At 41.2% G+C, this 72,089-nt stretch overlaps 2 protein-coding genes across 4 annotated transcripts in view; both read right to left on the bottom strand.

Moving 5' to 3' along the window:
• The window catches only part of PTP4A1 (protein tyrosine phosphatase type IVA, member 1), an 8,602-nt gene extending 6,583 nt beyond the window's left edge, over nucleotides 1-2,019 (bottom strand). Inside the window, exon 1 of one of the 3 annotated variants that reach the window (XM_018058801.1) lies at nucleotides 1,836-2,019. The gene's annotated coding sequence lies outside the window, so the exon portion shown is untranslated. Of the gene's footprint in view, nucleotides 1-1,396; nucleotides 1,615-1,835 lie in introns of those variants that run through there. The other 2 variants (XM_018058804.1, XM_018058803.1) reach the window with 2 other exon arrangements.
• LOC102173582 (ankyrin repeat domain-containing protein 26) lies at nucleotides 49,330-69,072 on the bottom strand. Its single transcript, XM_018058799.1, is given in 8 exon segments — nucleotides 49,330-49,568; nucleotides 50,723-50,769; nucleotides 56,899-57,236; nucleotides 57,239-57,827; nucleotides 60,220-60,289; nucleotides 61,397-61,430; nucleotides 67,390-67,527; nucleotides 68,968-69,072. Coding segments are annotated over 7 exon segments (1,224 nt in total). The 5' UTR covers nucleotides 68,990-69,072; the 3' UTR covers nucleotides 49,330-49,568; nucleotides 50,723-50,736.

The raw sequence follows: 72,089 nt of genomic DNA, 5'->3' as shown, positions 1-72,089 counted from the left end.
CCACTGATTTCCTTATTTAACAGCTAAAATTCCTGATACTGCCTAGTCTGGCCATATCTTTTCCAAGTAGGCCGTTTAAGGAGAAATCAAAGAAAAAAATAATTTATTTAACAAAACGGTGGTTATTTCAGTTTTGTTTTTTTTTCTTCTGAGTGGAGCCACGCTGTGATTGTGGGGGGTGGGTGGATGGGGGACAGACAAATTATGGATTTCCACAAAAGCATAAATATCTAACGTCTTTCTGTTTTGCCCAAGACGTTCCCCTATTTTCAATTTCTTCGCCCCAGCAAAAACTATCTATGAAAGGAAGTTCGGAAATCCCAAGTAATTTCCCCATCCCACTTATCAAATGCATATAATCACAGACGACCGGGGCGGCGGCAATATCTGTGCAGAAATTTGTCATATTGTAGAGTCAAAGCAATATATCTCTGTAACTGTTTGACAAATGGTTAATTGGAGTTTTTTCCACAACTTATACTCTATATAATGCACCTGGAACAATGCATGTATAAAATGCTGCTTACTCCTGAGAATGATCTAGCATTCCTGTCTTCAATTTTTTTCACTGCCATCACACAAAAATTCATATAAAGAGTAACAGGATGGGAATTTCCTGGAGGTTCAGTGGTTAGGACTACGCGCTCTCACTGTGCTGAGTTTAGCCGCTCTGTAGTGTCCGACTCTGCGACACCACGGACCGTTTGCCCGCCGGGTTCCTCTGCCCATGGGGATTCTCCAGGCAAAAACACCGAAGTGGGTTGCCATGCCCTCCTCCTCCAGGGCATCTTCCCAAACCAGGTCTCCCGCATTGCAGGCGGATTCTTTACAGTCCGAGTCACCAGGGAAGCCCGAAAATACCGGAATGAGTAACCTATCCTTCAGGGATCTTCCCGACTCACGAATCGAACCGAGGATCCGCGTTGCAGGCTGATTCTTTACTAGCTGAGCTACCAGGCAAGCTCTGCGCTCTCACTGTCAAGGGTTCAACCCCTGACTGGTAAACTAAGATCCCACAGGGCTTTTCTTGCGGCCAAAAAAAAAAAAAAAAAAAAAGGCTCATAATCTAGATCTCATGAAGTCAACGGTTCCAGACTACTGTGCAAACAACTTAGTATTCGTGGAATACTAGAGTTCCACGGGCAGGAGCTCAACCTCATTGTGGTCTGGTTGGCCACGGTACCACAAGCCGGCCAGAGGCAACAAGACGAGTTTCAAGAAGAGCCTGAAGGGCCCAGATTACAGAGCACCATGAGTCGCTCGAGGCCTGAGCGGAGCGTGCCAGCAGCTCCCACGGCTCTAAGGCTGGCCGCTCCTCGCCTGCCGGCCCGCCCCGCCCCGGGGCGGCGACAAGCCCAGACTTGCTCCCGCCGGCCGGGAGGGGCGGGCGGCTCACCTGGCGGGGCCGCGCAGCCTGGGTCACGGGTCCGCGCCGCGCCTTCAGTCCGGCGCCGGCGCCGAGGCCATTTTGTCCGAGCGCCGGTCGCGGCCGCGGAGCGCAGGATGGCCGCACAGGCCGAGTCCCGCCGGCCCGCGCCGGAGTCCCGGCCCGGTCCGCGAGCGCTTCGTTGCCCGCCCGCCCGCCGGGTCCGGGGGCGCGCCCGCAGCACTGACGCGCAGCCCGCGCCCCGCCCGGGCCACGTCCCCGCTGCCGAGCCCCGCGGCAAACAAAGGGGCCTGGGGCGCCGGCCGGCCCGCCGGACGTCAGGGCCGGCGACGGTCACAAAGCGGCTTCTGTGCCGCCGGGCGCCCCGCCCGCCGCCGGGCCTCGGGCCGGGACGCGGGCGGGCGCCGAGCTGCTAACAAAGGCGGCGGCGCGGGGCGTGCGTACTCACAGGAATATGTCTACTCATTGAAGATTGTGGCCTAACCATACAGCCGGTCCCGAGGCGGCGGCGGCGGGGCAGGGGCGGCGGCGGGCGTCGTGCGGCGGCGGCGGCGGCGGCTTCGCGGGCGGCGGGGGCACCGGAGTCGGTCCTGCAGTGAACGGCCCGGGGAAGAGCACGCAGCCTCGCCGCCCGCAGCCCAGGCAGCCAATGCGCGCGTCGCAGCGCCCTTGCGTCATAGGCTCTCCCATTTATACCTGGAGTGACGTGAGGGCCCCGGTGACCAATCGCAGCCAGGCTCCTGGCCGAACGCCGGCGACAGGGGGCGGAAGCCCGGCCCCGCGGACGTCACGGCGCGGCGGCGGCTACCGGCGTGAACCGGTTGATGAATGGCGGCGGGCCGCCGTCGGAGCGCTGGCCAGCGGGGGAGGGGCGGGGAGGTCCGGGAAGGGCGCGGGAGGGAGACCGGGAGCGGGAGGAGACGCTCAACTGCCTGCCTAAAACCCCAGAGGGCAGAGGACACCCTCGTCACCGGAGGAGGCCTGAAGCTGGCCTCGGCTCAGCACGCAGTGCCGGCTGGGCCGGCATCGAGCCGCAGTCCCAGCCCGGGCTCCTTTAGCTGAGAGTCAGATAGATCACAGTCCGCTCTACCCGCGGTTTTCCCGGGCACCGCGCCCCGCGATCCCCATCGCCAGACAATGGTTCTGCGGGCTCCGCAGCCCTGACTGCGGGCGAGCCGAAGCGGGCGCTCTCGAGCAGGACGGGAGTGATTCAGCGAGCAGCCCACAGGAGACGGGAGAGTGCCTTGGATGCGCATAAACTCTCCTGCTCCCCACAGGCGGCTTTGGTCGCGCCTTCACACGACGCATGCGGGCGACTGCAGTTGGCTCGAGCGTGGCATTTGGAAATCGCACGCGTCCTTTGTACCTCTGCACATCTGATGTGTTGTCACGGATCATGAAAGGTTAGGCAGCGCTCTAAAAATTAATCTTCGGTTTGGTCAAGGATTGATATAATTGCGTCAAAGCTAAAGCTTTCCTTTTTGTTCGTTTTCAGAACTCTTTCACTCTCTTCATAATTAAGGCCCATCACCATTGTTCTGTTACACAAGGGCAGCTCTGTCATTTGTAATCTGAAAACTTTCTCCTCTGCTTTCTAGAAGGAATAAACCCGAATTTTACTTGCTTTGAAGAACTCGGTTTTCTACTAACATTAAGGCCTTTTGTTTGCTGTTTTCATTGAGCATAGATTGGAGAGGCTTTAGGGATCAATTTTTTCTTTAGTGTACAGACGCATTTTAGGATTTATTTAGAGTTTCTACTTAGAAATTGTGCTTGCATTGTTATTCAACTTTTTAATAAACATATACTCTATAAATAAAGTAAGTGCTTTCAGTAAAGAGGTTTGGGTCGACCGCAAGGTTTTAGAGGAACCGAAATCAAATTGTCTTCGTTTTAAAGAAATTGCTTGCCTTGGAAACTTTTGACTCCATCTAAGTAAGGAAAAATCAAAGAGCTTGAGAAATAATGCCCTTTCATTACATAAAAATTTAAAACTTTTACATGGCAAAAGGCTTTTGACAAACGTAAATTATTTAATGACCCACTGAAAGTATTGGTGATGTATCATGGGCAGAATTAACACCTTAGTGAATAAAATACTGAAGTGACATTTACAAGAGTGTGGTTAAAAAACATGTTCAGTCGGTGACTCTCCATCCAAAAGTTTGTCCTCACAGTGGTGCTACTTGGAAGAGTGAGAGCTTTTAAACAACTGAATTTGGTGGGATGAGACGTAAATTTAGCCAAGCAGAGCCAAATCAGTATTAACCAGTTTTCTTGTAGAACTTGTGATACAAGTCCAGCCTTGTGAGCCAGATCCTGTAATTAATTATCACAAGCAGTGCTGACACAAAATATCCAGTTAGCTGTTGCTCATCAAGCTCTGAAAGCTAGACTCAGACTCAAAAGTGGACTAATCAGCTTTTCGGGGGATCGGGGAGGGTGTGGTCTTTGCCGCTCCTGTGCGGTACCACCTTGTCCTACTTTGAAAACATGCCTGCCATACCACCTAGCAATCCCACTGCTCTGCATACACACTGAGGAAACCAGAATTGAAAGAGACACATGTACCCCAATGTTCATCGCAGCCCTTCCAGGGCATGGAAGCAACCTAGATGTCCATCAGCAGATGAATGGATAAGAAATCTGTGGTACCTATATACAGTGGAATAGTACTCAGCCATAAAAAAGAATACATTTGAATCAGTTCTAATGAGGTGGATGAAACTGGAGCCTATTATACAGAGTGAAGTAAGCCAGAAAGAAAGACACCAATACAGTATACTAATGCATATATATGGAATTTAGAAAGATGGTAATGATAACCCTGTATGCAAGACAGCAAAAGAGACACAGATGTAGAGAACAGTGTTTTGGACTCTGTGGGAGAGGGCGAGGGTGGGATGATTTGGGAGAATGGCATTGAAACATGTATCATATCATATGTGAAACGAATCGCCAGTCCAGGTTCGATGCATGATACAGAATGCTTGGGGCTGGTGCACTGGGATGACCCAGAGGGATGGAATGGGGAGGGAGGTGGGAGGAGGCTTCAGGATGGGGAACATGTGTATACCTGTGGTAGATTCATGTTGATGTATGGCAAAACCAATACAATATTGTAAAGTAATTAGCCTGCAATTAAAATGAATATATTTTTTAAAAAAGAAAAGACATGGATGAAAAACTAGGTGAAGTTTTTGCCCTTAAGAAAAAAAAAAAAAAAACTTGAAACAAGATGTATTAATAAACATGGTCTTGCTCACCAGCTCACTAAAGTTTCTCAGGGTAGTCATGGGCCTGCCACTTTGGCAGCTGCCATGGTTATATGTGTCCTGTGGTGGTAGGGTTCACTGCTAAGCATGTGTGCTATACTGAGCCCAGTAGTTTTAAGCTGCTGATTAAAACTACTTAGAGACCAGTGGTCCATCCTGTCATTGGTTAGGAGGCTCCTGTGGTCAGAGTACTACTCACCTACCTCTATAGATTTGCACTTGGAGCATCAGCACCTGAACTTGTTAAAGCAGTATTCAGACGAAGCTAACAGGCTTGCAAATAGTGTTCCAGCCATCCAGAAGTAAGGTAATACCTCTGAAAAGGCAGTGCTCCAGAAAGAAGTCCTAAAGATGGAAGACTTCTCCAGCTGAACAGAATACCCATGTGGCAGTTATTAATACTTTTCTCAGCAAAACATGTGTCCTTGAATTCATCATGGTAGGCAGGACTTCATCAGCATATTTAAAATGCAAACACCAACATTTGGAAGGTAAAGGAGACTATAAGAGCATTGAGGAAGATCCGTATGGAAGATGAAACACTGCAAAAGACTACAAATGAACAAAAACTGAAGAAGAGCAGAGAGTTCTTTACAGGATGGCAGATCTCCTGGTAAAGGAATTATTGATTCCACCTATACCAGACATATTAAAAATTGGAGGATTTCAACTCTTTTTTATATTCTTGGATTTATTAGGGCCATGAATGGTAGATTGAGGCTGTAATGAAGTCTGATGAAAAAAAGTTAAAGCAAGAGTATTGCCATTGCAATGATAGATCAAATGTGATGACAACCACCTAGAAAAATTACTATATTGAAAGGTATGATGATGTACCAAATGTATTTAATAGAGGCAAGTATCCCTGTGGATGTCTGGATACCAGTGAAGAGGGCAATCTTAAGTGTATCCTCAAACTTAAAAAGTGTCCTGGAAGTTCAGGGATATAACCATGGCTCCTGTTAACGTTGTAACAGTTTATTTTCCTTTTTCTCTTATGGAACAGCCTATTTTATATCGAAAGTAAATCTTGTGTGATTTTTTAAAAAAAAAATGTTAAAAATTGATAGTATACTTAAATTTCTGTGAACATATAATTTTCAGTGGGTGAATGTTGTTTAAAGCATGCTCTGTGTTAAAAAATGACAGTCTTCTTCCCCTAAGTTATTGACTTAAAGTTTTATTGGCTTTTTAATAGCTATGTATTTTGTGTATTTATTATTTTTAATTGAGGTATGATTGACATAACATTATATTAGCTTCAAGTATATGAAATGAGTCAATATTTGTATTTCACAAAATAAGTCTCATATGTAAAGTATGATTTTTCTTGGGATGAGGATTTCAAGTCTTTTAAATATGCTAGATAAATAATAACCAAACAACAGTGATGCATCATCATTTCTATGCAATTTTTAGTCACAGAAATTTCCAGCAAGCAATTAAGCTTGTTTACAAGCCTTTCAAGTTCAAAGTCTGTATAGGCTAGTTCCTATACTTGGGCTATTATGTTTTGACCCAGTCAGACATGGAAACTGTCAGGTGATTGCTAAAATGTAAATATGTTTAGATAAAATAATCCTGCTGGATCAGAAATGAACATTTTATTAAGTCATCAAGCCCAATCATTTAGAGGTATTTTTTCTCTGTAAAATTGACTTAAGGCAGTTTTCAAAAAACCTTTTTAAACTGTTTTAAGAAATAGTTCTCTTTAGTAAATCTTGATTATGTCTGTATTCTGTCCTTTTACTTATGTCTAACTTCAATCAACTTGAATACAGACCCTCAAGTTACTTAGATAAGTCTTCAATCAGATGAAACTTTTCACATTCAAAACCCTGCCTCTTAGTATAATAAGTATTTACTTCTGTGGAGGTTCAGCATGCATATTCTGATGTGACAGATTAATAAAAAGAATATTTCTATTTGCCTCCTGGAAGGAAGTGTTTCCTTGGGATACTGAATAAAGGACTTACTGTCAACCTATAGCTCTTCATAGCATTTTCATACCATGTCATTATTAAGACTGATTCACATACTGGTATCTGGACTAATCTAAGAAAATTCTTCTTATGTTTAGATCATTTGGGAATTTTTGGAAATCAGGAGGGCCACAGTCTCCATGTAATTGTTTAGGACATGTTGAATTATGCCACAGTCTGAAGTGAGGCAAAAATAGCTTCAGTTCAGTCGCTCAGTTGTGTCTGACTCTTTGCGACCACATGAATTGCAGCACGCCAGGCCTCCCTGTCCATCACCAACTCCTGGAGTTCACTCAAACTCACGTCCATCGAGTCGGTAATGCCATCCAGCCATCTCATCCTCTGTCGTCCCCTTCTCCTCTTGCCCCCAATCCTTCCCAGCATCAGAGTCTTTTCCAATGAGTCAGCTCTTTGGAAACTCATGAGGTGGCCAAAGTACTGGAGTTTCAGCTTTAGCATCATTCCTTAGGAAAGGAGAATTTAATTTGGCCAAAGAAAAGGAATGGAGTATAAAGAAATTTTAAAGGTTTATTATGCATGATATGGCAAAACTGTCCCTTGACAGGCTTAATTTACAGAGTTGGCATTTAGAGTGCAGATAATCCCAGGCAGACACTGACTCAAGCAGCATTACTAGGGTCAACCTTATGTAAGAAGGGAAGGTTCTTCTACTTAAGATAGTTATCGTGTAATGTATTTCTGGAGTCCTCTGACACATTAATACAGTAGCTATCCAATTTGTCTGGATATGATTAGGTTATTTTCCCTCTAGAAATCCTTTTGGGTATCCCATTCCCTGTCTTCCTAAATTTTCTATGCAGGCTTTTCCAACTTTTTTTCTCAGTCCCTTTAATGATGGTGTTCACTGGGTTTTTGTCCCTGGCTACGCAGGGTTTTGACTGCATGCACCCTGGTGTTTTCAGTTACCTTCATAGCTTTGGCCTACACTTCTCCTCTTCTCTTGTTAAAATGCCTAGCCCATGCAAGGCAGTCTGCTATCTTATGATGGATAATATAAACATTATTTCTACCTCCAATGGAATTTATATACAAATGAGGAAAGAGAAAAAAAGTTACTAAGTGAATAATGTATAGTAATAGGTGCTATGAAGGAGTTTAACAATAGCTGGGGCGGTTACTTCAGACAGAGAAGTCAAGGGGCAGTGTCTCCCAGGAGACCCAGACCTAAATGGTAAGAATTAATCATTTGGTGGAGGAGGAGGAGGAAAGAGATTCTTGGTGGAGGAAATGACAGTAGAAATACCCAAGGTGGGAAAAGTTTGGTTGTCCTCAAGAAGCTGATAGGCTTGAGGGGCTGCAGCAAATTCAAAGAGAAGAAAGGCAGGAGGCAGTTTTGCGATGTTGCAGGGGCTGCGTCATGCAGCAGCCTTGTAGTCCATGGTAGTAAGGACGCGCCTGTTCAGTCTCTTCAGTCGTGTCCCACTCTTTTCCACCACATGGACTGCAGCCCTCCAGGCTCCTCTGTCCATGGGTTTTCCTGGCCAGAATACTGGAGTGGGTTGCCATTTCCTTGGGGTTCCTGGTAGCTCAATCGGTAAACAATCTGCCTGCAGTGTAGGAGACCTGAGTTTGATCCCTGGGTTGGGAAGATCCCCTAGAGAAGGAAATGGCTACCCACTCCAGTATCCTTGCCTGGAAAATCCCATGGACAGAGGAGCCTGATGGGCAGCAGTCCATGGTGTCCTGAAGAGTCGGGTACGACTGAGCAACTAACACTTTCACTTTCTCCAATATAAGACCATTGTATTTTATTTTATCCTGTGGTGCTGAACTTTGTAGGCACACTGACATGTTTCATAAATCACATGTCCATTCTCACTGTCAAATGTTTGTAAAGAGTAAATCAAAAGCATAAAATAAAGATCCTCAAATTATGCTTGGAGAAAGGCACTATTTCTGAATATTTCAGGGATATAGATGTGTGGAAATGCCTAAAAGTTGTATATTTAAGTATTCATAGAACGAAGTCCTGATAACTATATTAGTAAGAAAAGCTAAAATGTATTGTGCTCATTATTTTCCAATCTGTGCTAAACACATTTGCATTTTTTCTTGAACTTAGAAAAAAATCAGGCTCTGTGATAGGAATTGGTTAAAAAAATTAACATACAGTAGGTGATATCACTTGAGATATCTACACTTGTCATATTTTTCACTATGTCCGTTAGTGAAGAATTAACCAGTTGAATTTAATGAAGAAAATATTGGTAATATTAAATGAAAAATGGGTACAAGTTACAATTTGTACAACTACAAAACTACAACATTGTAAAAATACAAGTTAAAAATAGAAATAAACCAAATATCAGCAGTTTTATAACCCCTATTGTTGGGGGTGGGGAATATGAAATGAACACAGTGGATTTAAGCGTTATCCAATATTCTTAATATTGTCTGAATCTCAGGGACTACTTTCAGAAAATGAATGTCTGAAATGTTATTTATGTGGAAGAAATCTGAAACATTTTGTTGTATGATGACTACTGAAGGGGGAACAAAAGAGATTGTAACAAGGCTACAGACCTATCAGAACAACCTTTTCTGGGACAAATTCTAGCTCCCTGTTTCAAATTGCCACACAAATGTCCCTTCTTTCTTTTTCTGTAATTACTATTTATTAATACACATATCACAAATGCTCACAATATCAATGCATCTTGTTGGCATGTGAGACAGAGGCATTATTTTTTAAGATCTTTTTAAAATATTTTGACTTTCGTTCCCCCTTCAGTAGTCATACAATGAAACGTTTCAGATTTCTTCCACATAAATAACATTTCAGACATTCATTTTCAGAAAATAGTCCCTGAGATTCAGAAAATATTAAGAATATTGGATAACACTTAAATCTGCTAAGTGTTCATTTGATATGCCCCACCCTCAGCAGTTATAAAACTGCTGACATTTGGTTTCTTTCTATTTTTAACTTGTATTTTTACAGTGTTGTAGTTTTGTAGTTGTACAAACCATATCTGTGGTTATAAACCAAAAGATTCCTTGCAAATATATGATTGACATTTGGAAACATCTAAAATTTGAGTCAAAGGTAATTTTTGTATCATGTAAGAGAAGTCAAACTGGAATGTGACTGTAAGCAGAAATTAAATCAGTTTTATTATATCTGTCTGGAGGAAGATTATGAGAACTGAAGCAAGATGATAACCAGGTACATAGAACAGTAGAGCCTAAAGATTTGAGGGTTGTCAGTATTTATCCAACTCTGTCTAGGGAAGAGGTGCTAAATCTGTATACAGTAAACATGTTGGCTATTTTGTGTTCTGGTCTATATGTTATCTTCTATGAGTTTGGTGAAAGGGAATCACAAAATATGTAATAAGTTACTGAAGTTCCATCCTCCCTTCTCATTTTCATGAATATTTCAAGAGAAATTGTTCTCTAGACCAATCCTACTAAAAGTTTGGTCTGTGATCTAGAACCAACCAACCTACACACTCTTTGTTGCTGGTCTGAGAAAAGATAAGTATAAAAATATTTAAAACTTTTATAGCAATTTCATAGGGTAACTATGTCTATTGAATTTAATTTTATAAATTAAGCTTGTATTTTTAAGTATTTGAAATTTTCATTTTTAATTAATTCACTTTTATTAAGAAATACTGCTGAAAACTTTGGAAATTGAGTAGTTATTTAATGAAAAGAATTGCTATGGGTACCTTCCTTTAGTCTTTGATGCTTGAGGCTGCTCCATGATCTCTTGCAACAGGCCACAGACCAGTACCAGTTCTACACAGCAGGGCCAGTAACCCCAAGGCCACAGACCAGTACCAGTTTTGCACAGCAGGGCCAGTAACCCCAAGGCCACAGACCAGTACCAGTTTTGCACAGCAGGGCCAGTAACCAGGCTGCACAGCAGGAGGCGATTGGCAGGCAAGCAAGTGAAGCCTCATCTGTATTTACAGCCACTCCGCATCATTCACGTTACTGCCTGAACTCTGCATCCTGCTCAACGAAATCAATAAATGTATGCACTTGAATCATCCCCACACCACCACCAGCCCTCCACTGTCTGGCGGAAAATTGCCTTCCATGGAATCAATCCCTGGTACCAAAATGATTGGGGACTGATACCTTACAATATTATTTATTCCTCGTCTGTCCATCCTGGGTTGCTGTCATCAAGAGGAAAGAAACCATTCATACTATTTCTCAGCTTCCTTTAATAAGCTTTAAGAGCTATGATTGTGGTTTTACAAATATATAAATATGTTTATGGATATATGGGCTTGTGCCAGTCAGGACAACTTAGAGTTACTGCAGCACACTTCCATAGAGTTAAAAAGGAAACTGCAAATATTATTAATATTTACAACATCAGATGACAACGAGGAAAAGTATGTCAACAACAAACTTACAGACTTTTTATAGTCTTTGGGAAATTTTGTTCTTTAACCCAGATTGCTTTTTACTGCTATTTAAGCCCTTCTGCTTATATTTAGTATTCATTGTGTAAAGTAAGTTCACTATTTTTCATAAGTAATAATGGAAATGGAACTCTGTTGGATAGTTTTATGCACTGTTCCTTCCCCAAATAACTCTATACAAGTTCCTGATGTTTACATGTCATATGATCCTTTCAATTAATTTTAAATGGCTTTGAAAAGTTGTTACAGAGGAGTATTTATAGTTATAAGAAGTAATTAGCCTCCAGTGAAAATAAATAAATTAAAATATATATATTTTTCTTCATTAGCATGTTATTTGTAGACCTGAATTGATTTTGATGAAATTCAACTGGTTAATTCCTCACTGATGGACATTGTGAATATCAATGATCTATGTCTCTTCTCTCCAGTATTCTTTCCAATGAGAAAGGGAACAGAGGTGAGCAAAACCCTCTAACTTCACACTGCCATAGAGTCTTACTGTCTTGGATATGTCTTGTCCATCCTGCTCTATGGACAGACTTTATGATAAACACTTTATGAAAATTATCTGACAACCTACTTGGCAGATGAGAAAACACATTCTTTATTTTGTTTTTGAAACCCCCTTGTTTTGTCTGTCACTCTGGGGGATCCTGGTTTATCTCCCCCTGTCTTCCTAATCTCCAAGTGTTGATATTCTTAAGGATATTTATTATTTTTTCTCTGGTATACTCTTATACTTTACAGTCTCAGAGTCATTTAGAAGATTTCTTTGGTTTCAACTTCCAAACATTACCTGTGCTTCCAGTAGATTTTGCCTTGAGTACCAGATGCATATTTTCATGGTGTGAGCTCCAGGTACCTCATACTTCATGGCCAAAGCTGAGCCAATAATCTCCCTTCCCTATGAGACCAGTTATTTTTTGTCGTCTTGATACCAGTGACTTTGTCTCAGGCCATCAGATGCCCCAGCCAGGAACCTGGCGGTCATACTAGCCTCCTTCCTTCTGTTCACTTACAGTTCAGTTTCTCGGTCGTGTCTGACTCTCGCGACACCATGGACTGCAGCACGCCAGGCTTCCCTGTCCATTACTAACTCCCGGAACTCATGTCCATCAGATCAGTCTATCCAACCATCTCATCCTCTGTTGTCCCCTTCTCCTCCTGCCTTCAATCTTTCCCAGCATCATGGTCTTTTCCAAGGAGTCAGTTCTTCGCATCTGACAAAGATGGCCGAAGTGTTGGAGTTTCAGCTTCAGCATCAGACCTTCCAATGAATATTCAGGACTGATTTCTCTTAGGATTGACTGGTTTGACCTTGCAGTCTAAGGGATTCTCAAGCGTCTTCTTCAACGTCACAGTTCAAAAGCATCAATTCTTTGGTGCTCAGGCTTCTTTATAATCCAACTCTCACACCCATATATGGCTACTGGAAAAGCCATAGGTTTGACTAGACGGACCTTTGTCAGCAAAGTATTGTCTCTGGTTTTTAATATGCTGTCTAGGTTGGTCATAACTTTCCTTCAAAGGAGTAAGTGTCTTTTAATTTCATGGCTGCAGTCACCATCTGCAGTGATTTTGGAGCCCCCCGCCCAAATAAAGTCTCTCACTGTTTCCACTGTTTCCCCATCTATTTGCCGTGGAGTGATGGGACCGGGTGCCATGATCGTAGTTTTCTGAATGTTGAGATTTAAGCCAACTTTTTCACTCTCCTCTTTCATTTTCATCAAGAGGTTCTTTAGCTCTTCCTTGCTTTCTGCAATAAAGGTGGTGGGATCTGAATATCTGAGGTTATGGATATTTCTCCCAGCAATCTTGATTCCAGCTTCTGCTTCATCTAGCCCAGCATTTCGCATGATATAGTCTGCATATAAGTTAAATGAGCAGGGTGACAATATACACCCTTGATATACTCCTTTCCCAATTCTGAACCAGTCTATTGTTCCATGTCCGGTTCTAACTGTTGCTTCTTGACATGCATACAGATTTCTCAGGAGGCAGGTAAGGTGGTCTGTATTCCCATCTATTGAATTTTCCACAGTTTGTTGTGATCCACACGGTCAAAGGCTTTGGCATAATCAGTAAAGCAAAAGTAGACGTTCTTCTGGAATTCTCTTGCTTGTTCTATGATGCAGTGGATATTGGCAATTTGATCTCTGGTTCCTCTGCCTTTTCTAAACCCAGCTTGAACATCTAGAAGTTCACGGTTCATGTACTGTTGATGCCTGGCTTGGAGAATTTTGAGCTTTTCTAGCATGTGAGATGAGTCCAATTGTGTGGTAGTTTGAACATTCTTTGGCACTGCCCTTCTTTGAAATTGGAATGATAACTGAACTTTCCCAGTACTCTGGCCACTGCTGAGTTTTCCTAATTTGCTGGCATATTGAGTACAGTACTTTCACAGAGCCATTTTTTAGAATTTGAAATAGCTCAACTGGAATTTTATCACCTCCACCAGCTTTGTTGGTAGTGATGCTTCCTAAGATCCACTTGACTCCCCATTCCAGGATGTCTGGCTCAAGGTGAGAGATCACACAATCATGATTATCTGGGTCATGAAGATCTTTTTTGTTTAGTTTTTCTGTGTATTCTTGCCACCTCTTTTTAGTATCTTCTGCCCTGTTAGGTCCATACCATTTCTGTCCTTTATCGTGCCCATCTTTGCATGAAATGTTCCCTTGCTAGCTCTAATTTTCTTGAAAGATCTCTAGTCTTTCCCATTCTATTGTTTTCCTCTATTTCTTTGCATTGATCACTGAGGAAGGCTTTCTTATCCCTTCTTGCAGTTCTTTGGAACTCTGCATTCAAATGGGTATATCTTTCCTTTTCTCCTTTGCCTTTAACATCTCTTTTCTCAGCTATTTTTAAGGCCTCCTCAGACAACCATTTTTCCTTTTTGCATTTCTTTTCTTGGCGATGGTTTTGATCATATCCTACTGTATGATGTCACAAACCACTGTCCATAGTTCGTAAGGCATTCTGTCTATCAGATCTAATTCCTCAAATCTGTTTGTCACTTGCACTGTATAATCGTAAGGGATTTGATTTAGGTCATACCTGAATGGTCTAGTGGTTTTCCCTACTTTCTTCAATTTAAGTCTGAATTTGGCAATAAGGAGTTCATGATCTGAGCCACGGTCAGCTCCCAGTCTTGTTTTTGCTGACTGTATAGAGCTTCTCTATCTTTGGATGCAAAGAATATAATCAATCTGATTTTGGTATTGATCATGGTGATGTCCATGTGTAGAGTCTTCTCTTGTGTTGTTGGAAGAGGGTGTTTGCTATGACCAGTGCGTTCTCTTGGCAAAACTCTCTTAGCTTTTGCCCTGCTTAATTCTGTACTCCAAGGCCAAATTTGTCTGTTACTCTAGGTATCTCTTGACTTCCTACTGTTGCATTCTAGTCCCTTATGATGAAAAGGACATCGTTTTTCGGTGTTGGTTCTAGAAGGTCTTGCAGGTCTTCATAGAGCCGATCAACTTCAGCTTCTTCAGCGTTACTGGTTGGAGCAGAGACTTGGATTGCTGAAGGATTACTTCAGTTATAATTGGCTGCCGATTTCTACTGAGCCTGTCTGCTAAAAATCTCAGAAAGTGGCCCTCTCCCTCCACTTTTTACTGTCAACCTTCCTTCATTCATCCCTGTAACAATTTATGCAAAGATGTATTGAAATAGCTTGATTCTATGACTTCTAGTCTTGTCTCCATCTGATCCATCCTATATTTTTTAGAAATTCAATGCCTTTTAAAGAAAAGCTAATCTGATCTTGTCATTCTCCTACTTGGAATTCTTCAATGGCCCTCTATTAACTTTTAGAGAAAGTCCAAATTAGCGGACACTTCACTTCAGTTCAGTCGCTCAGTCATGTCCGACTCTTTGTGACCCCGGGAATCGCAGCACACCAGGCCTCCTTGTCCATCACCAACTCCCGGAGTTCACTCAGACTTACGTCCATCAAGTCAGTGATGCCATCCAGCCATCTCATCCTCTGTTGTCCCCTTCTCCTCCTGCCCCCAATCCCTCAAGACTCCCCACATTATGCCTTTGAGTTCCCAGTGTGACTTCCTTCTCTACTGTTACTCTCTAGTCTTTGCAATCAGCTGTGGTTTCTGAAATGTTTGCTATGCTTTCTCATGGCATGGTCTGCAATTTCTTTTACCCGAAAAGTTCTCTTTCCACATCCCCCAAAACACTACAATTAATTAGCTTTTTAAGTTTTCCTGGTTGCATATCAATGTAGGTACCCCCTTCCCTGTGCTTCCACGGTATCCTGTGCGTACCTCTATTGAAGCATTCATTGCATTATGATAGCCATTTTTGCAAACTCTGTCTGTCTGTCTCACACCCCATGAAATTTTACAAGGCAGAAGCTAGGTCCTATTAATTTCCCAGTGCCTAACACATTACTTGGCACATAGTATTTAATGAACAATTCCATGTTTTGTGGCATTGCTTCATGCTTGATATAAAGATGTTAGGAAGACAGTGCTGGTGGTTGGTAGGACACAGAACCCCAAAAATAGGATCTAGCAGCAAACAATTAGGTTAGAATGTGAAATCAAGAAAGTCACAATAGCAGGCTGGCTTATCTTGGATAGTATCAAAGACAGATTGTTTACTATCTTTTTTGCTTGTTATTGCTATATATGAGTATTTTTCCTAAAAGATTATTAATAACTCAGTTTTACGTTACTGTTTAGAATAATCTTACTTTTTATTCCTTGTAAAGAATAACAAGACAAAAGTACTCACAAGTAGTATCAGTGACTCAAAAATAAATTATTGATCGAGTACAGATTCACCTAAAGTGATAGTGACACACTAATCTCTTTGGCAGAGCCTTTTCACAGAGAGGGCTTTGCCAACAAAGGTCTGTCTAGTCAAAGCTATGATTTTTCCAGTTGTCATGTATGGATGTGAAGGTTGGATGGTAAAGAAAGCTGAGCGCCGAAGAATTGATGCTTTTGAACTGTGATGTTGGAGAAGAATCTTGAGAGTCCCTTGGACTGCAAGGAGGTCCAATCAGTCAATCCTAAAGGAAATCAGTCCTGAATATTCATTGGAAGGACTGATGCTGAAACTCCAATACTTTGGCCACCTGATTCAAAGAACTGACTCATTGGAAAAAACTCTGATGCTGGGAAAGATTGAAGGCAGGAGGAGAAGGGGACGACAAAGGATAAGATGGTTGGATGGCATCACTAACTCGATGGATATGAGTTTGAGTAAGCTCCAGGATTTGGTGATGGATAGGAAAGCCTGGTGTGCTGCAGTCCATGGTGTCACAAAGAGTCAGACACGACTATGTGGCTGAACTGACTGAATTTGCACAGAGAATTCTAGACTTCCCCATTGGTGCCATCCTCCCTTTGGTGCACTGTAAGGCAGAGAGGAGTCATGGTCTGAAAAAAATACTTAACATGGAAAACCTAAAGCAAACTTATTATATTTTTTAGTTGTTCTATTAGTGTGATTAAGATTTTAGATTTGCCAAAATGTGTACTTGAAGATGGAGTTAACTTTTTAAAAATTTAAGGAAAGTTTTCTTTTGTCTTGCCTGTTGTACCAAAGGAATGTTAACTAGGATTCATGTTGATGTATGGCAAAACCAATACAATATTGTAAAGTATTTAGCCTCCGATTAAAATAAATAAATTTATATTAAAAAATAAAGTTTGAGAAGAGTGTGGTATGTGTTCTGTTGACTGGTGGGGAATCACTACATACACTGAAGTTGCTGACGAGTCATTAGTAATGATAGTTATTTAAGAACAGATTTTATACTATTTATAATAGTTTTCCTTAAATCCTTTTTGAGAGGGAAAATCCTGGCTACTGGACATGTAAGATTTCATTCAGGATGTCAAACATCTTGTGGTAGTTGTATCCTATTTAGGATTTTATCCTATAACCATGCCCACAATTTATGATTATGAAATCATTAAACATGGCCCTTCAAGGTTTTTGTTTTTTTTTTAATTCTTGGATCCTCTATTCTGCATAACAAAATGTTTCATTTTTATAGGGGCTTTTTATCTTTTCACCAGGGCTTCCCTGGTGGCTCAGACGGTAAAGCGGGAGACCCGGGTTCGATTCCTGGGTCGGGAAGAGCCCCTGGAGAAGGAAATGGCAACCCACTCCAGCACTCTTGCCTGGAAAATCCCATGGACGGAGGAGCCTGATAGCCTACAGTCCATGGGGTCGCAAAGAGTCGGACACGACTGAGCGAATTCACCTCACTTTATCTTTTCAAATCACTCTTCTGTGGCCCAGCCTGTCTGTCTCCCATGGTTATTGCATAAGGTTACAGTGTTTTTATCTGCGTGCCTTTTTGAAGCAGCTGAGATTCAGAAGCTGTTAGAATGATGAGAGGCAGCAAATACACTCAGGGGATGAAGGATGCTTTTCCAAAAATAAGAAGATGAGAGAATTTTAGAGCCATATCAAGATGGAACTTGAAAGGCATAGAAAATTATCCAATTATACCTCAGGGAACAAAGCCCTAGAGAGAATAAGTAAGTGACTCACCAAATGCTCACAGAACATAGTAAAGTCATATCAGAGCCAAGGGGAAGTCCTAACAGGAACATAACTTGTACTCCATGCAATTTAACTCACAAATGATTTCCTTTATATTATCTGATTGCATCTATTACTGATTGTAATAAGGTATTGGAAAGAGAGTTGGCTACCCCATCTTCCATAAAAAGAGGTTGAAACAGCTAGTAAAAACTGAAACCTGCTGCTAGCCTCATTATTTTTCTCAGAAAACCAGGACCCACAGGTTAAACAAATGCTCAAATCTCCTCTGAGGCTATGGATATCAAACTCTTTAGAGGCACCTGGGATTCTAATTCGCAAGGTGGGATCTGTGAATGCTAAAAGCTCCCACGCACTGCTGCTCTAGGGTAGCTTATCATTAGGCAGAGTGAAAGCGTGTCTTTGGTAGTATGTCACACAGGAAGACAAAATCATCTGTTTCTAGTGCAGTGGGGCACACAAAACTCCCTGTGGTTCCAAGAATCATGATTGCAGTAGCAGCTCAGCAGGTGTAATAATATTTCTGGTAACTGAAATTTCTGAGGCCTATGCCACTTATACAAAATCTGAAGAGACAGGATAGAGGGGGACACAATTTCAAGGATTTTACCTCCTATAGGTCTAAATGTGCTTTAATGGTATGAAGATTGAATTCTTAAATGCTCTGATTTCCAGTGAATTCTCCAGTGTCCTTATTTTTACTGTGAAAATCTGACTCAATCCTCTAATGGTGGAGATGGTTGCTATGATGAGTCACACCTGTGTCTTCACCTGTCTCAGGGCAGTTTCTTCTTAAGATGTTCTGAGTTCTATGCAGCCCATTTGCTTTGCTGAGACAACGGTGTTCACTGAAGAAGGACGGGTCAGTTAGCACTAACTTTCTATTACTAGAAATGAAGAGCAATTGTTCCGGGAATGGAAAGATGAAAAGAAATGGAGGTCTGAGTTTTCTCTAAATACTTGGAACGATTACTGCTTTGCTTGGCTCTGTTCTGATATCAGCCACATGTTAACATCTTTAGCACAAACCATACCATATGTTTCAGAACTGCCTGTATTGCCTCTAAGAACAGTCTTCTTAGAGGATCTGACGAAAGTTTCTGTGAGCATTTACTGTGCACTGACCTAAGGGATGGAGATCAGGGCTGGGGGGTGGAGAGAGTAATACAACTGTGGAAAAATGCTGTCCTCAGAAGCGACCCCTGTGTAAGCAATGACTGTACGGCAAGAAAAAATGTATAACATGTTTTCTGCTGGGCATCATGGGAACCCTGAGAAGTGATGCCTAGGACTTCCCTGATGGGGAAGTGGGACTTCCCCAGCGGGACGCTGTGCTCTCAAAACAGGGGACCTGGGTTCGATCCCTCAGGAAACTAGATCCCACATGCTGCGACTAAAGATTCTAAGACCTGGCACAACCAAATAAATACTTATATATATTGTATATATATATATATAAGAAGAAGTGATGCCTAATTCTGCCGGGGTTAGAACGTGGGAGTGAAAGCAAAGAGTCTTCTTAAGAAGGGACTAGAGTCTGGAAGACAGTATAAGAATTTCTGGTCCCAGATTTTGAATCAAATACTCCTCCTATGATAATTGGATGAAAAGAACATGAACACTTTTCATATTGGTTGAATTTTTGTAGAAGGATGAAAAACTTGACAAGAATAGAGAAAAATTCTATTGTAATGAAATGTGTAATGAAACTGCAAGACTGAATTGTAACTAAGTACACTTCTGGTGAGAAGAATTGTAAAGTCTTTATTGTCTTTGCTGAGAGGAGTCTATCATCTGTTAATCTGAATATTTGTGCTTCCAGTATTTTGCTTTTTAAAAAAAAATTTAATCAAGGAATTACCAAAACAAAGAAAAAGAAAAAGAGTATAGTTTATGTCTATGAACATTTCTAGATTGATAACTGGGAACTTCCAAATGGGCTTGTAAGTTTCTTAAAATAATGTCTACTGATATGATATCACTAACTTTAATGCCCTACTATTATTCTTTCTTATCTTCTGCTTTAAACAATTGTAACAATTATCTTTTAAATAATCCAAATCAATATCAATTAAGTTAATTTCCCCATTAAAATGATATTCTCTAATAAGGCCAAACTTTTGTTTAGCTGTTCACACCATCATTTCCTTCCCTACAACAGCTGTATGAATTTTAAATCACACTTCTTGCTCTTATACACAAAGACACTGAATTCCTATTCTGTGATGTCATCAGAGATAATGCAATCAGTCACCAATAAAGACACATTCCTTAGGTGAGATGGCTTTTGTTGGGGGCATTAAGATCAAAATATGTGTAATGGCCAGAGAAGATCTAGCTACACTGTAGCACTAAAGTAGCTATACTACATGACAGGATTCCAAGTCAAGTCTCATTAACTTGTCTTCAGTTCAGTTCAGTTCAGTCGCTCAGTCGTGTCTGACTCTTAGCCAATAAGAATTCTATCTTTAGGCTACTCATGTAATTGGTTGTTCATAGAGGAAGTATACCTTTGGCTTTCACTTTGGAGCATGGAGGCCAACACACTGCATTTTTACACATCACCATTCAATAACCTTGGAAAAGGAAATGGCAACCTACTTCAGTATTCTTGCCTGGAAAATTCCATGGACAGAGGAACCCAACAGGCTACAGTCCATGGAGTCTCAAAGAGTTGGCCATGACTGAGCACATCAGCATTCAATTACCACAGCAGATTCTGTTCAAACTTGAGTAACCAAGAGTGGCATTGATACCTTCAAAAGTCTCCATTCTTATGTCTTATAATATGATTACTGGAGACTTACTTGATTTAGCAAAAACCCTTGAACAACACAGATTTGAACTGTGTGGGTCCACTTATATGTGGATTTTTAAAAATAGTAAATACTAATAGTACGACTCAGTCTCAGGTTGGTTGAAACTGGATTTGGAACTGCAAATATGGAGGAAAACCACAGGTACATCAGTTCAGTTGCTCAGTTGTGTCTGACTCTGTGACCCCATAGATTGCAGCATGCCAGGCTTTCTTGTCCATCACCAACTCCCGGAGCCTACTCAAACTCATGTCCATCCAACCATCTCATCCTCTGTACATAATGCTGACTATAAGTTACGGGTGGATTTTCAACTGTGAAGAGGGTCAGTATCCCTAACCTCTGCATTGCTCAAGGGTCAACTGTAGTTTCAGGCTGAATAGTATCTCTTAAGAAAAAAGATGGTTTGAATTTAATCAAACTTTACCTTTGAGCTTTGGGGACCAGTTAAATATAGTCTGGTAAGTTTGTATGAAGAATCCTGTGCAGCTATCATATATCATGGGCTTCTCAGGTAGCTCAGCAGTAAAGAATCTGCTTGCCAATGCAGAAGACACGTTCCATCCCTGGGTCGGGAAGATCCCCTGGAGAAGGAAATGGCAACCCACTCTAGTATTCCTGCCTGGTAAATCCCATGAACAGAGGAACCTGGCAGGCTACAGTCCATGGGTCACAAAGAGTCGGATACAACTTAGTGACTAAACAACAAGAACAAAATATTTATATGTATGATATATCATTTCCCAAGAATACTGAGAAGAGATATGGTCACGAAGCCATGTTAAAGGTATATCATAAATTTATATGACATAATCCTAATTTTGAAACAATATTTGTAGTACATTCAAAGAAAGAGTCCAAAGGAATACATTACACTGCATATAATGGCTATTTCTGAAGTAGTATAGATTTGGGACATTCTGTATTGTATACTTTTACCTTTCAGATTATCCACAGTGCCTTGTATTGCTTTCATATATGAGGAAAACTCTATCCACATGTTAAAAAAAAAAAAAAAAAAAAAGGTTGGGAGTTCCCTAGTGGCCCAGTGAGCTGGGGTTCAATCCCTGGTCGAGGAACTGAGATTCCGTAAGTCAAGCAGTATAGCCAAAAAAAACCACACAGACCCAGGTCATCATAATCAAGTATTGTATTAATATAATTATATTCCCAGAGCAAAGGTAATTTTAGATTATTAAGAAAATAAATTACAGTTCACCTTTTAATTATCATATTGATTTTTTTTTTAATTATGAGAAGTACTGATGTTTAAGCTTGCCAGTGACCAGACATTACAACTCAGGTGGCATAGTTGGTAAATAATCCGTCTGTCAATGCAAGAGGCCCAAGAAACTCAGGTTTGAGCCCTGGGTCAGGAAGATCCCCTGGAGGAGGAAACAGAAATCCACTCCAGTATTCTCGCCTGGAAAATCCCAAGGAAAGAGGATCCTAGCAGGCTATAGTCGTCGGACAAAACTGAGTGACAGAGCAGGCATTGCAAAGCTCTTATTGGACCTGATTTCAAACTTTGACAATGCTTTGATAATCAAAACATAAATTTTGTGACCATAGTTCCCCCAATTATATGGAATATGTCCGATGTCAAATATTTGTTCTATTGATATTTGGGCTATAAATATATGATCACATGTAATTTGATGATGAAGGATTCAAATTACTTCTTAACAAAATGAAGCATTTTTTAACAGAAAAATTATGCACATAATTCTAATAGTCAAATGCTGTACATATATTCATAAGCAAACTCCCCATCCACATCTGCACCCCAAATCTTGGAGAGAATGATTACTGATAGTTTCTAAGATGTGAGGATGCTTTCACACAGATTGGTATGGTCTACTCACCTTCCCTCCAGTCTATTCTCTTGGTGCAGGTTTCGTTATCCCAGGAAAGCTCTGTTCTTTTTTTTTTTTTTTTTTTTTTACTTTACATCTATCAAATCTAAAGTATTGGTTTATATACCATGCACTTCTCTGCATCATAGGTTTTTTTTTTTCTGTGCGATATTTTTTAAAATTTATTTTTTAATTGAAGGAAAATTGATTTACAGAATTTTGTTGTTTTCTGTCAAACCTCAACATGAATCAGCCATAGGTATCCGTATATACCCTCCCTTTGAACCTCCCATTTCGCGCCCTATCCCACCACTCTAGATTGATACAGAACCTGTTTGAATTTCCTGAGCCATACAGCAAATTCCCATTGGCTATCTAGTTTACATGTGGTAATGTAGGTTTCTATATTACTCTTTCCACACATCTCACCCTCTCTTCCCCTCTCTCCATGTCCATAAGTCTAATCTCTATGTCTGTTTCTCCATTGCTGTCCTGTAAATAAATTCTTCAGTACCATTTTTCTAGATTCCATATATATGCATTACAATATGGTATTTATCTTTCTCTTTCTGACTCACTTCACCCTGTATAATACATTCTAGGTTCATCCAACTTATCAGAACTGACTCAAATGCATTCCTTTTTATGGCTGAGTAATATTCCATTGTGTATATGTACCACAACTTCTTCATCCATTCATCTGTCAATGGACATCTAGGTTGCTTCCACGTTCTAGCTATTGTAAATAGTGCTGCAGTGAACAATGGGATACATGTGTCTCTTTCAATTTTGGTTTCCTCAGGGTATAAGTCTAGGAATGGGATTGCTGGGTCATATGTTGCTTTTGTTTCTAGTTTTTAAAGGAATCTCCATACCATCTTCCATAGTGGCTGTATCAATTTATATTCCCACCAACAATGCAAGAGAGTTCCCTTTGCTCCACAACCTCTCCAGCATTTATCGTTTGTAGACTTTTTGATGATGGCCATTCTGACTGGTGTGAGGTGATATCTCATTGTAGTTTTGATTTGCCTGTCTCTAATAATGCATGATGTTGAGCATTTTTTCGTGTGTTTGTTAGCCATCTGTATGTCTTTGGAGAAATGTCTGTTTGGGTCTTTTCCCCACTTTTTGATTGGGTTGCTTGTTTTTCTGGTATTCAGTTCTATGAGCTGCTTGTATATTTTGGAAATTAATCCTTTGTCAGTTGCTTCATTTATTATTTTTTCCAATTACAAGGTTTGTCTTTTCACCTTGTTTATAGTTTCCTTTATGTGCACAAGCTTTTAATCAGGTCCCACTTGTTTACATTTGTTTTTATTTCTATTAATCTAGGAGGTGGGTCATAATGGATCTTGTTTTGATTTATGTCTTTTTCATGTTCTATGTTTTCCTCTAAGAGTTTTCTAGTTTCTGGTCTTAAATTTAGGTCTTTAATCCGTTTTGAAACAGCTCAACTGGAATTCCATCACCTCCACTAGCTTTGTTCGTAGTGATGCTTTCTAAGGCCCACTGAACTTCACATTCCAAGATGTCTGGCTCTAGATTAGTGATCACATCATCATGATTATCTGGGTCATGAAGATCTTTTTTGTGCAGTTCTTCCATGTATTCTTGCCACCTCTTCTTAATATCTTCTGCTTCTGTTAGGTCCAGACCATTTCTGTCCTTTATCGAGCCCATCTTTGCATGAAATGTTCCCTTGACATCTCTAATTTTCTTGAGGAGATCTCTAGTCTTTCCCATTCTGTTGTTTTCCTCTATTTCTTTGCATTGATCGCTAAGGAAGGTTTTCTTATCTCTTCTTGCTATTTTTTGGAACTCTGCATTCAGATGCTTATATCTTTCGTTTTCTCCTTTGCTTTTCGCCTCTCTTCTTTTCACAGCTATTTGTAAGGCCTCCCCAGACAGCCATTTTGCTTTTTTGCATTTCTTTTCCATGAGGATGGTCTTGATCCCTGTCTCCTGTACCATGTCACGAACCTCAGTCCATAGTTCATCAGGCATTCTATCTATCATATCTAGGCCCTTAAATCATTTCTCACTTCCACTGTATAATCATAAGGGATTTGATTTAGGTCATACCTGAATGGTCTAGCGGTTTTCCCTACTTTCTTCAATTTGAGTCTGAATTTGGTAATAAGAAGTTCATGATCTGAGCCACAGCCAGCTCCTGGTCTTGTTTTTGTTGACTGTATAGAGCTTCTCCATCTTTGGCTGCAAAGAATATAATCAATCTGATTTTGGTGTTGACCACCTGGTAATGTCCATGTGTAGAGTCTTTTCTTGTGTTGTTGGAAGAGGGTGTTTGCTATGACCAGTGCATTTTCTTGGCAAAACTCTATTAGTCTTTGCCCTGCTTCATTCTGCATTCCAAGGCCAAATTTGCCTGTTACTCCAGGTGTTTCTTGACTTCCTACTTTTGCATTCCAGTCCCCTATAATGAAAAGGACATCTTTTTGGGTGTTAGTTCTAAAAGGTCTTGTAGGTCTTCATAAAACCGTTCAACTTTAGCTTTTTCAGCGTTTTTGGTTGGGGCATAGACTTGGATTACTGTGATATTGAATGGTTTGCCTTGGAGATGAACAGAGATCATTCTTCAGTTTTTGAGATTGCATCCAAGTACTGCATTTCAGACTCTTTTGTTGACCATGATGGCTACTCCATTTCTTCTGAGGGATTCCTGCCCACAGTAGTAGATATAATGATCATTAAATTCACCCATTCCAGTCCCTTTTAGTTCGCTGATTCCTAGAATGTCGAGGTTCACTCTTGCTATCTCTTGTTTGACCACTTCCATTTTGCCTTGATTCATGGACCTGACATTCCAGGTTCCTATGCAATATTGCTCTTTACAGCATCAGATCTTGCTTCTATCACCAGTCACATCCACAACTGGGTATTGTTTTTGCTTTGGCTCCATCCCTTCATTCTTTCTGGAGTTATTTCTCCACTGATCTCCAGTAGCATATTGGGCACCTAATGACCTGGGGAGTTCCTCTTTTGGTATCCTATCATTTTCATACTATTCATGGGGTTCTCAAAGCAAGAATACTGAAGTGGCTTGCCATTCCCTTCTTCAGTGGACCTCGCCACCATGACCCGCCCGTCTTGGGTTGCCCCGCAGGCATGGCTTGATTTCATTGAGTTAGACAAGGCTATGGTCCTAGTGTGATTAGATTGACTAGTTTTCTGTGAGTATAGTTTCAGTGTGTCTGCCCTCTGATGCCCTCTTGCAACACCTACCATCTTACTTGGGTTTCTCTTACCTTGGGCGTGGGGTATCTCTTCACGGCTGCTCCAGCAAAGCACAGCCTCTGTTCCTAACCTTGGACGAGGGGTATCTCCTTACTGTCGCCGTTCCTGACCTTCAACGTGGGATAACTCCTCTAGGCCCTCCTGTGCCTGCGCTGCCACTGCTGCTTGCGTTGCTCCTCCCAGCCGCCACCCCTGGCCTCAGGCGTGGGTAGCTCCTCCCAGCTGCCGCCGTTGGCCTCGGGCTCGGGGTGGTTCCTCAGGGTCACCACTCCTGGCCTCGGGCGCGAGGTGGCTTCTCCCGGCCGCCCCTGATTTCGGATGCGGGGTGTCTCCTCTCGGCCACCACTGGCCTCGGATGCAGGGAAAGATGATGCTGTGAAAGTGCTGCACTCAATATGCCAGCAAATTTGGAAAACAGCAGTGCAGTGGGCACAGGACTGGAAAAGGTCAGTTTTCATTCCAATTCCAAAGAAAGGCAATGCCAAAGAATGCTGAAACTACCGCACAATTGCACTCATCTCACATGCTAGTAAAGTAATGCTCAAAATTCTTCAAGCCAGGCTTCAGCAATACGTGAACCGTGAACTTCCTGATGTTCAAGCTGGTTTTAGAAAAGGCAGAGGAACTAGAGATCAAATTGCCAACATCCACTGGATCATGCAAAAAGCAAGAGAGTTCCAGAAAAACATCTATTTCTGCTTTATTGACTAGGCCAAAGCCTTTGACTGTGTGGATCACAATAAACGGTGGGAAATTCTGAAAGAGATGGGCATACCAGACCACCTGACCTGCCTCTTGAGAAATCTGTATGCAGGTCAGGAAGCAACAGATAGAACTGGACATGGAACAACAGACTGCTTCCAAATAGGAAAAGGAGTACATCAAGGCTGTATATTGTCACCTCGCTTATTTAACTTATAGGCAGAGTACATCATGAGAAATGCTGGACTGGAAGGAAGAAGCACACAAGCTGGAATCAAGATTGCTGGGAGAAATATCAATAAACTCAGATATGCAGATGACACCACCCTTATGGCAGAAAGTGAAGAGGAACTAAAAAGCCTCTTGATGAAAGTGAAAGAGGAGAATGAAAAAGTTGGCTTAAAGCTCAACATTCAGAAAATGAAAATGATAGCATCTGGTCCCATCACTTCATGGGAAATAGATGGGGAAACAGTAGAAACAGTGTCAGACTTTATTTTGGGGGCTCCAAAATCACTGCAGATGGTGATTGCAGCCATGAAATTAAAAGACGCTTACTCCTTGGAAGAAAAGTTATGACCAATCTAGATAGTATATTCAAAAGCAGAGACATTACTTTGCCAACTAAGGTCCGTCTAGTCAAGGCTATGGTTTTTCCTGTGGTCGTGTATGGATGTGAGAGTTGGACTGTGAAGAAGGCTGAGTACCGAAGAATTGATGCTTTTGAACTGTGGTGTTGGAGAAGACTCTTGAGAGTCCCTTGGACTGCAAGGAGATCCAACCAGTCCATTCTGAAGGAGATCAGCCCTGGGCTTTCTTTGGAAGAGATACTAAAGCTGAAGCTCCAGTACTTTGGCCACCTCACGCAAAGAGTTGACTCATTGGAAAAGACTCTGATGCTGGGAGGGATTTGGGGCAGGAGGAGAAGGGGACGACTGAGGATGAGATGGCTGGATGGCATCACGGACTCGATGGACGTGAGTCTGAGTGAACTCCGGGAGATGGTGATGGACAGGGAGGCCTGGTGTGCTGCGATTCATGGGGTCGCAAAGAGTCGGACATGACTGAGCGACTGAACTGAACTGAACTGAATCCATTTTGAGTTTTTCTTTGTGTATGGTGTTAGGAAGTGTTCTAATTTCATTCTTTTACCTGTAGCTGTCCAGTTTTCCCAGCACCATTTATTGAAGAGGCTGTTTTTACCATTGTATATTCTTGCCTCCTTTGTTGAAAATAAGGTACTCATAGGTGCATGGGTTTATTTCTGGGTTTTCTCTCTTGTTCCATTGGTCTATATTTCTGTTATTGTGCCAGTACATACTGTCTTGATGACTGTAGCTTTGCAGTATAATCTGAAGTCAGGAAGGTTGATTCCTCCAGCTCCATTCTTCTTTCTCAAGACTGCTTTGGCTATTCAGGGTCTTTTGTGTTTCCATATGAATTGTGAATTTTTTTGCATTTGAAAAATGCAATTGGTAGTTTGATAGGAATCACATTCCATTTGATAGTATTCACAATATTGATTCTTCCTACCCAGGAACATGGAATATCTCTCCATCTGTTTATGTCGCCTTTTATTTCTTTCATTAGTGTCTTGTAATTTTCTGTGTACAATTCTTTTGTCTCCTTAGCTAAGTTTATTTCTAGATATTTAATTCTTTTTGTTGCCAGGGATTGATTTCTTAATTTCTCTTTCTGATTTTTCATTGTTCAGTTCAGTTCAGTTCAGTCGCTCAGTTGTGTCCGACTCTTTGCGACCCCATGAATCGCAGCACACCAGGCCTCCCTGTCCATCACCAACTCCTGGAGTTCCCTCAGACTCATGTCCATTGAGTCAGTGATGCCATCCAGCCATCTCATCCTCAGTCGTCCCCTTCTCCTCCTGCCCCCAATCCCTCCCAGCATCACAGTCTTTTCCATGAGTCAACTCTTCACATGAGGTGTCCAAAGTATTGGAGTTTCATCTTTAGCATCAGTTCTTCCAAAGAACACCCAGGGCTGATCTCCTTCAGAATGGACTGGTTGGATCTCTTTGCAGTCCAAGGGACTCTCAAGAGTCTTCTCCAACACCACAGTTCAAAAGCATCAATTCTTCGGCATTCAGCCTTCTCCACAGTCCAACTCTCACATCCATACGTGACCACTGGAAAAACCTTAGCCTTGACTAGATGGACCTTTGTTGGGAAAGTAATGTCTCTGCTTTTCAATATGCTATCTAGGTTGGTCATAACTTTTCTTCCAAGGAGTAAGCGTCTTTTAATTTCATGGCTGCAGTCACCATCTGCAGTGATTTTGGAGCCCCCAAAATAAAGTCTGACACTGTTTCTACTGTTTCCCCATCTATTTCCCATGAAGTGATGGGACCGGATGCCATCATCTTCGTTTTCTGAATGTTGGGCTTTAAGCCAACTTTTTCATTCTCCTCTTTCACTTTCATCAAGAGGCTTTTTAGTTCCTCTTCACTTTCTGCCATAAGGGTGGTGTCATCTGGATATCTGAGGTTATTGATATTTCTCCCAGCACCCTTGATTCCAGCTTGTGCTTCTTCCAGTCCAGCATTTCTCATGATGTACTCTGCCTATAAGTTAAATAAGCAAGGTGACAATATACAGCCTTGACGTACTCCTTTTCCTATTTGGAACCAGTCTGTTGTTCCATGTCCAGTTCTAACTGTTGCTTCCTGACCTGCATACAGATTTCTCAAGAGGCAGGTCAGGTGGTCTGGTATGCCCATCTCTTTCAGAATTTTCCACAGTTTATTGTGACCCACACAGTCAAAGGCTTTGATAAGCCTACAGGAAACATTATTCTCAATGGTGAAAAACTGAAAGCATTCCCCCTAAGATAAAGAAGAAGACAAGGGTGTCCACTTTCACCACTATTATTCAACATAGTTCTGCAAGTCCTAGCTACAGGAATCAGAGAAGAAAAACAAATAAACGGAACCCAGGTCAGGAGAGAGGAAGTAAACTTTCACTGTTTGCAGACGACATGATACTGTACATAGAAAACCCTAAAGATAGTATCAGAAAATTACTAGACCTAATCAGTGAATTTAGCGCTTTGCTACCTCTAAGATAAAGTACATTGCAGAAGAATATCTTTTTTTTTCCAAATTTTCCATTACTGACTTCTTTCCATTTAAAAATTCTATGACTTACTGCCAGTGACACTTCTTTACACATTACAGCCTTTAAAAATAATAATATCATATAAGAAACGAATTGCCAGTCTAGGTTCGATGCAGGATACAGGATGCTTGGGGCTGGTGCACTGGGATGACCCAGAGGGATGGTATGGGGAGGGAGGTGGGAGGGGGGCTCAGGATTGGGAACACGTGTACACCTGTGGCAGATTCATGTTGATGTATGGCGAAACCAATACAATATTGTAAAGTATAAAAAAAGTATTTATAAATAAATATATGTAAAAAATAACCTTCTAAATTTGCATTAATAGTATGAACACTACATGTAAATGACAAGCAGTGAGCAGGCACTGAATAATTGTTAAATGGATGGACAAATACATATGTTCTGTATCTATAAATGTACAACCTCAGCTGAAAGTTTATCCAGCACTGAAACAATTTATTCTGTTTAAATGTTGTCTTTTCATGTATTAAATTTGTGTGTTCAAACTAAAAAAAAATGTGGGCTTTGGGAGTAAATTATAACTATAATATAATATAGCTATACATGTTCTACTCTTTATTTACAAAAAGGAGTGCTTTGTGGAAATACCTACGCTTAACACTCAGCAATAGAAGCAGGTAACTCTTCTGGATTAACTCTTTTAAAGAAATCCACTTGAAGTACAATACGTTCCTTTGGATCTCTCTCTTCTCAATCTCAGCTTAATCTGACACGAATCTTTAGATCTTCACTCCAGAGCTTCTCATTCCACTTCAGTCCTTTCCTGGAGTCAATTCCCTCCTATTTCTAGTAACAAACTTTGGGGGAAATGGGCTTTTAAAAACTCTTACAAGCTTTTTTTTAGCAATAACTTCTGAACTTCAACTTGGAGAAGAGCTCATTCCTGTAACCAGCTTCTATCACAGTTGCTAAAGCAATGTGCCCAGAAGTGTGGCTTCCTTTGCTCAGTTCTCTTATCTCCTCTCCAAAGGGGAAACGTGAGAGCGAAATATAGAGGGATCTGCTCTCTGAGTACAACACCTATGTGGGGCCCTAAATGGGAAACCCTAAAAAAGACGGGTTAGCTTTGCGATGGGAAACTATGATGACGCCTGGCGGAAGAGAGAGGGGCGTGGTCTATGTTAAAGTTTTTGATTGGCGGTCTTGATTTCCGCACACGTGGATAGCATGTGGATAGCACCTGATCACCATAGACTCCTGTTATAATGAGGGCACATGATGATTTGACCTTTAACATAATTGGTGCAAATATGGCATATTATGATTTGACCTTTAACGTGATTGGTGCAACTATGGCATATTACCATTTGACCTTTAACGTGATTGGTGCAACTATGGAAAGCCCTGCTTGCCTATATAAACCAAGAGTTTGTGGCAATAAAGTGGAACTGCTTAGAGGGAACCCCTGTCAGTCTGATTGTTTCTCGCTCGCCTAAGGGCTGGGTTGGCAGACAGCAGGCTCACCTCTCCTCGGGACCCCTCGGGTTTGCTGAGGGAAGTTCCACTGCCTCTTTCTGTGGAGCGCCCCCCGCACACCTACCTCCTTTCGCTACTTTCTGACCAACCAGACTCCCATCACCTAATGGATGGATTCTGTCCAGTATGATGGACCCTGTAGAGACAGGGGATTCTTTTCTCCTCTTTTCCTGCTTTACTACTTCTTTACCCACTCCTTCCTCTATCTTCCCACAAGAGATGACGATGTACTGATTGTCAGCACCCAGGACATGCCTCAGGTCACACCTGCCAGGAGCAGGCTCACGGTGCCTCGGAGGATTACACGGATGGGGAGAGCTTTCTTGTCAGCCTCCTCCTGCACGCTGTGCAGCTGTCTTCACAGAGCATTCATTTCTGTCCTCCACCTCTCCCACACTTTACGATGGCATGCTAAGTGGGCCAGACTTCTCTTTAGTTCTCTCCCACCCCAAAGTTACATCTGAGTGGGTTGCACCAAGATTTAGATTCAGGGTGAAAAACAGAAGGTCCTCTTAGACAGTGAGCCTGAATCACATAATTCAACTCAGCTTCTACCAGAACATCAAGCCCTGTCTGGTCCTAAGCCCTGTTCAGTTATAAATTGAGTGGTGCTGGAGTGCCTCTCATTATATGAGAATCCAATATCTGTGGTTGTTTAAAAGAAGCAAAACTTCTTAAAGAAAAATTATTCATTAATAAACTGACTACTTATAAAATTAATGTCTAACAGAAGACCCATTCTTTCAAGACATTAGTATCCATCCTACCAACATTATAGCAGATAATAAATTCAAGGACAGTAAAAGTGAAAAGATATTGTAAATATTGCAAAAGGTATAGGATTTCATGAAGTTGATGAAAGCACTATCATAGAACTGCTTGAAATATGTCAAACCAATAATAAATGAGAATATACACAGCTTGTGAAGGTGGTGGTTTAATCACTAAGTCATGTCCGACTCTTGCAACCCCATGGACTGTAGTCTGCCAGGCTCCTCTGTCCATGAGATTCTCCAAGCAAGAATACCAGAGTGGGTTGCCATTTCCTTCTCCAGGATATCTTCCCAACCCAGGGATCGAACCCGGGTCTCCTGCATTGTAGACAGATTCTTTACCAACTGAGCTTACAAGGGAAGCCCTTATATACCACTTGACCAGTTAACAATTTAAGAAGAGAAAATAAAGATGTTGACAAAAATACAGAGCACGTGGGTAAAAATTAAAATTTTGAATATTTTTGCAAAAGTAGCCCTTTTCTGACTATATGGCAAAAGTCAAACGTGAAGTCAAAAATGTTTTTTCCTACCATTATACAAGTGCATCTAAAAACAATTAGTGACCTGTTTGGCTGGTCTATTGCTGCATAAGAAACCACCCGTATTCTTACAGACTTAATAACAAGGTAACATTTCTCCCAGTTCCTCTGGATGATCTGGTAGTTCTGCTTTACATGGTACCTTTAAGATTCTTATAAGTTTTCTTCTTTAGCTGAAAGGACCACGAGATACTCTTTAAATCTTGCTCATGTTTTAACAGAGACTTTGACCCTGAGGTCATATTTTACTAACAGTACTCTGGATTTCATCTTCAAACCAAGGCCATTTTTCACTTTGAGAAATTTTCCTTGGAGAGATGAAAGCAATTTTATTATCAGACCCACAAGGTCTAGTGCCTTTTTAGTTCTTCTAAATTTGCTTGAAATCTAAACATTTTCTTCTTTAGCTCAAGAAGCTCCTCCTGGACTTTACCACAGGTGTCTAAAAGGAGGCAGATGACACTTTCAGCATCCCGTCCAGGAATCTCCTTAGCCAGACCCCAAGTTCATGAGGCGCCTCTTTTAGTTCCCATATTTCCACCGGCATAGTTCTGGTAACTGTTCTGCGGCTACATGACTCAAGTTCTCTTTCCTGCAGCTTCCCGTAGGACAGCCTCCACTGCGTTTCAGCCTGCACCAAACAGTCTCTTCATCATTCCTCCAAACTTCTCCACTCTTCCACCAGACACAAAGTCAATGCCGCCTGTGGTGGCAGGACTCCACATGGCTCTGTTTTAGCTATCGATTGCTGCATAACACATCACCCCAAATTTAATGGCTTCTCACAACTTCTTATTCCTTCCTACAGCTCTGGGGTTGACCACAAGGTTACCAGGCTTCCAGAATGTTGCTGGCTTTGAGCTGGATGTCTAGAAGATCTAAAATGGACTCATACCAATGGATGGAAATCAGTACTGGCTGCAGGCTGGGAGCCCAGTTGGGAGCTGGCTTAAGGCCTCCATCCTCCTCCGAGTGGGCTTCTCCACACGGCTGCTTATGCGTCTTCACAGCATGGCAGGTGGACTCCAAGAAAACAGAGCCCAATGTGCAAGGACTTACCAGGCTTTCACTTGCATCGCTCTTGCTAACGCGCCGCTGGTCAAGGCTCGTCACATGGCCAAGTCCAGAATCAGCGTGTGAGGGGACGCCCGGGGTGCACGTTAAAAGCAAGCCAGAATACTGAAGTGGGTAGCCTTTCCCTTCTCAAGGGCATCTTCCCAACCCAGGGATTGAACCCAGGTCTCCCACATTGCAGGCCGATTATTTACCAGCTAAGCCACCAGGAAAGCCCATGGTGTATATGAACCCTCTACCACGGACTTTATCATTTAACCACTGCAGCACTACAAGGTAAATATTTTTAGCCTCATTTACTGATAATGAACTAAAACAATAGTTTAGAGAGGTTTTATTAACTTGCTTAAGTTCTCAGGGTCGTACTGCTAGTAAAGGCTGGAGCCAGCATTTACACCTTTTATTCTATCTTCTCAATTAGTGATGGAAACCAAGGTTAATATTCCTCTTAGGGAGATACCATAGTTCTGCAGTGGAATGCTGACCACATTTTTGACCAGGACCCCCCTGCTTTACAAGGGGACTTTCCTGGTGGCTCAGACGGTAAAGCGTCAGTCTACAATGTGGGAGACCTGGGTTCAATCTCTGGGTTGGGAAGATCCCCTGGAGAAGGAAATGACAATCCACTCCAGTACTATTGCCTGGAAAATCCCATGGACAGAGGAGCCTGGTAGGCTACAGTCCATGGGGTTGCAAAGAGCTGGACACGACTGAGAGACTTTACTTTGACTTTCCCCAGCTTTACAAAGGCCAGGTCGACATAAGACATGGTGTCTCAGCGTCGATAGTCAATGGAATATCTCAGAACAGAATTGGGAACACATGTGACCCAGACATCCAAACAACCTCACTGGGATTTCTAATTTATTTGTCAACTTTTTTCTAATTCACAGTTCCTAGAGCACTCCCAGATGACAGAGCAGTACCCAAACTTGAGGGATTTAGTGGATTATGCTACTTCACCCACCACACACACACACAAAAAGGGTATTGGAGCCAACTTGTGGACTACTGCTGTTTCCTAGACTACTACACAACCGGTCTGAGTTGGAGTCCTAGGAGGACAAATTGACGCAAAAACACAAATACAGAAAATACAAGGACAGTAAAGTGTAAAGGGTACTATCTCTTTTCCTGACGATCAAATCTACCAAAACCAGGTTTCTGCCTCTTTATAAATGAGGTATTACTTCAGACGTTGCTCGACTATAAATGCCACAACGACAGGAAGCATGGTGTCCCAGTCCCTGCTACATCGCTGCACCCTGAAAAGTCGTGGCCACACTGTCAGTGCTCAACAGTGAATGGGTCATTGTGTGATCTAACCGTGCATGGAATTTCCTGCTGATTTAGAGTAACCTGTTCTAAACAAGGCGTGTGGTGTGTGAGCAAGGATGAGAGTGGAGGCTGGTAAGCCTCTCCCCTGGGCTCCTGCTGTGGGCTCTGACACCACTGCCCCCACTGGGGATCCACTTCTAAGTCTCACACTTCTGGAAGTTTTTGTGACATGAGGAAAGCTGCTTTGATACTGCCTGAGGAACTAGTTTCATTCTGTCCATTTGAGTTACAAACAGAACAGACTGAAGGAACTCTCTGTAACATGCAGTTCTGGGATTATTTCAAGATGCCCAAGTAGAGCGCACCATGGCTCTCTCTATTTCTGTGTGTCAATCTTACATGTGGGGACTTTACCAGGTGGAAGTGGCCTCTGCAAGCTTCAGTGCTTTTTGCTCCTGTTTTGCTCCAGCATGTCTTACATTAATTTTCTACTAGCTTCCTGAAAGTCAGAAAAAAGAAACTTGCATCTTTGAGCATGACACTATGATGGGTTTTATAGCACAGTGGCTAAACAATAGATATTAGGCACACAAAAAAAAAAGAGAGAGAGAGGGAGAAAACGAATACCACCAAAACTTAAGGGGTGGAGCAAAAGAAGTTCTCAGAGGAAAGTTTATAACAATAAATGTGTATGTTAAGAAAAAAGAATGCTCTCAGATAAGCAACCTAATAAGGAACCAGAAAAATAAGAACATACCAAGCCCAAAATTAATATAAGGAAGGCAAAGAACAAAATGCAAATAAATGAAATAGAAACTAAAAAAAAACATAAAATCAATGAAACTAATAACCTCTGTTTTTTAAAAATATAAACAAATCTTTAGCTAGACTCATCAAGAAAAAGAAAGGACTAAAATAAAATTTAAATGAAGGAGAAGACATTACAAATGATAAGATACAAGAACAAAGGATTGTTAGAGACTTCAATGAACAATTACATACCCCCAAAATCGGATAACCTAGCAGATACAGACAAATTCCTATTTGTTCTCATATATCCAAAAGTTCCTCAAATACCTAAAACACTCTTTCTTACTGTAGGCTTCTTTGAGACACAATGTAAGGGATTATTATGTGACTTAGGTCTCTTTTACATTTCTTTCACATTAGAACATTCCCCTTCCTTTCCTATGTCATTGAGTAGCTTGAAAAAACTGGGCTCGGAATCCTGAAGGACTTGCCACACTCTGAATAAGTTACAAAGCCATTTCTTAAGCTGTGAACCACCCCCTGGCCAGCTAGGATTTCCAGAGGTATATCGTTTGATATTGTGGACACTCTGCATTGTCTCACTTAAGGAAACTGGTGCATGTATCATCTGTGCCCACACCACCCTACTCCTCCCCTGGATCCACTTTGAACCCCAAGCAATAGCTTTCCTCTCTAGGAGGTCCCTAACAGTTTTCCAAGGAGAGCTGAAAAGGAGAGTAGTGTTTCCACAATCCAGAGAAACAGAAGCCTAGGGCTGTGTAGGCGCTCTGCTGGCAAAGAACACAAGTTGATTGTCTCAGGAAAACAAACAGCCAACAGGATCTGTGTTCTGGAAGAGGAAGCTCCTCTCACAAACACATGTAGAGGACTTGCCGAGGCTCAGCAGCAGAGCTGCCGCATCTCTTCTTGGAAGGCAGGCAGCGAGCAGCAGGCTGGGGGGCTCAGGTGGATTTGCATGTGAACCCAAGTCGCTCCTTTCCTTGCACTTACACGCAGCCTGCATCAGCAGGTTAGAAACAGTAATACGGATGAAGCGCCCGCGGCTCCAGCTCGGAGCACCTGGGAGCCAGCACCTTGCTCTGGATGCTCAGGCTCCTGGGCTGGGGGACTGGAAGCTGGCCAGGGGGCCTCTTCTACACACCAGCCCAGCAGCACTGGCAGCTCGTTCTGGGCACATCTTGCATGGCTGCTTCAAGGTTCTGAACTTCAAGGCAAGAACTCATGGCTTCTGAGTTCCCACTCACCTGGGCTACTTTCAGGGTCCAATTTCCTCCCAATAACCCAGGGGAGCCTGATAGGAACCCCTGGAGGAATCAGAAATGAAAAACTCTAAGATACTCCTTCAGATGAGCTAAGAGAGCAGCTCATATGCAAATATGCACGTGCTTCAGTCTGGATGAACACGTGCTGGCTGGCTGTCAGCTTTGAGCCAGGCTTGGTGCTTGACATTGGGGCATTTGGAGAATATTCCAGCCTACTCCAGACTGTAATATCCCACTCCTCCCAAAGCTGTCAGTCTGGGCACAGTTGTGTTCTTTCCTTCCTTGATCTTTTTTTTTTTTTTTTAAGTATTTTCAGAATGGATTCCAACTTAAATTTTTCTTCTATAGCTTATACTCCTCTTGCTCCTGCTTTACACTATAAACAGATATCAATTCATACTAATAAAATACCATTAGCATCTTTGAAGGCTTTTCAGGTGGCAGAGTGGTAAAGAATCTGCCTGCTAATGCAGGAGATACAGGAGAGCTTGGGATGATGCCCTAAAGGAGGGAATGGCAACCCACTCTTCCAGTATTCTTGCCTGGAAATTCGCATGGGCAGAGGAACCTGGTTGTCTAGGTAGTCTGACTGCAGTCTATGGGGTCGCAGAGAGTTGGACAGACCTTAGCAACTGAGTACACACACAAGTATCTTTTGCACAGGACATTACAACACTTCACAAACACTGGCCATGAGTAGTAAATTAATCTGTAAATTGATTCCAAATTCACAGATGGATAGTAGTTGGCGGGTGTGTAGAGTCGAGAGATATCAGAAAAAATTCTGACTTACCATTAATAACTTGCATTATGATCTCAGCAAGCCCCTCCACCTCCCTGGAGCCCTGTGTCCTCTCTGTATGCAGCACTGGCAGCTAAAAATAAAATGATCCTTGGTATTTGAAACTCTGGGAGAGGTGACTTTTATTCATCCTAATAATAGTAGCAGAAGCATTATTGATATGTAGACACCAGGGGTCTGGATGCTGTTTCTCCTGTACAGCAAAGTTTCACAGAAATAGATTTTCCTGCCCCAAATGCCAGAGGAGGTCATTTACACTGGTATCTTTCACCCTTCCCTGCTGGACAATCTATGCACGTCAGTCACTGACAGTGAGCCTGACTACTCAGCAAGTGGAGCTATGCTCAGAAGGAAACCAGAGAAGGCAATGGCACCCCACTCCAGTACTCTTGCCTGGCAAATCCCATGGATGGAGGAGCCTGGTGGGCTGCAGTCCGTGGGGTCACTAGGAGTTGGACATGACTGACAGACTTCACTTTCATGCATTGGAGAGGGAAATGGCAACCCACTCCAGTATTCTTGCCTGGAGAATCACAGGGATGGGGGAGCCTGGTGGGCTGCCAACTATGGGGTCGCACAGAGTTGGACACGACTGAAGCAACTTAGCAGCAGCAGCAGAAGAAGGAAACAGCTGGAGCCAATCCACAAGGACAGGTAGAATAAGTCCAGGTTGCTGAACTCCTGGCCATGTGCACACTTGAAATTCCAGGTAGTCTTGGAGAGCAACCTTCAGCTGTTTATAAAGCCATAGTCCTTTCTTTAGTAAATGATGTCCTGTGTGCGCTAAGTGAACTAAAATTATTCACTGTGTATCTGACTTAGATCAACTCCTTTAAGTCCTAAGGAATCAATCACTCTGTTGTTCAATTGTTGTTTAGTCCCTAAGTTGTGTCTGAATTTTGTGACCTTAAATGCCAACTAACTTTACAATGTTCTTAAGGGCTGTCTCAAATGAAATATCTCAAATTGAAGAATAAAATATAAAGCTACAAAGTCAGAGTAATTTTTTTTTTAACTGTATGTCTGAATGCACTTTCAAAAATAAGATCTTCAAAAGTTTTCCAAAAATGACACAAAAGCATAGGTGAAATCAACTTAGCCAGAAATAACTATAAATTTGGGCACTTTGAGGTAAGTAGAAACAGGTTTAGTATTTCTCTTGGTTTCTAAAAGTCAGTGTCTTTAATTAAAAATAAAACTAAAGTTAGATGACTGGTGTTTTGACATCCAACCAAGTTTTATTTCCGGTACAACTATCCAGACTTAAACACCACTCACAGCAAAACTTGCCCATTTTTATGTGAATGTTTGTTTACACTCAGCTCTCTAAGCTCCACACCATCATGTCCTGTTCTGAGTTAAGTAGTCTTGTCCCACGTACGTGGAAGTACACTTAACGTGTTCATTTCGCCTTGCTGTAAGTCCTTTCCAAATGTCTGACAGAGATCCTGGATGAACTGTGAAAGCCCCAGATGGTAGCCATCAGACAAGGACCACGTGCGAACACCCACCACTCTCTCCACGGCTATATGATCAGTAAGGTTTCTGAGTGGGCCACCCCAGACTCAAAAGATTCCAGTTGGTTTTCTTTGACCTTGGACTTGCCCGTGACATCATGCATAAGGCGAAGAGTCTGAAGGCAGGTGACCTGCTTCCAGATACTAACACCACCATTTCTTGCAGTGTCATCACAGGCAAGCCATTTAAGTCCTCTCGAGCCCCAGTTTCTTCTTTCTACCTACCTGTCCATCCATCCATCCATCCATCAATCTATCTTCTACCGTCATTGATCACAGCAGGTTGTGGCAAAGAGGAAAAGAGGAAGCATAAAGAGGGAGGCACTTTGAAAACTGCAAATGCACAAATTAATAGCAATCGTTCAGATGACGATAGATGGACAAGGGCTGAGAGCCTAGGCCTAAACTTGGGCTTTCTATTGTCTGAGGGTTTCTGGGATTTGAGGCAAGAGTGAGGCAGGGAGCGTGGGCCAGGGGACAATGACTCCCCGGTTAGTTCCATGAGGTGGTCCCAGGGCCAGGTCAACATGATTGTCATTAAATGTGAAAGAAATGAGTGCCACACGTGGGAGGAGAGCAGTGGTAACGTGGAATATTAAGCTGGGAGCTGAGGACCTGTTAGACCTGGATCCTGAGCTAGAAGGAGGGCAGTGGGAGGAAGTGTGGAAAGAGCCTAAATCCGACCACATGGAGCCCTTTCTGGACCCTGTTTCTCCATTCTCCTTATGTGCTGCTGGATATAGAGACCTTCCACTTCCTGCTTGGTTACCCCTCAAAGTAACTCTTTAAACTGTGTGTCTCTTCAAATTATTCATTTGTGCATCTTTCAAAATGCATAGTGACACTATCACTTGACAAAAAAACAAAAACCACTATGTCTCTTCACATGTGCTGAAGTTAACATCTAAACCATTTCTTCATCAACTTAAATCGTTGCAAAGGATATAATCTCTGGTGAATCAGAAATAGGAAATTTTAAAAATAAAATCCTAATATGACTTCTTCACTGTTTCCAGGACAATCTAATACCACAGCAATTTGATATCAACCATAATTCATTTTAATATACACGTACAAGCTCATCTTTAGTAGGCAAAAATTATTTACTCCTTAAACTGGTATTTCCACTCTACTTTCTTCACATAATTGTATGTTAATGTGATACATTTTATGCCTAAAATCCTTTCATTGATCATCCATAATTATCTGCAGCAAAAATATGTATATAACTTGAATTCAATTTTGTACATTTTAATTTGAAGGTAATGGTTAAATCCTGTAGCCAAGTAGCTCTAGATGTTAAAGAAATAATTCTAAACTGAATTTATCACTGTAGATACTATTAATATGTGATTTATCACACAGGATTTTATTAATATTAAATATAAAAAGTAAATTTTTATTGGAAAAAAGTTTTCATCAGACTTACTAAATTGAGATGCATCTATTTCCTAAAATAGATGGCAATCCTCACCAACATTAATCTCATTTTACAATTATTGTTTCTGTGTGTGTTGTACACACTATGAAACATTTTTCATGAAAATGAACAAGATAATGAAAGGAAGTTTATCATAGCAATGTCTGTTACTGAGCTCCCTCTGATAGGGTGGTCTATCATCAAGATGATTTTTAATGATCTAATTTCTGATGGCTCAATTAGGTCTTCCCTCAATTTTCATGAAAGCAAAGTATTAGAAATCATCTGAGTTGCAAAAAGATTTAATAGTAAATCAACACACTCTTTCACTTTCTCAAAAAAACACATTTTATCTAGCACCTGGGAGATGTGGGGGCCCTGGAGAAACTCATCATAGTAAGCAGAGAGAGAGAGAGGCAGGTCTCACCTTTATGGAGAGGTCTTTGTAGAAAGCAAGACCCTCTGCCCACCTGGGACCATTCACTGCCCCTCAGCTCTCAGCAGAGCAACCTTTGGAAAGGGTGCACAGGCAGCCTGTGGATCTTCAGATTTTTTTTTTTCTTTTAAATCCACTTGTTGATGTAACCTTAGCAAGCATTCACATACCGCCAAGCACGTGGGGGTCCAATTGCGAAGGCCCTCCACCCACAGACTGTCTGGGAGCTGATTCCCACTGACCTGGGAGCTGAGTCTCCGCAGAGCTGGCAACCCTGAACAGCGGGGGATTCCCTGACCTCTCCAGCTGCCATTCTCCAAACTGGGTTGGGGCAGGGGTGGGGGGTGGGGCATTTGTGTGCATTGAAATGTGAGTGATTCTCAGTGAAAATGGAATCTAAGTTGAAAAACATTTGGGAAAAGCTCCCTTTTATTTCCCCCTCTTAGAGATTTGCAATCAAACCAGAATATTAAAGGCTAAAGAAAGCTGTTTAACTTTCTTTAGTGCAGAATTTTGAAACCAGTTTGCTGCCCCACCCCAATCTTTTCTCCCAAAGAACATACAGTTATATAGAAAGAGACTTTAAATCATCTGCTCTGATCCCCAGAGCACCAGACTGAGTCTCCTATGAGATCTATGTGGTCTGACCTGTTCGTGACAGCTACAGGCCTCCCTAGTTTCCAGGGGACCTGAGATTGGTTGGTTTTCAAGGGCTGTTAACCTGCTAGGGCAGTGTTACCTTCTGCCCCAGTCTTCTGACTGATGTTACCCATGTTTAGATGGACGTTCTGGTACAGCAGGAAGGTTTCTGTGCTACTGGTGTAGGGGCAGCACCCACTGCAGCCATGAACTTGAAGCCTGATGACCAGCTCTCAAATAACCACCAGTGGAGGGTCAGTTTGGTGCCTCCCTAGCTGTCTTTCTGTGCCCCATGGTCCATGATGGTGCGGGCCAAGTCAAGGGAGGAGTATAAGTAGATGCAGAGTACAATTAAAATCAAACATATATGAGTGGAATGTGTGTGTGAGAGAGCCTGTGTCTCATCATATGACTGTCTTTATTACATCCAGAGCCACGTGCATTACAATCATCTGGTTTGAATTGTCCATCTTTTCATTGCCAAGCACGAAGAGTTTGCTACATTACCGTGATGAAGATGAGAATACACAGTTCAAGTACCCACTGGGGAGAGATCCCTGACGCTGTTCACTACATGGGAAAGAGGGCTGGGTCAGCTGCCTTGGGTCCCAGTTTGGAACTTTGCAGGCATTTGATCTAAGACACCACCACTGACAATACACAAGAACAAGTCTCTGCTATCTTTTCCTCCAGGAAGACCCCAGGACTTCAAGTTAGAAATCAGTCAATATGTGATGCACCAGTGCTGAACATTCTGGTTAGCACGGAGATCCAATCAGACTCTCCACTATGACAGCAGCTCAGAACTCTAACAAATCCATTGTACCTGCTGCGAACAAGGTGCAAGAGTGAGCTGGTGGAGCATCTCTGTTCTTGGAACACAGGAACCGTGAAACGTTTCTGCCTGTACCTTCACTCTGCACACCATCTTCACTCTACACAGAACAAGACAGCTGATGAGAACCAGAGGCCAACCACATGGATGACTGGTCCAGCCTCAAATGGAACTGGATTGGCCCTTGGGAAGCCTCTGCTCTCACCTGTGAAGCTGCAAAATAACCAATGCTTTTTTTAAGAAAGCTTCTGCTAACCAAGGAGAACAGAACTCAAAGCAGCTAGAAGGAATGAGATAAGGCATCAAAACCAGTCTTTGATCTGAAAACCACTGGAGATTTCCTGGGAAATTATCCTCCGAAACTCCCTTTTATGGGAAGACAAGGGGAGCAGAAATCAAAAGGTTTGCCTACAGGTGAAGAGGGAGAGCACTCAGTACTTCAGGTCATGGGTTCTAGATGTTAAGGTTCAGAGAAACCTGCAGAGAAGTGCCAGGGAATAACCACCACACAGAGAGTCTGTGAGCAGGATACTCTACATGCTCAATGAAACCTCCTGGACAAATTTGGCTTAATTTTCTTTTTAATGCTTTGTAGGAGGACTGGTAAGAAGAGCTGGGTGAGGAAAACAAAGTAACAAGATTCAAATTTCTTCCATTGTAATGAGATAGGCAAAATACAACCTCAAATAATAATATGTCTAAGTGTAAATTTTAAGGAAGACAGCTTTCTTTATTAAACAAGAAGTATGGGGTCACACAGAGTCAGACACGACCGAAGTAACTTAGCAGCAGCGGCAGCAACTTTTAATTACACTCATCTTCCTCCTTTGGTTTCAAATCGTCCTGATCCTCTTCTTAAGATGCTCATTATCTATGCCCTTCATGTGTCTTATGATCATAATTTTAACTCTTTAAAGCAGCTGGATGATATAAATATGGATCTGTGAAAAGCACACAATAAATGTCATGTCAAGCTTTCCTACCATTTACCAACTTATTAACTTTTTTTAAAAATATGGTACAATTGATGCAAGAACACTGAAAAAACAAGATGAAGTTGCTAAATTGGGAACTTCTGGCTTCTCCTCCTTTATAACTCCTCTGAAGGTTGTTAACAGATTATTCTTTTGATCTCTTTGCCACTCTGCCATCTTTACTGTAGGTTTATGGATGTTCATAACAGCCTTGCTTAACAACTATTCTAGGAAGCGAATTCCGTTCATTCATCTCAAATATCCTGTTCATTCCCATCAATCAGGGCCCAGGCCATGTCCCAGCCCTCCCAACCTAGTCTTCTCTCCCGACCACACTAGCTCACTTCCATGCAACTTTCTCCTAAATTCCTGCCACACTCTTTGATATCACTGAAAATTCAAAACTTACCACCTGACATTGTCATTCACATATATATTATATTATATATATAAACATGTAATATGTAAAATATAGTAGGTAAGATATATGTAAAATATAATATAGAGAAATTATCAGAGTCCTTGAAATAAAGAATTCCACTGAATTGGTTCCAGATGACCTGGTGTGTTTCTTCTTGTCCTCTACTTGTATGACAGTCATCTGAAATTCAACTATTATTAGAACTGCAAGAAAGAGAGGACCAGGATCTTGCCTCCTGGAGCTCGCGTGGCAGTACTTTTATCCACCTTCCCCGGTCTCATGTCCCCTTGAGCTCTCCTTTCTCTCTTTCTCTCTGATGACCCACTTTTTTACTCTTTTTATAGGTTTTTCTATAATATTTTCTCTTTACGTTTTTTTAAAAGTATGTTTCATCACTTCCATTCTTTACTGTTTAATCTTTCTCAGAAGCACAAGTACATACACGCGCGCGCACGCACACACACGTTCCCATGCAAGCTCTGTGTTTAGGTGCTGTTTGACCGGGCTGTCTCTGTGTTTGACTCACATTTTCATATTCCACAATATAACCACATGCCAGGAGAGGCAACCATTTTCCTGTCTGCTTCTCCTTTTGACCCACATTACACTCAAATGAAGCAAAAGGAAGGGTTGCAGACAGACCACTGAATGCTTGACGATGCTGGCCTTTCAGAATTACATCTCACGCTTTCCAAAGCATCAGAGCCCTGGCCAGTCATTTGGCGCCCTCTGCAGGACACAAAGAGCCACAGGCTGGGAAAACCAGATCTGATTTACTGAATCTGATTGAATCTGATTTAATTCAAGGTGGCCACCACATACCTAGACCACTCTGAATAAACCATTTCCTGCTGTCAAAAATAACTATACTAACCAAAGCAATCTACAGATTCGATGCAATTTGTATCAAATTATAAATGGTGTTTCTCGTAGAACTAGAACAAAAAATTTTAGTGTGTATGGAAATACAAAACACCCTGAAGAGCCAAAACAATCTTGAGAAAGAAGAGTAGGAGCTGAGAGGATAAGGCTCCCTGACTTCAGAGTATACCATAAGCTATAGTAATCAAAACAGTGGTACTGGCACAAAAATCAAAATATATTGCATAGATCAATGGGATAGGATAGTAAGTCCAGAGAGAAACTCATGCACCTGTGGTCAATTAATCCAGGACAAAGGGAGCAAGACTATACAATGGAGAAAAGACAGCCTCCTCAATAAGCAATGCTGAGAAAACTGGACAGCTACATGTATAAGAATGAAATCAGAACACTCCCTCACACCATCCACAAAAATAAACTCAAAATGGATGAAAGACCAAACTGTAAGGATAGACATTATAAAACTCTTAAAGGAGAACATAGGCAGAACACTCTCTGCCACAAATTATAGCGATATCTTTTTTGACCCACCTCTTAAGTGTAATAAAAATAAAAACAAAAATAAGCACATGAGACTTCATTAAACTTACAAGCTTTTGTACAGCACAGGATATCATAAACAAGAGAGAAGACAACCCACAGGATGGGGGACAATATTTGCAAATGATGCAACTGACAGATTAATCTGCAAACTATTCAAGCTTTCCAGGAGTCATGTACACATGTGCGAGTTGGACCATAAAGAAGGCTGAGCACTAAAAAACTGATGCTTTCAAACTGTGGTGCTGGAGAAGACTCTTGAGAGTCCCTTGGACAGCAAGGAGAACAAACCAATCAATCTTAAAAGCAATCAACCCTGAATATTCATCGGAAAGACTGATGGTGAAGCTCCAATACTTCAGCCACTTGATGTGAAGAATCAACTAATTGTAAAAGACCCTGATGCTGCGAAAGACTGAGGGCCAGAATGAAGCGGGTGACAGAGGATGAGATGATTAGAAGGCATGTTTGATTCGATGGACATGAGTTTAAGCAAACTCTGGGAGATGGTGAAGTACAGGGAAGCAAGGCGTGTTGCAGTCCATGCGGTCACAAAGAGTTGGACACGACTGAGCAACTAAACAATAACATGCAGAGGTTCACAAAGAAATGTGACTGTAAGGGGTGACTACAACGGGGGGTTGATATCAGTCAGTTCAGTTCAGTAGCTCAGTCGTGTCCAACTCTTTGCGACCGTATGGACTGCGACACGCCAGGCTTCCCTGTCCATCACCAACTCCCGGAACTTACTCAAACTCATGTCCATCGAGTCAGTGATGCCATCTAACCATCTCATCTCTGTCATCCCCTTTTCCTCCCGCCTTCAATCTTTCCCACCATCAGGGTCTTTTCCAGTTAGTCAGTTCTTCAAATCAGATGGCCAAAGTATTGGAGTTTCGGCTTCAGCATCAGTCCTTCCAATGAATATTCATGACTAATTTCCTTTAGGATTGATTTGTTGGATCTCTTTGCAGTCCAAGGAACTCTCAAGAGTCTTCTCCAACACCACGGTTCAAAAGCATCAGTACTTCAGTGCTCAGCTTTCTTTTTACTCCAACTCTAACATACATACATGACCACTGGAAAAACCATAGCTTTGATCAGACAGACCTTTGTCAGCTAAGTAATGTCCCTGCTTTCTAATATGCCATCGAGGTTGGTCATATATTTTTCTTCCAAGGAGCAAGCATCTTTTAATTTCAAGGCTGCAGTCACCATCTGCAGAGATTTTGGAGCCCAGAAAAATAAAGTCTCTTACTGTTTCCATTGTTTCTCCATCCATTTGCAGTGAAGTGATGGGACCAGATGCCATGATCTTAGGTTTGTGAATGTTGAGTTTTAAGCCAATTTTTTCGCTCTCCTCTTTCACTTTCATTAAGAGGCTCTTTAGTTTTTCTTCACTTTCTGCCATAAGGGTGGTATCATATGCATATCTGAGACTATTGATATCTTCCCAGCAATCTTGATATCCAGCTTGTGCTTCACCCAGCCCAGCATTTTGCATGATGTACTCTGTATATCAGTTAAATAAGCAGGGTGACAATATAAAGCCTTGATGTACTCCTTTCCCAATTTGGAACCAGTCTGTTGTTCCATGTCCAGTTATTGCTTCTTGATCTGCATACAGATTTCTTAGATGCAGGTCAGGTGATCTAGTATTCCCATCTCTTTCAGAATTTTCCAGAGTTTTTTATGATCCACACAGTCAAATGCTTTGGTGTAGTCAATAAAGCAGAAGTAGATGTTTTTCTGGAACTCTCTTGTTTTTTCGATGATCCACTGAATGTTGGCAATTTGACCTCTAGTTCCTCTGCTTTTTCTAAATCCAGCTTGAACATCTGGAAGTTCAAGGTTCACATACTATTGAAACCTGGCACAGAGAATTTTGAGCGTTACTTTGCGAGCGTGTGAGATGAGTTCAATTTTGCAGTAGTTTGAACATGTTTTGGCATTGCCTTTCTTTGGGATTGGAATGAAAACGGACCTTTTCCAGTCCTGTGGCCACTTCTGTTTTCCAAATTTGCTGACATGGTGAGTGCATCACTGTAATAGCATCATCTTTTAGGATTTGAAATAGCTCAACCGGAACTTCATCACCTCCACTAGCTTTGTTCGTAGTGATGCTTCCTAAGGCCGTGACTTCCACATTCCAGGATGTCTGGCTCTAGAGGAGTGATCACACCTTTGTGGTTGTCTGGGTCATGAAGATCTTTTTTGTACAGTTCTTCTGTGTATTCTTGCCACCATTTCTTCATATCTTCTGCTTCTGTTAGGTCCATACCATTTCTGTCCTTTATTGCGCCCATCTTTGCATGAAATGTTCCCTTGGTATCTCTAATTCTCTTGAAGAGATTTCTAGTCTTTCCCATTCTACTGTTTTCCTCTATTTCTTTGTATTGATCACCGAGGAAGACTTTCTTATGTCTCCTTGCTATTCTTTGGAACTCGGATTGAGGCGTGTGTATCTTTCCTTTTTTCCTTTGCCTTTCGCTTCTCTTCTTTTCTCAGCTATTTGTAAGCCCTCCTCAGACAACCATTTTGCCTTTTTGCATTTCTTTTTCTTGGGGATGTTCTTGATCACTGCCTCCTGTACAGCATCATGAACCTCCATCCATAGCTCTTCATGCACTCTATCGGATCTAATCACTTAAATCTACTTGTCACTTCTACTGTATAATCATAAGGGATTTGATTTAGGTCATACCTGAATGGCTGCAAAGAATGTAAACAATCTGATTTCAGTATTGACCATCTGGTGATGTCCATGTGTAGAGTCTTATCTTGTGTAGGTGGAAGAGGGTGTTTGCTATGACCAGTGTGTTCCCTTGGCAAAACTCTGTTAGCCTTTGCCCTGCTCCGTTTTGGACTCCAAGGCCAAATTTGCCTGTTACTCCAGGTATCTCATGACTTCCTACTTTTTCATTCCAGTCCCCTATAATGAAAAGGACATCTTTTGGGGGTGTTAGTTCCAGAAGGTCTTGTAGCTCTTCATAGAATGTTTGACATCAGCTTCTTCAGCATTAATGGAATTCCTGGGAGTTGATACACTACTTAATAAATGATAGGGAGTAGGAGAAAAAGGCATCTTCTAAATAACAGGTGACTTGGGCGAGGCATTTATGGGAGAACAAATAACGTTTAGGAAGGATAAATGGTACCTTAGGAGGATATATGGGAGTCAGAGGAGTTTTGTGATAACGTCTGTTTGTCTGGTGCTTTCTCCAAAAAGAGTCTTCCAAGGCATTTTCCAAAAAGCAAAGCAAAAATAGATAGATTGGTAGATAGGTAAAGATACGGTGAAAAGTCTTAGGCAAGTTTTATTTATCCAGAGGAACTGTCTCTAATTTTAACACTGTCTCCAAAAGTAAATCAAAAGTCAACTAAAACTGACTCAAATGCATTCCTTTCTATAGTTGAATAATACACAGCTTCTTTATCCATTCATCTGTTGATGGACATCTAGGTTACGTCCATGTCCTAGCTACTATAAGAAGTGCTGCAATGAACACTGGGGTACATGCGTCTTTTTGGAATTTGCTGTATGATGCAGGGAACCCAAAGTTGGTGCTTTGTGACAACCTAGAGGGGTCGAATGGGGAGGGAGGTTCAAGAGGGAGGGGCCATATGCATACCTATGGCCAATTCAAGTCAATGTTTGGCAGAAACCATCACAATATCATAAAGTAATTATTCTCTAATTAAGAATAAAAATTATAAAAAGTTAATTCATTTAAAAGGCAAAAACTCAGGCAAATCTTATTTCTCCATGAGGAAAGGCCTATGAATCTGTTTAAAGTTACATATAGTAAGTTTATGCCACTATTAACAATTGTAACACATCAAAACATTGACGGAAGCCATAACAGCAGTATCTAAATATCTAGGTAGTGATAGAAACTGGAAAATAAAAAAATGCTATCAATCAACACCACTAAATATGAATGACAAGTCCGCTTGTTTGGGTGCTGTTTAAATAGCTGGTATTAGAGCTCAGCCTGAGTTTGTAAAGGGCATCCCTGGTGGCACAAATGGTAAAGAATCCACCTGCAATGCAGGTGACCTCAGTTTGATCCCAGGATCTGGAAGATCCCTTGGAGAAGGGAATGGTTCCCCACTCCAGTATTCTTGCCTGGAGAATTCCATGGACAGAAGAACCTGGTGGACACAGAGTCAGACACAATTGAGTGACTAATACTATCACTTAGAATATGGAAAATTCAACAGTGCTGATGTTTGAATCTGCTAAAAAGTAAGTTAGATGCAGAGAAACATCACTTAACATGCTATATAAATTTTCATGATACACATATAAAAATATTTTCCTTTAATAAAGATTTTCTCATCATGTTTAATGGGAAACAATGAAATGTCATGGAAACAGTCCAGTAGAGAAAATTTTCCTATTTATCTTTCTAAATCATGTATTTTTCCTTTCAACTCTGTATATCTTGTTTTTCTGTTTACAAAAGTAGGTCATCACACACATTTGACCCATCTGTAGATCCTCAAGAAGACACTCTAAAGGCTTCAGATGCAAACTGGGCATCAACTGAAAGAAATCAAAAGAATTATATTCTTTACCTAAAATACTTGGGTTAACTGAGATTAGTAAAACAAACAAACAAACAAAAAACCTGAGACCTTTCCTAGTATTCTGAAAAATGAAATATATCTATAGATGACACAACACAAAATACTAATCAAGACTACAATTTTGTCATCTGCTTATGGTTGCAGCGGGGCCGAGTATCAGAGCTCCTGGTTTTCTCATTCTTCATTCATGTACTCATGCAATTGAGTGAAATGATGAATACTCCTGTATTCATGCAAAGGTTCTGTGACAAGCACTGGAATTACAAGATGAAGGTGACCCAGTCCATCCTGAAAAATGATATGCCCTAAACTGGAAAAACAGACCAACAGGCAGTGTCCATACAGAGTCACAAATACGAAGATATAAAAGACGGCACAAGGAACATTGAGGAGGGGAAGCCAGCTTTGTGTCAATACTGACAGCTTTTTGGTGGAGGTGATATGTATGTAGCTACTTGAAGGACAGGAAAAAGTACAAGATAGAGGGGAGAAGCACGTACAAAGACTGGAGGTGAGCAAGCGAATCTGTGGGATCCTACACAGCCTGGCTAGTTAGATGCAGAGCTAAGCGGCGGAGTAAGCTGGTAAAGAGATAAGGCCAACTACTTTGGCAGGACCCAAATTGATGTGGGTGTTTGGAGCATTTCCTGAGGGTAAAAGATAAACTGGTGACATATCTAGTGACAGAGAAATTTTGAAGTCACCCACCAAGTGACAGCTACACAAACATGACTGCTTGAGTCTGGGTTTCCTAGCCTTAACCACTATGAGACACTTGAGAAGTTAATGAATGCCACGTTTTCTGAGAATAGTGTCAGGGTGTAGGAAGATAGCTCCACAGGGATGGAGGAAGTAGAAGGATACCGATAGAAATAAAAAGAAATACACAGACCTTCAGACTGTTTTTCAAGCTATGGTACATGATGAATAAATGAAGAAGGATATTTTTCACTATGACTGCTCATGTTTTCACATTTTTCATTAGCTATGTATAAAAAAATATTTAACATAGCATCTGTTATCCAAACAATGGAAAGAGATGCCATATTGTTTACAGTGTTATTTCAGAAATCAATGTCTAAATTTAATTCATACATTTTGGCAACATACCTTCTCTTAGTTCTCTAGCTATGCTCCTGGTCTAACTTCCACTGCATCTGAAATAAGTCAAATATTTATCTTTAAGATAAACAAGTTATATAACTTATTAAATGTGACTTTTAAATAATACTTTGAGAGACTAGACCTAACCTGAAGATTACCTCAGTAGAAAAAGAAAATCACATTTAAAAAAAAAGAAAATGAATTTCTACTTATTCTGCTTATAGATAACAGAGAACATATATATGGAATGCTATTTGGATTAATCTGATAAAAAGTACAATAAATATCAGTCTATCAAGTACACATCATTTCAGAGAATTAGGGAATGACCCATAAGCCTCGGAATGACCCACAAGATGACTATCTTTTCCCCTAAAAGCTTCTGGCCTAAATATGTACTTCTGAGACTTTATTTTGATTTCTAGGTGAGGATCCTGTTCAAATGGAGGAAGTAGTTTGAGTCGAATGTTAATAAGGAGAACACATCTGTGATTTTCTTTAAACTTTTCCATTTAATGAAAACACAAAAAGGTGAGAAAATTATACATAAGAAAACAATGTGCCAGCAAGATTTAATTCTGAAGATGTTTAGCGAGGATTCTCTCTTAAGTGTTAGTTTCCGAACTATGTCCCATAGAAGGGGAAAACTGAATAATAAGACATAAGAATAAGTCAAGAGGATGGTACCAGTTTTAAACCACAATGTTTTCTTTTCAGCCTAATGGTCTTGTTTTTTACCAATTGGTCTTATAAGTAAAAGGATTCTCTAGTGAGAATCATTTGGAAAGGTCAATTTAGTGATAACTGTGATGGAAACTGAAATATTTAAAGGGAAAACAAGTGCCCCCTTCCTTCCAGAAATCTACAAAACTACCTGCTCTAAGGGAGGCAGAGGACACACATAAGCTGTATGGATCCAAAATGTAATGTGCAGTGAAAGTGAGTTCAAGCAGATGAGAGATCAGCAAATGAACCTGCAGACACAGGCTGCCTTCCTTCCACTTCTCTGCGAGCTCCCGGCTCGCGCTGTCTGCAGGCTCCTGCTCATGCTCTGCTTGCCTGTGCTCCACCATACCCATTTCTACGTGGCTTCTGAGGGTCACTGCTTCTTGCTCCAACTTCTTTTTCTTTCTAGTTTTTTACATTTCTTTGGCATTAGTTTCATAGATAACAAATCCTGTTGAAAAACGTGACTTTTTTGCATCCAGGTGCAGACATTTTGAAGATGTAGTTTCCAGCTCTGCTGGAAAATCACCAGTCTTCAAGAATAAAACGATACTGTTGCTAATGAAGAAAGTGGACTGAGCACAGCCTAACTCAAACCCAGGATCAAATAAATATGATGCTATCTGTATTGTAGACTGTAGGACCAGGGATTACTCAGAGAATCAAGGAAGAAGTTCAAACCAAGAGTCACAAAACATATTCTTCACTGTCATCTTTGTCAGACAACAATTGCACTTGATTTTACACTTTTATTGTTCTACAATAATATTTTTCTATCTTTCCTCATAAAATGACTACAAGTCACCTCTTAGTAGAATGTCTCTTACTTCTCCCCCCACCTTAATGTCCCAGGATTTTAAAGTTTGAGGGATACTGTATTGAGTTATCTAGGGCTAAGTTAATAAGTCCCTCCCAAAAGAAGACTGTGAGAATAAGACTCTAATTAATAAATCTTGTAAATATGTAAAATCCCATAAGCCTTTTTCTGAAGTACAAAGACTTTTTGCTAATTTGAATTGCATTCCAAAGGGAATTATTAGCAAAGTTAAAGAAATCCCGTTTCCTAACAGTTCACAGAGATGACCCACATATTTTTCTGAACAGCAACAACAAAAATTGCCTCATTCTTGTAATCCTTTGTTACTGTCCATTTACGCAAGATAAGTGCTGTGCATATCAATAAATATTCCGTTATACCAATGTATACTTAGCCAAGATTCCCCCTCATGGAAGAAATGTCAACAGTGTAAAATTAGGGGCTAAACTGTTCTTCAGAGACTAGGTAGCAAGTGCGGATGTGAAAAGGCTCCAAGAGCTGGACAGTCACGAAAGCTCCATGAAGGAGGAGAGACTGGGCGCCAGGTCTGAAATAATGAAGGACTACCCAAGAGGAAAAGAAACTGTAAAGACAGAAAGGAGAGTCTGAGCAAGGGCCCAGAAAAGGGGAAATCAGCCAGCTAACTCTGAAGATAAGATCCCACCACAGGGAAACAAAAAGATGTGCACACAGAATCCTGGAAATCAATGTTCACAACAGCATTATTAATAGTCCCAAAGCGGAGACAACCCAGAGCTCCATCAAGCGATGATGGATACATGGCTTAGCTTACTGTTCACAACCCACAGAAATGGAAGACCTGATACTTGTTATCACACGGATGAACTGTGCAAACATGACATCAAATGAGCAAAGCTAACCCCAAAGGAGCATACTGCATGATTCCATTTATATAAAGTACTGAGGACAGGCTTGTCTAGAGAGACAGATATTAGACTGGGGGTTTCCTGGGGCTGAGGGAGACGGGAGGCCACGGGTGGTGGCTAAGGGATGCAGGGTTTCTTTTAGAGGGTGATGGAAATGCTCTAAAATTGACCGCAGTCACTGGTTACACCTCTCTAGACTGAGAGGTACTGAACTACACATGCTGAGTGGGTGAATTCTATGATACGTCAATTATATCTCAATAGCTTTTTGAAAAAATCCAATGGCAGGATCCAGATAATCTTCTTAATTCTCTAGTCTGGATGCATGTATTCTACACCATATGAGTACCTCCATGCTTTTACAATATCCTTAAAATGAAAAGGAAAGAAGGCAATGCCTAAACTTCAACTGGTTTGTATAATACCCTTTCTGCACAAGTTATTCTGAAATCCATGAAATAAATATATACAGAACTCTACAGCCATTCACAAAAGGCAGGATGAGAAACGATAAAATTTTCCGAACGTTCCATTAAACTAATATTACCCTCTGATTTTAACCTGGCTTGCCTCATCATGGTAATACAGCTATCACTTTAAAAAGTATTGTTTCAAAGAAAAAAAAAGGCTCTCAACTTGTGTGAATAATGAGGCACAATTCTCAACTTTCCTAAGGGTAAATAATATAAGAAAAAAGTGGGATGCAAATGGTGGGATGAAAGTCAGAGTTTAAGGAACGAGTGCATTATAAAGATAAGAAAATTGTAGTAAGTTACTTGCAACAAAAATACAGAAGCAAGCTGACCATGAAAACGAGTTCAATTTCATACATACCTCACTTGCGAGTTGATGTAGCTGTAGTTCACAATTGTTCTTCAAATCCTGTGCCTCAGCTTCTAACTTAGCACAACATGACATGACTTTCAGTGAAGCCTCCAACATACTGCTTTTTCACAGTGTCATCCAGTCCTTGTTGAAGTTCTCACAACTGCCTAATAAGATGCTCTGTCACTGAGTTTATCAAATCACTTTACTATTATGTTAATAATAGATAACTCCAACATATGGACTTTGAAAACTATCACCACAGACAGCAACTCACCTTCTTTTTCCTCCTCACTGTATCTGGTTACAGACACAGAAGGGGCCACCCTCCAGCCTTCCTGATATTAAGTTACTCAGACAAAGGATGTGGCCCCACTGTCCATGCCCTGCCCCTCCCAATAAATCTGCAGAGCTTCACCACCTCACGTCCAGAAAGAAATGAGTGTGTAGGTGGGAAAAGTGATGGAAAATTCCACACTGTGGAGACATTTTCCTTTCCTTTTTTCTTAGAAGCTTTGATTAACTCAAGAGATCTTCACATATTCCAACCAGTGCTCAGATCTTTCCAACAGATTCCTACCTCAGCAGAAAAATGAGGCCATTCCCTTATGGCTTATCTGTTTTATATCTAGTAGTACCTCTATGTTAATCCCAAACTCCTAATTTATCCCTCCTCCCCACCTTTGCCCTTGGCTAACCACTCTACTCAATATTCTGTAGACACCTACCTGGGAAAAGGAACTGAAAAAGAATGGATATATGTACACCTGTAACTGAATCAATCTGCTGTACATTTGAAACTAAGACAAAATTGTAAACCAATGATATTCCAATATAAAAGAAAAATGAAATTTAAAAAATGAGGTTGCTCCCATGGCCTTCAAGGAGCCTTGATAACCTGGCCTCCACCTGCCTCCAGACTGCAGCCCCTAAAACCCTCCCCATGACTCACTCCATTCCTGCTGCTCACGAATCCTGACATCCTTCATTTTTAGAGGACAAGCTTGTATTCAAATGATAGCAACTGATAACCTAAAATGAGCATTATGAGCAAATTGTTTGTAAGAATGTTAAGTAAATCATAAATAGCAGTGGGAATAGTAAATCAAGAATAGTTTTGCTAAAGCTCACCACCTGAGTCCCAAATTATGATTTGATGATAAGTAGATGCATTGATCAAATTGCCAACATCCGCTGGATCATGGAAAAAGCAAGAGACTTCCAGAAAAACATCTACTTCTGCTTTATTGACTATGCCAAAGCCTTTGACTATCTGGATCACAATAAACTGTGGAAAATTCTGAGAGAGATGGGAATACCAGACCACCTGACCTGACTCTTGAGAAACCTGTATGCAGGTCAGGAAGCAACAGTTAGAACTGGACATGGAACAACAGACTGGTTCCAAATAGGAAAAGGAGTACGTCAAAGCTGTATATTGTCACCCTGCTTATTTAACTTCTATGCAGAGAACATCATGAGAAATGCTGGACTGGAAGAAACACAAGCCGGAATCAAGATTGCCGCAAGAAATATCAATAACCTCAGATATGCAGATGACACCACCCTTACGGCAGAAAGTGAAGAGGAACTAAAAAGCCTCTTGATGAAAGTGAAAGAGGAGAGTGAAAAAAGTTGGCTTAAAGCCAAATTCATAAAACAAAGATCATGGCACCCGGTCTCATCACTTCATGGGAAATAGAGGGGAACCAGTGGAAACAGTGTCAGACTTTATTTTTCTGGGCTCCAAAATCACTGCAGGTGGTTAACTGCAGCCATGAAATTAAAAGACGCTTACTCCTTAGAAGGAAAGTTATGACCAACCTAGACAGCATATTCAAAAGCAGAGACATTACATTGCCGACTAAGGTCCGTCTAGTTAAAGCTATGGTTTTTCCTGTGGTCATGTATGGATGTGAGAGTTGGACTGTGAAGAAGGCTGAGCACCAAAGAGTTGATGCTTTTGAACTGTGGTACTGGAGAAGACTCTTGGAGAGTCCCCTGGACTGCAAGGAGATCCAACCAGCCCATTCTGAAGGAGATCAGCCCTGGGATTTCCTTGGAAGAAATGATGTTAAAGCTGAAACTCCAGTACTTTGGCCACCTCATGCAAAGAGTTGACTCATTGGAAAAGACTCTGATGCTGGGAGGGATTGGGGGCAGGAGGAAAAGGGGACGACAGAGGATGAGATGGCTGGATGGCATCATTGACTCAATGGACGTGAGTCTGAGGGAACTCCGGGAGTTGGTGATGGACAGGGAGGCCTGGCGTGCTGCGATTCATGGGGTCGCAAAGAGTCGGACACGACTGAGCAACTGAACTGAAATGAACTGAGATGCATTTGAAGAGTTGAGAGGCTTTAAGAATAAATGATTCAAGGCTAAAATGTTTCCCATATTAACTCAAACTGACATGAATAAAAATAAAATTGTACCAACAAATGTAACAAAAAGCTATGACAAGCTACTGAAGCTAAAGTACGATATATAAAATATAGCCTCTGGGAAACCTGGAATTGACTATCAAGATAATCCATGTAACTGAAGCTTCATTTCGAAATATTCATTTCAGGTTTGAGCATTTCATTTATCTGCTTCATCATGATACTGAAATGTGGTAACTTAAAGATTAAAATTAATACCTTAATAGTAAAAGAGTAAATTACTAGTACCTGTCTAGGTTAACAATTTAGAACTAAATCTCTCAGCATTTCATAAACAACACGATGTCCCTACTCAAAGCATTTCTTCAGTCTAATTTTTATTTGCTGGATACAAGGTATGCTTTTAGGCTGGTTTAGAGACCATAGATTCATAGCCTGTGTATTTTTTATACTCAACTGGATTCAACATTTAGCCAGAATCAAGAATCACTTTGAATTTTCTTTCAGGAAGTCTGAGAATTATTTCTCCTTCTGGATACTCACGTCTCTTTCTGCTTTCTTTTTTTTGTACTGACACATTCTCTCTTTTAAACGAATACACTCCTTGATTAACTGCTTGTTTCTTTCCTCCATCAGACCTCACTGCTCATATTCGGCCTGCAGTTCTCTCGCGATCTGCTACAGCTGGTCTTGGACACTCATGACCGTCTTCTCTCTACTGCCAGCTCCATTTCGTGCATCGTCCAGCTGCTGTTGGAGCAACACGTTTTCACTCTGGAGCTGAGATAATCTCTCCTCTAAGGATTTCTGCTTTTCAAGGTATGTATTCACTTTGGCGTGTTCGTTCTGATACATGTGTTCAATTTCCTGCTTTTGACACTCTGGCTTAGGTCTCTCTGGACACGTTCTAACATCAAAGTCTTTTCTCTAAGATCATCTTTCATGTGCTGCAGCTTGATTTTCAGCTTATTGAGTTTACTTTCCACTACAGATGGTTTCTGGGAAAATGTCTCAGCCACATCGTTTAGATTAGCCATATCGGACTTCATTTTGCCCTGCAAGCATAACCACTTGTCTCTTGCTCTCTGGAAGGCAAGTTCCAGATCTCTTTGTGATGTCTGACCTTGATCATGATCGCGTGAGGCAGCAGCCAGTCTAGAACGGTAGGATTTCACTTCCGTTTCCAGTCTTTGTTTGCTTTCTTTTTCATTCTCCAGCTTAAAGGTTAGCATTCTATTCTCAGCTGTCAGAGCATTAAGCTGGCGTGTATAGTGGGATACAGTCTTTGTTAACGTTTCCTCACTCAGTTTTATTGCCTTTTGAAGATCATCATTCTTTCCTTTGAGAATTTCCATGTCCTCAGAATAGTTCTCTTCCTTTTCCCGGTGCTGACGTTTCAGTGCATCTATCTCCAGTCTCAGCGTGTGGTTTTTGCGCAACAGGTCTTGTGCTTCTTCCCAACCATCAGAAACCTAAGTGAAACAAAGGAGACTTTTAACTAGTACTCAATAAAGTGACATTCCATGGTTTCCTCTGAAATGAAAGACTAACCTCTACGTTTACACAATGAAAAGACTGCACCAAGTGTCTCCAACAGGGAAAAATAAGGTTCAATACAAATCTCAGACTTTATACAAGCAGAAATACCCAAAGGTTCAAACATTTAATGGAAGACAATGAATCCACGAGAGTCAAAAAGAAATCCCAAGAGACTTTTCAAGAAGCTCAGAACTGGAAAGGCTTCTCTCTAAACTACAACAAACCCAGAAGGCTTAAAATAAAAGATTCATAGATCGGACTACACTTAAAAATTGCATCTGATGTGGAATATTTACATCATGGAAAACTAGTAAGCCATAAAAAGAAGGAAATAATGCTATTTCCAGCAACAGGGATGGACCTAGACATTATCACCCTAAGTGAAGTAAGTCAGACCAAGACAAGTATTATACCATACTGCTTATATGTACAATCTAAAATGAACTTATTCACACAACAGAAAGAGACTCATGGACACAGAAAATAAACTTATGGTGACCACAGGGGAAAGCGGGGTAGGGGAAGGGATTAATTAGGACGCTGGGTTAACATATACACACTAGTATATATAAAATAACCAACAGAGATCTACTGTACAACATAAGGAACTACACTTAATATTCTGCAAGAAGAATCTGAAATGGAATGTTTGTGTACGTGTGAGTGTATGTGTGAGTGAGTGTGTGTATTAGTCACTCAGTCATGTCCAACTCTGTGTGAGCCCATAGACCACAGCCTGCCAGGCTCCGCTGTCCATGGAATTTCCCAAGCAAGAATACTGGAGTGGGTAGCCATTTCCTTCTCCAGGCTGCTGCTGCTAAGTCGCTTCAGTCGTGTCCGACTCTGTGCGACCACATAGACGGCAGCCCACCAGGCTCCCCCGTCCCTGGGATTCTCCAGGCAAGAACACTGGAGTGGGCTGCCATTTCCTTCTCCAATGCATGAAAGTGAAAGTGAAGTCACTTGGTCATGTCTGACTCTTAGTGAACCCACGGACTGCAGCCCACCAGGCTCCTCCGCCCATGGGATTCTAGCTAATAGCTAGAACATGGAAGCAACCTAGATGTCCACTGACTGACGAATGGATAAAGAAGTTGTGGTACAAATATACAATGGAATACTACTCAGCCATAAAAAGGAACACATCTGAGTCACTTCTAATGAATGGACGAACCTAGAGTCGATTATACACAGTGAAGTAAGTCAGAAAGAAAAAATATAAATATTGTGTACTGATGCATATATATGGAATTTAGAATGATGGTACTGATGAATTAATTTTCAGGGCAGCAATGGCGAAACATACATAGAGAACAGACCTAAGGACATGGCCGGGGAGAAGGGGAGGCAGAAGGTGAGATGTATGGAAACTTACAATATCATATGTAAAATAGACAGCCAATGGGAAATTGCTGCATGATTCAAACAGGGGCTCTGTGACAATCTAGAAGGGTGGGATGAGAAGCGAGTTGGGAGGGAGGGGACGTGGGTGTTCCTATGGCTGATTCTTGTTGATTTGTGACAGAAAACCACCAAATTCTGTAAAGAAAGTATCCTTCAATTAAAAAAATAAATTAAAAAAGATCTTATCCAAAGTAGTGACCAATATTTTAAGATGCCCATGACAAGTGTAACAAGTTGTAACAACTGTAACAAGTTGTTACAACTTGTAATAACTATAACAACATAAACAAGTAACTTTGATATGTATTGGTGGGAAAGCTGCAGGCACTGCTTTTACTACTGTTAAAGTAATTTTACAATACTGATTTGCTGCCAGCATTCAGATTCTGGAGTAAAGCTAAAATTTCAGTTAGTAAAACTGATTTCCCTCCATCAAGTTCACAAATACCCCTGACTTCTACCCAGGGTTAAGAAGCCTTGCTTTCAGGGTGAGTTCTGGACATATTCAGGACACACAGCTGGAAAGATTTAGAGAAAGGCAAGACCCTACTCCAGCAAGACCCTACTCAAGAATCCCCCCTACAGTGCAGATGGACATGCCAGGATGTTTCTTTATTGTTGTGTTTGTGGTGGTTGCTGGAGGTTCTCCTTTGCCTTTTGCTTCTCTTCTTTTCTCAGCTATCTGGAAGGCCTCCTCAGACAACCATTTTGCCTCTTTGCTTTTCTCTTTCTTGGGGATGGTCTTAAGAACTGCCTCTTGTACAATGTCACGAATCTCCATCCATAGTTCTTCAGGCACTCTGTTTATCAGATCTAATCCCTTGAATCTATTTGTCACTTCCACTGTCTAATCATAAGAGTAAATATTACATGAAACTAATTTCAGAGCAGGAAAACTAATTTCACAATGGAACACTTTACCTTGGTTTTAAAATCTAAGACTTCGTCGTTTGATGTAGGCCCTAAATCAACGCCAGGTTTGTTGGGAAACCTTTAAAGCAAAAACATACAATAAAAATGAGTGAGCTCATGCCCTTGAACAAAAGAAAAAAAAAAGTGAAAGTTTGTCTATATATTAAACGAACTTTCTTGACATGAATAAAATTTGGCCTGTTTTAAAACAGCTCTTTCTTTAAATTTTTTAAAGATTTCTTGCTGTGGACCACTTTTAAAGTCTTTACTGAATTAGTTCCAATGGTGCTTCTATTTTATGTTTTGGCTGTCTGACCCCGGGTCATGTGAGATCTTAGCTTCTCTGACTGAGTATTGAACCCACACTGCCTATATTGGAAGATGTCTTACTAACCACCTTAACCACTGCACCCCCAGGGAAGTCTTCAAAAAAGTTTTTCATTACCTATTTCTGCATCCATCTCTCCCAACCTATGAAATATCTAGTTAACACTCATTTTTAGTTTCCATAACAGAGAGTGACACCCAATGTATCAGCAGAGCCTAAAAATAATTTGTTTTCACTAAAAGTTCTAACAGCTGAACTGAAAATCCCATTGATGGACTGAAGTAATTCTTGTTTGCCCAAACTGGAGTAAACCTGATGACTTAGAACAAAGCGGAAGAATAGGCCTTCCTTCTCCATTGTCTGTTCGTGGTTCAGAGACGAATCTGAGTCCATCCAAAATGGGACTATTGGTCCATCAGCAGGGATACCATTTACTGAGATGGCACCACTTCTCTCCTTTACTCTAAGGGAGTACAGGGAGTTTCCCCACAATGTCAAAACTTAAAATGTACTCAAGTCAAAGAACTAATTTATATCTTTAACTTATATGCTACACGGGTACTTCTCAGTCTCTGCTGAGGCCATGGGAGTGGACGTGGGAGCCAGGAAGGCCAACTGTCAAATCACAGGTCAGCTCATTTTAGCTAGCGTCAATTCACTAACCTCCTGAAACCACCGTTGCCTAATTAAGTAACAGTAGGACACAGCTACTTTACAAAGCTGCTGTGATGACTCTATGAGGTCACAAATGTTAAGCATGAAATGCAGTGTCTAACCCAGAGTAGAACACTCAACAAACATTAGTTTCTCTTCTCCATGTTCCCTTAGTTAAACATATAAACATCCATAAAATCCTACCTCCTTGAAGAGTCCTCTTCAGAACTCTCAACCACTATTAAAGAAAAAAGCAAGATACATTTTAAATCAACGTAAGAAAAATACAGAATATTAAAACCTCAAGACTGAGGCTTTGTTTAAAAGTATTCCTTTTAAACCACACCTGGAGGCCACACTAGAGGAAGGGAACAGTGGTTGTACTCTACTCGTAGGCCACTAATGCCTAAGAACCACTCCTCCCCTTTATAGTCATCAAATGCAAAACAAAACAACAAAGAAAAGAACTGCTCTTTATAACGGCCATAATCCTAACCAAATTCCAGGAGACTGACAGAAAATGATACTATACCATTAACACAATCAGTACTATAAGCTGACAACAGCACGCCTAAACAGCGCAATGTTTCTGGATCTCTATCGCCTGGAGCACTGAGCAGAGACTAGAGGTGTCTTGCAGGGACACGACGACTTCTCTGGCTCTTCAGTTCACAGTGAAGACGCCCTGTCACAGGGAAGCTTGGTCAAAGGCACTGAGCCTCAGAACAAGGGAAAACATCAGAAACAAAAGTCTTCTCTTCCTGGCCCTCTTTCCAAAGGCAAGAGAAGTATGAAAGATGTAGTGATTCCAGGTTTAGAAAGAATAATCTCTTGAAAGGCAGGTGGGGGAGGGCAAACCGGTAAAGGGGCTCAACTCAGTGGTGAGAATGGGGACTAGACTTGTAGTGGTGAGCAGGAAGTAGGGTACACAGAAGCTGAACTTTTTAAAAAGTTCTCTCTCTCTCTCAATATATATAGTTCCCTATATATATAGAGAGAAATATATATATATGTATAACTTCTTAAAAAAAGTTCAGCGTCTGTGCATATATATACACACTAACATGTTTAAAAAGAATCTCTTGAGACTATCTCCTTCCATTGCTCAAGAGTATCTGGACCACACAGGGCAGGATGGTCCAAAGAGTGCTGTGTACTAGTGAGGGATATCATTATATCAGTCCTTCCCATTATACGTCAAATGTTTATAGAAAACATGCTTTTTCAGCTTGGAAGGCATACATCATTAATCCTAAGCGGATGAACAAGAGGAGGGAGGGAAGGATGGAGGGAGCCACAGACTCTGGTGCTGTTGGACAACATTTCCCAGGGCCGTCATGATCTGATGCTGGATGACTCACACGCAGTGACTCCACGGGGAGAGGAGCACTGCAAGCTTGAGCAAGGAGAGCAAATGCAGTTATTTTTCAATGTTTGCACCCTGTGACATCAGAACAATGCTTAGTACAGAAAAGACACTTGGAAGTTATCTGTTCAGTGAACAAATGAACAAATAAATAAGCATGATTTCTTTGAAAATTTTCTTTAGAAAAATACAGAAATTAACCAGAGAGATCTCTATTCTGAACGTATTGAAGACCAAGACACTGTCATCTGTGTCTCATCTGTGTCCAACCTACAGTTTTTGTTGTTCAGTCACCAAATCGTGTCTGACTCTTGTGACCCCATGGACGACAGCTCACCAGGCCCTTCTGTCCATAGGATTTCCCAGGCAAGAGTACCGGAGTGGGTTGCCATTTTCTTCTCCAGGGGATCTTCCCAACACAGGGATCAAACCGTATCTCCTGCATTGGCGGGTGGATTCTTTACTACTGAGCCACCTGGGAAGCCTCCTTTGATTAGATCGAAGAGTCGGACACAGCTGAGTGACTTCACTTTCACTTCACTCAGTTAAAGGAATCCTTGGGTACCCTGTACAATGCGCTAGATGCCACATCCAGTGGACCTAATGCTGTTTTTGTTAATGCAAAGTATTTTTGTGCTTTTATTAGAACCTGCAGAGTCCCAAGTTGTTCTATTTGAATATCTATTATGATAATCTTTTAACTGATGGCAGGAGAACAACTTGTTCTTACAAAACTATACTCTCATGACAATTGTCCAACACACAAAAGAAAATATCTGATCCTAATGAAGTCAACCTATCTCACTCTCTCGGGATCTGTAAGGAATGAAGTTGGTAATTTAGACCTGCTTGGTACAATAGGCAAAACAACTGGTTCTCAACCAGGCATTGCTTTTCTGCCTTCTGTACAATTGGTAGGTGAAAGTGAAAGTGAAGTTGCTCAGTCGTGTCCGACTCTTTGTGACCCCATGGACTGTAGCCTATCAGGCTCCTCCGTCCACGGGATTTTCCAGGCAAGAGTGCTGGAGTGGGTTGCCATTTCCTTCTCCAGGGGATCTTCCCGACCTAGGAATCGAACCCGGGTCTCCTGCATTGCAGGCAGACGCTTTACCATCTGAGCCACCAGGGAAGCCCCTATGTATCTTTCAGCAATAATCTCTCACTACTATGCTGCACACTGGCTCAGCTTTGCAGTTATTGTTTATCATTTTTTATCTTACTAGGAAGGGATTATTCAAGTTCCCAGTTTTAATGACGGTAATTATTTTAGTGAGACAAATCACTACACAGTAACTACTATTCATTCACTAAATGCAAACCATTTCTAAAAATGAAAGTTCATTTTCATAAGACATCCAATCTGCGATACTATGACTATAGATGAAATGCACATCGTACTCACTTAAAATTTTTTTTCTGATTTACACAAAGATCCAATATAGGGCTTCAGGGGCCATATTAAAGAGATGGATTTCTTTTCAGACAATACTGTCTTTGATGTTAAATCACCTACAATTAACTTCTTTTTTTTTTACAATTAACTTCTTAAAGAGTTCTGAATACTAGAGTATAAAGAAACTAATTTTAAAAATAAAATACACATGCAATTAGTGTACACTAATTTTTTCACAGTTCTTTCATTATTGAAACTTCCTCAGTCCTACTTTATCTATGGTAGAATCACTGAGAGTAATTCGGTATCAGATGACGTACCTGGGTTGCTATTTTCAGGAGAAGCTTTAGATCTCTTTTTTTTATATTCAGAAATCAGTTAGTGAAAGCTATGTATTAAAAATGTGATAAATAATATATTAACACTGATATGAAAAACAACTACCAAATTCTTAGATCATTTCAGACAATGTCAGAGATAATATCAAAACTTCAATTGTCGCATACATTTCAAGTTCTATAAACTTTTATTTAGCATGTAGTAAAGGAGAAAGTAAAGGTATATTTTCACCCTGCTTATTTAACTTATATGCAGAGTACATCATGAGAAACACTGGGCTGGATGAAGCACAAGTTGGAATCAAGATTGCCTCGAGAAATATCAATAACCTCAGATATGCAGATGACACCACCCTTATGGCAGAAAGTGAAGAGGAACTAAAAAGCCTCTTGATGAAAGTGAAAGAAGAGAGTGAAAAAGTTGGCTTAAAGCTCAACATTCAGAAAACGAAGATCATGGCATCCGGTCCCATCACTTCATGGCAAACAGATGGGGAAACAGTGACTGACTTTGTTTTTGGGGGCTCCAAAATCACTGCAGATGGTGATTGCAGCCAAGAAATTAAAAGACGCTTACTCCTTGGAAAGAAAGTTAGACCAAATTAGCATATTAAAAAGCAGAGACATTACTTTCTCCACAAAAGTCCATCTAGTCAAGGTTATAGTTTTTCCAATAGTCATGTATGGATGTGAGAGTTGAACTATAAAGAAAGCTGAGCGCAGAAGAATTGATGCTTCTGAACTGTGGTCTTGGAAAAGACTCTTGAGAGTCCCTTGGACTGCAAGGAGATCCACCCAGTCCATCCTAAAGGAAATCAGTCCTGGGTATTCATTGGAAGGACTGATGCTGAAGCTGAAACTCCAATATTTTGGCCACCTGACGCTAAGAGCAGACTCATTTGAAAAGACCCTAATGCTGGGAAAGACTGAAGGCAGGAGGAGAAGGGGACAACAGAGGATGAGATGGTTGGATGGCATCACCGACTCAGTGGACATGATTTTGGGTAAACTCTGGGAGCTGGTGACAGACAGGGAGGCCTGGCATGCTGCGGTTCATGGGGTCCCAAAGAGTCGAACAAGACTGAGCAACTGAACAGAACTGAAAGGAAAAAGAAAAGGAAGATGAAGTAATCATGAACTCAGAGCCGCAGAGCTCCAATAATTAACTAGATTTAGCTTGGCATATGAAAAATCTCTCGAGCTTGCAAATCCTAGCTCTATAACCAACTGCTCTTTGTTCCTGGAAGAGTTGTTTCTCTTCAGTTCAAAGTCTTCCTCTACACAACGGGGATATTACTACCTTATTTCACAAGAGGGTTAATAGGATGTAATGTGATAATATACCCCCAAAATGCTTGCAGAAACAGTCAAAGAGTGGAATAATTTCATCTTCAACTTTATTGCTGTAACTACTTTGGAATTCCAAGTAAATCCCAATGTGTGCTTTTTCATATGTTTAACATTCAATGTTGCATGAAACTGTTATTAATTCTGGTGATTAGCTGTTCTTTGTGGCTTGTAATGTAGGGAATCTCAGCTTTTAGATAATGTGTACCTAAATTTCTTTATAACATATGAATTCACTACATTACATAATGACCCCCCATTATTGCAGCTAATTACACCAAGAGCAGAAAACTAATCACAATTAAGACCTGGCCTGGACCACCACTCTTCCTTCTCTACCTACTCAAACTCTGAACCAGCAGATCTTTCTGACAATGATTTTTAATGTCTGTGTTCCTCTCCAGTTCACTTGGAAGACATCTCCCTACTCTTACAGTGGGTACTGGCAAGCTCTAGACAGGGCTTACCTCTCTGAATTCCAACTATCTTACTTGAGATTTAGGGATTTCTGCTGAAATGGGTTCCTTATGGGGCAGATTCTGAAAACATTTAAGGTGGAAGCAGACAGAAATCCGTTGGAAGATTTTCATTATGACAGGAAACAGATCCCATGAGGGGCCAAGCATAATTAGGGACTCTCAGGCAAGCTGGCACCCACTACTCTGGGAAGGATGACAGGGCACCTGTGACCTAAGAAAAGGTGTCCCCACAGGACAGAAAGCCGCCTTGAGGTTCAAGTCTAGATAACAAAGGAGAAAGGGAAGTCTGCTCAATCCCTGCAGGAGCACCTGACCCTCTCTGACAACCTAAAGTGGTCCCCACTGACATCTGCTAGCGGAAAAGAGAAATAAGAGCCTCAAGGGCACCTCATCAGGAAGATCTAGGCTTCCACGTGGGCTCCACATAAGGTCTCTGAGTGAGGGGGGAAGCTAGGCGGCCCAGCTTCCCGAACTGGGTGCTGGACCTTTGTCTGTAACAGTGACTGAGCGGCAAGCACACATATGAGAACAAAGGAGCTCTCACTCTGAAGTCAACATGTGCATCACCTTAAAGGCTGGGGAACCTGGACCCAGAGGGGCGGCCTGGGAGCAAAGGTCAATCGTGAGCCCACTGCAGGATGAGGTTTTTTTTTTTTTTCCTTTTAAAATGATTTTATTAAAGGTCTTTATAGAGCCACATCCAGACTCCAGATCCGGCTGCCCAGCAGACCCTGTCAAGACCAGCTGTAGCAGCAGTGCTGCAGCAGTAGAGTCAGTGCAAGCAACAGAGTGATGAGAAGGGACTAATTTCTCCCCTCCAAATGGTCTGCGGAAGAGGACTGTCTCTTTGATCTTAGGGAGTCCTCCGGGTTCTTGGAAAATTCAAGCAGAAGCGTACAGAGAGGCAAGCCCTCAAGGGAAAACAGGATTTGCTGCTCAACTAAATATTTCAAGACCCAAAGAACTAGTTAGAAATATCACAACTGTGACACTGTGCATACGCTGTACCAAGAGGTCACACTTGGAATGAAATGGCTAATGTCAAGCTTTCAAAGGATCAAGGTCTACATGTCCTGAGATTAAGCACCCCAAGCCCACAGCCAAGAGTAACTAATTGGCCTTTGCTTGGCTTTCAGCTCTTGAGGGGGAACATCTCACCACCATTCTCCAAACTGCACCAAACTGGAACTCTCACTGGTCACGTAGCAAATAACAGTTAAAGTTATTTTTGGCTGCAGTTTAGTGAGAACTAGCATTTTAATGTGCACACTTACATCTTAAACCCACTAATAACAGCATATTCTTCTGCAGTCCATCCAAAAACATCTTTAGAAAAGATGTCAGCACCTTGCTGAAGGAGAAGTCTGACGACATTTGCTGATTCATACTTGACAGCAAGCATGAGGGCTGTTCTAAAACAACAGAGAGATGACTTCAGCCTCAGGAAGTTGAGTTGACTTCCTTAAACAGTTAATTTGATACGCTTTACCAAGTGCACGCCTTGCCCTTTCATGAAGAACTGACCATTTACAGGCTCAAGTGTTCATCTTTATAAATTACCTCCAAGGCTAAAATGAAGGGACAGAAAAGAAGCCTCCTGTCCCACTGGGATGCCAGGTAGCAGCACTTACTATTTCAAAAGTCCCTGATGGGGACTTCCCTGGTGGGCCAGTGGATAAGACTCCAGGCTCCCAGTGCAGGGGGCCTAGGTTCCACCCCTGGTCAGGGAACTTGATCCCATATGCTGCAACTAAGAGTTCCCATAACTAGGACCCCATGCAGCCAAATAAATAAATGCTTTTTAAAAATAATAATAAAGTCCTTGATGGACAAGAAACGATACTGAGGTCACTTATCTGAGGCAGGTGACTATTTAAGGGATGAATTCCCCATTTCCTCCTTAGTCTGATATATTTGGCTTCAAAGTCAGCTAGAGGTTGGGTTAAAGAAAGGCTATTTGCAGGTTTAAATCAAAAATATTGATAATAATGGGAATAAACATAGTCATGGTGGCAGGTAATGATGTGGACAAGCATGTGCTAGGCACTAAAAATGAAATACTATATATAAAATCTTTCTTACACACAGGCACCATTGAAAGATGCACTACGATTTGCCTTTTGTTTCAGGAAACTTATTTGCTGATGATAACCCTGATCGGTAGGAAACCTAGGAACGGAACCTAGCCTGAATCTAAAGCCCATCATTTTTGTCTGTATCGTCCACCTCTGACTTGTCTTTGTTAAAGGAACTGTTTATCTGATCAAAGCTATCTTTCTTCCTTCTACCTGCATTAAAAATGAAAATATCAAAATGTACTAAAATGAGAAAGGATAAAAACTGGTGAGCCCACAGGATCTGGTGACAGTGAGTAACAATCACCTTTTTGTGGCTGTTGTTATTTAGTCGCTATGTTGTATCTGACTCTTCTGCAACCTAGTAACATCAGCATTCTTCAAACAAAGTACTTTAAAACAAAGAGCTATCCAAAAGACAAAATCAAGTCTTTTAGGTTTATTATGCATCTTATAAAAATATATACATACGAAGTAGTGGTTAAACAATTCTTTTGAATTAAGAAACTTGATACTGTCATGAGGTAAACCAAAAAGCAGAATCCATATTTCACAAAGCTAATAATACTAATTTGAAATTCCTCAGCTATTATAAAGGAATATGAATCCTGCTATACATTCCTGCTATATATTGTTCACGATTCCCAGTGAGAATAATTGATTTTCTACCTAAGTGATGATGTGTTGATCACAAATGAATCCTCTTATTCATTTAATCTTGATATTACCATCCTAGAACAGCACTAACGGTTTTGAAAAGAAAAAGAACAACGGTACCTTTTCTTCTTATCAACCGCATGCATATTCACGCCTTTCTTCACTAAAAACTGCACGATTTGCCCTCTCCTTTCACGAATCGCAAGTAAGAGTGGTGTCAGGTCATCCTGTAAAACAGGGAAAACCATTTCTAATGTACACAGTTCACCTATTTCTAAACTGAAATTAAAATCGTGCAATAGACTCTCTGAACTTAAAAACAAAAGTCAGAAAGTAAATGAAAGAGAGCCGCCTCCTCATTACCCCGTGCACCTTCTCTCTCTTTAATGTGCTCCTCCTCTGGGCCTTCCCTGGTGGTCCAGTGGCTCAGTGTCAAGCTCCCAATGCAGGGGGTGCGGGTATCATTTAGCTACTGTATCAACTGCATATTTCAGGGACAATGCTGAGGCAGAAATATATAATACTATCTGCAGCATGCATAACCTATCCAAGGATGACCATGAGTAAACTCAAAAGGTTTACAGACATTCCAGTGGTAATATTATTCTCTACATGAACATGCAAGAGAGAAACTTTTTTTTTTCTTTTTCAAAAAGTCAACTGTGGGAACCCTGTTTTACTGCATTCTCAGAAATGTCTCCTGGAGTTTAATCTTACTCATTCTCACTTCCCTGCTTGCTCCTTCCACCCCCCTTCCTTAAGTCAGACGTTCTGGCTGAGAGGTCAGCATTAGCTAGATGCTAACTGCATGCAGAATGAGCGCCCTGCCCACCTTTTCTTCAAAGACCCTTCTTGATGACTCTCATGTGATTACCTCCAGACCACCAGGAGGAAGCTTCCAAAATCCTAGAGTTCTGATGTCTGTCTTGCTTTACTGCTCTTAGTTAAAGACTGCAGCATAAAATTACCAATAAATACATGCTCAACTTTTTCTCGGGGAGTTGCTCTTCCACCAGCTCTCTCTGTGCTTTCTCTTATAATCTTGTGTGTTTGTGAGAGTTATTCAGTGCAAAACCGCCACAACCAACTTAACAATTCTAATTTGAAAAATTCAATCCCATTCTTAAAGAGATTTTTTAAAATATAAAGTCAATTATAGATTAATTAGACTGTCTTTGAAAACCTTCAAATATTTATCAAAATAAACTATCAATCAAAAATTGGAAACTCAAATGCTTATGGACGAAAAGTTGATGACCTGAGTAAGTGAAAAAGCCAGATGAGATTGGTAATCCCCAAAACACATGTCCCACACAGAAGGGGTGGCCTCTGCACGCAGACCAAACAGTAGCATGGGCTCAAGAGGGTCCAGATTTGGTCCCTGGAGAAGGCTGAACTTCTGCATGAGCCTCCTAAATGTGAAATGTTGACTCAATGTGTGGAGGTAAACTAAACATATCCAAGGGCCATGTTTGGTTTATGGCTCACTTTTGGTTTTATGTTCGCTGTTTCCAAACAGGTGGGTATAAAGTAGATATTTGTATGTGAAACCTTTCTTTAGTATATCATGTGTTTCACAAAAAGTGTGGGTCCCAATATGTAATAAATACGGCTATTAAGACTCATAATTCAATTAAACATAAATTCTTTTAAAAAGACTCATAATTCACAGTCAAGAATGTTTCCACTGCCTGTTGAAACTACAGTCTATCTCTAAAATTCTTCTAGACTATTAATAAAATGGATCATGAGTTTCCAAGACTGCTGAAAATAAATGCTTAAAACAATTCCCCTCTGTACTGTTACTAACTTCATGGGTTTTAAAGCTCTCATCTGCTTATGCCAGGGATCAGCAACTCTAACAGACACCAAAAAAGGCTCATGAGTTACTATTACTACAGTCAGGAAAACCCTGTTGGTAACAAACATCTCTTGACCTAATGACCTGGATGATAAGCAAAGGTGCAAAATCCTTAAAGGGTCAGACTCTACAAACGAAGTGACTTTGCCATGAGCAAATCGCTAAAGACTCTTGGAGTGTCACTGAATGATGAGTGGTTGGAAGGAAAAGCAGTTATCGTTCAAGCCCATAGATATTGCCAAAGATACTCCTTTTAATGTCTCAAACACAGGGGCAGAGAAAAAGTCAGGCTAATGTTGTTGGAAAGGAGGGAGCTGATGGAAGTAGCTAGCACTGATCAAACTCCAACGCTTCAAGAGACTACTTTCTTGTGTGAAGGGTGCATTTAGAAATTACATGTATTCACTCCATAGTTATTCATCAAGGATTGGATCAGAATCTCAAGGGAATAGTTCTGAATACACACGCCCAAGCGTTCCTCGATTTACTCAGTCAAAATCTACAGCGAACAGCCTAGGCTAATACATTTTAAAAATAAGTTTTCCCAAATAACTGTGGTTCACCAGCAGAATATAGATGAGAATTAGTGCAGCAACCACTCCAGTCTCATCTCTTACTCACACAGCCAATTCCTTCTCTTACGTGAAGGTTTGAATAAAAAAGAAAAGTGTAAGAGGCAAGAGTCATCAACCTGCAATTTTTTTAATTTTCCTGGGTAAACAGTGGTAGAACAGGGACTAGTAAACCCAAAGGCAACCTGATCTCATTATTTATAAACCCCTTACTTCCTTCCCATCAAGACATTCTAGATAGGAGAGCACAGTCTAGACTCTTATCTAAGTGAATGGTTCTGCCAGAATAGGATAATATCAGGTAGCTATTTGCTCTTCTCTCTTAATTTCCACTTAATCACCACCTATTCACTGTCAGTCTGTTTGGATCAGAGTCTTCTTAAAAGTGGCACCTAGGCAAGTTTACAATTCACTCACACTCTTTTTCAAAACAGCAACTATTATCTCTGAAAACTGGAAAGCATATAAGAAATATATAAACTGAAGGGAGTAAAGAGCACAAACCAAAATCTCGGGACTTCCGTGGTGGTCCCGTGGCTGGGTCTCAGTGCTCCCAGGAAAGAGGGCCTGGGTTCAACCCCTGGTCAGGAAACTAGATCCTACATGCTGAAACTAAGCCCAGCTCAGCCAAACAGATAAATATTAAAATAAATAAATCCCCTTCTTGGCATTTTCCAACTGCCAAAATTCTAGCTTGACTTGCACTTTTCACTTGCTTGCTCCTTTTCCTTTCCTTTGACCCTCTTAAGACTTGGTCAGTGAGAGAGAAACTGTGTTTATATAAACCATTTTTCATAAAATGGGAATTT

This window comes from Capra hircus, chromosome 14 (assembly GCF_001704415.2).
Source record: "Capra hircus breed San Clemente chromosome 14, ASM170441v1, whole genome shotgun sequence".
NCBI classification, from domain to species: domain Eukaryota; kingdom Metazoa; phylum Chordata; class Mammalia; order Artiodactyla; family Bovidae; genus Capra; species Capra hircus.
The sequence above is the reverse complement of the archived record's forward strand: the minus strand, read 5'-3'. Positions and strand labels throughout refer to the sequence as shown.